The sequence below is a fragment of the Acomys russatus genome, chromosome 8 (genome assembly GCF_903995435.1).
Source record: "Acomys russatus chromosome 8, mAcoRus1.1, whole genome shotgun sequence".
In the NCBI taxonomy this organism is placed as follows: Eukaryota; Metazoa; Chordata; class Mammalia; order Rodentia; family Muridae; genus Acomys; species Acomys russatus.
Genome location: NC_067144.1, coordinates 4,897,584 through 4,964,772, shown reverse-complemented (window position 1 = coordinate 4,964,772; position 67,189 = coordinate 4,897,584). Strand labels below are relative to the sequence as shown.

Below are 67,189 nucleotides of genomic sequence, written 5' to 3'. Positions count from 1 at the left end.
TGGCCAATCAGCCTTTCCTGTCTACATGATAATTAGGCATTGTCTTATGGCCAGACACTCCTTCCTGCCCTGCGCTCTAAGAATCTTTATATGCTTCATCCCTGAAACAACAAAATGAGCTGCCTTTCAGAAGCTGATCCTGGAAGTCTTGTCCATCATACTCATGGGCTGGCTGAACCCCATTTGGTGCTTCTGCTCCCTTTGTTTTCATGGGCCAGTGACAGACCCCTGGGGGAAAGCAGGACTGCAATTACAGACATGGGTTTGACTGAGCTGCCCACTATAATAACTATACTCACGCTGCCTTTGGTAATTCAATTCTGCCATTTGGCTCCTGATGTTTGATGGTTCAGTTAAATCCATCCAGTTGAGCAGCAGCCTCTCCATCTACAGAGCCTGGCACAAGAAGAGCAACAACAAAGCTCTTCAAATGTTTTTATACTGTCCTATTGCTTTCTGTCTTAAAGCATTAGTGAAAAAGGGGTAGTATTGCCAATAAAATGACACATTGATCAATGGAATAAAAACCAAGGACTACATATAAGCCCTCTGTTACCTTGTAGTCATCTACTGCCTCTGCCTCTTACAACTCCTTCTTCAACAGTGATTCTTGAGCCGTGCATTTCCCCATCCCTTCATATCTACTCTCTGCCCTTTGCCCTCTGTCCTTGCAACACCCCCCCAAATAAAGTAAAATAAAATAAGATAAAATAATAAAGAAAACAACCAAAAAACTTGTTGTGGAACCTATAGTGTGTCAGTGTGTCCCACAGTATACTCTTCTGTTCACACGTCTTTACTTGAAAATGTTCATTTGAATGAGTCATTGGTCTAGATTGAGCCCTCTGGCTTCTGCTACACCATCAATACTGGATATCCTGTTGTTGCTCTGAGTCATGGAGATCCTGAAGCTTTAGATCTGCGGAACCGATCCTTTCACACACTCAAGCAGTTTATGGATGAGGTAGATGTTGGTATGGGCCAACTCAGCGCCCTGGAGATAGGCCTCGGTAGCTGAGTTGGTCAGCTTCCTAGGTCTCCCACAACCATACTGCCACTGTGAGTTCTCCAGCACTGTCCCAGATAGCTCACCCAGCGCTGCACCTGTGAAGCAGCTGGGCCAGTTCTCCCAATTTCTTGCCCTTAGGGCTGGATCACTGTTGACTTTGGCACCAGGACCAGCTCTACTATTCAAGTACAGTACAGGGCCTGCTCTACTTAGTGCTGAAGCCAGTGAGGGGCGGGGCAATCTCTGCACAACCCTTGGACATCAATATGGTCCCAGGTGGCAGCCCAGACCAGGTACATCCACATAACTTTTGGTGGCAATATAAGCCATGAGCATTGACACAAACCCCTACTGCTGCATGGCCACACACCCTGATGTAGCCCTCAGTGGCAGCATGGGCTAGGACTTCTCCATGGCCTCAGGTGTCAGGGAAGTTTACTCATATCAGGCTATTCCTTCCCAACTTCATGTCTCCAGATCCACATCTCTTCATAGTGCTCAAGCCATTCTGAGCCCATCTGCTCCATAGGACTTGTTTAAAAAGTTTTAAGAGTTATTTATCTCATCCCATACTCCATCCCCCATCCTGTCCTCCCATCTCCACCTCAGTTTATCCATTCCTGTTCTGTGTTTTCCTTTAACCCTTTATACTGGTGTGCTCTATCTCTTCCATTTAAAGCCACTCCCCATAGCTTTTTAGTGATTTCCTAATCTCTAAGAGTATTCTAAATGTAACACACACATTTGATGTTTTAAAAATAACATTCACAAATGAAAGTGTGTGAAATTTATCTTTCTGGATCTGGGTTATCTTACTCAGACTGATTGTTCTGAGCTTAATCCAATTCTCCATGAATTTCATTTTTTGAAGCTCAATAATATTAAATTGTGCAAATATACCACATTTTTATTATTAATTTCTCAGTTAATAGACATCTAGGCTATTTCTACTTCCTTGTTATTGTGAATAGAACACTGAAATAACTCCTCGTCTCTTATCAGATCACTATGGATTAAACTGGACCTCAACAATAACAGAAACAACAAAAAAGCCTACAAAGCCATGGAAACTGAACAACTCTTTATTCAGTGACCACTGGGGTCAGTTAAAAATAGTAAAGACAGAAATGAAAGAATTTCTTTAATTCAATGAAAATGAAAGCACAAGGCACAACATACCCAGATTTGTGGAAAACATTGAAAGCAGTGTTAAGAGGAAAGTTCCTCACAGTAAATGACTTCATAAACTGAACACATCTCATACTAACAACACAACTTCACTCATGAAAGCTCTAGAATAAAAATAATCAAACACACCCAAGAGGACTAGATAGCAGGACATAATGAAACTCAGAGCTGAAATCAATAATTTAGAAACAAAGAGAACAACAAAAGAATCAATAAAACCAAATCTCATCCTTTCTGAAAATCAACAAGATAGATAAACCCTTAGCCAAGCTAACTAAGAGACCAAGAGATGACATCTAAATTAACGAACTCAAAAATTAAAAGAATGACATAACACCGTAGAGGAAATTCAAAGAGTCACTAGGGCTTCTTCAAAAGCCTGTACTCCACAAAATTGGAAAATCTAAATGAAATGAGTCATTTTTTATATACTCCACTTCCAAAGTTAAATCAAGATCAGGTAAACAAATAAAACAGTCCTATGAACCGTAATGATATAGAGGCACTCATAGAAAGTATCCACAACCAAAAAAAAGGTGAGGGTCAGACAGGCTTAGCACAGAATTCTATGAGACTTTCAAAAAACCAACACTCCTCAAACTATTTCACAAAATAGAAACAGAAAGAAAATGTCCAAAATCATGCTATGAGGCCACAGTCACCCAGATAACTAATCCACATAAAGACCCAAAAAACGAGAATTTCAAACCAATTCCCCTTATGAACATTGATGCAAAAATACTCAACAAAATATTAACAAACAAAATCCAAGACCACATCAAAAATATCATCCACTACCATCCAGGAAGATTCATACCTGGCATGCAGGCATATCCAAAGAAGCCAAGGAGGTCCCAAGGGAAGAGGTTGAATCTTACTCAGAACAAGAAATAAAACAGACATCTGAAGTAGATGGAGGAAGTTAACTCTGTGGGAAGGGGGATGGGAAGGATAACAGGGGTGGCTGGCAGCAGTGCAGAGAATGGTGTGTGTGTGTGTGTGTGTGTGTGTGTGTGTGTGTGTGTGTGTGTATGCACATGTGTGTGTATGTGAGGACTGTGAGAGAGAATGGAAATCAGTGAATTGGGGGCTCTCTGTGACAGGGGAGGTTTCAGGGAGTCTATGGAGGTGTGTATAACCCTCGCTGAGACTTCTAGCTGAGGGGGTTAAGCTATTCCACTCCTTGGAATATACCCAGAAGATGCTCCAGCACACAACAAGAGCATTTGCTCAACCATGTTCATAGCAGCCTTATTCATAATAGCCAGAACAGAAGAAGAATGGATAAAGTAGAAGAATGGATAAAGAAACTGTGGTACATTTACACTATGGAATACTACTCAGCTATTAAAAACAAGGAATTCCAGAAATTTGTGGACAAATGGATTGAACTAGAAATGATCATAATGAGTGAGTTAACCCAGAAGCAGAAATACTCAAATGGTATATACTCACTTATATCTGGACACTAGCTCAATAGGCATGTCCCATGGAAGTCTTCACTTACAAGGAAAGTGGGACAGATGGGAAGACTTCCTATTGGGACTCTAGGTGAGAGAAACAAGGCAGAATGGAGAAATAGAAGGATCCAGAGAGTCCTAGAAACCTATAAGAAGATCTGGGCCCAGGGGTCCTGCTCAAACTATGGCACCAACAAAGGACAATACATGCTCAACCTCTTCCCAGATCTAGTTAATGGACAAACATTCTCCACAGTTGAGTGGAGAATGGGGACTGACTTTCAAATGAACTCTGGTGCCCCATATTTGACCACGTCCCCTGGATGGGGAGGCCTGGTGGCACTCAGAGGATGGATAGCAGGCTACCAAGAAGAGACTTGATACCTTATGAGCATATACAGGGGGAGGAGGTCCTCCTCAGTCACAGTCACAGGGGAGGGGAGTAAGGGAAAAATGGGAGGGAGGAAGGAATGGGAGGATACAAGGGATGGGATAACAATTGAGATGTAATATGAATAAATTAATAAAATATATTTTAAAAAAGGAGCCTGAAGTGGCCATTTCCTGTAGCTAGGTAGGACTTCCAGTGGAGGGAGGGGAAAACCACCCATAAAACCTTAGATCCAAAATTTGTCTTACCTACACAAGTGTAGGGGTAAAGATAGAGCAGAGGTTGAGGAAGTGGCAAACCAATGACTGAGCCAACTTGAGACTCACCCCATGGAAAAAAGTCAACCTCTCTAACTATTAGTGATACCCTGCTATGACTGGAGACAGGGACCTAGCACATGTCTTCTGAGAGGCTTCTTGCAGCAACTGATGGAAGCAGATGTAGAAACCCACAGCAAAATAATAGGCCAAGCTCAGGGACTTCTGCAGAAGAGTGGGAGGAAGGATAGAGTGAGACAGAGTGGTCAAGGACACCACAGGATGATCTACAGAGTCAACAAACCATGGGGGTCACAGAGTTTGAACCATGAACCAAAGAGAGTGCATGAACTGGACCTAGCTCTCCTATACATATGTAGCAGATGTGCAGTGTGATCAGCATATGGGTCCCCTAACATTGGAGGCGGGAGCAGGGACTGTAACTCTGTTGCCTGCCACTGGATCTCCTTTCCCAGCTGGGCTGCCTTGTCAGGCCCCAGTGTGAGAGGATGCACTTAGTCCTGCTGTGAGTTGAAGTGCCTGGGTGGGATGATGCCCTTTGAGGGCCTTCCCTTCTCTGAGAAAAAGGAGAGGGGGAAGTGAAGGGAGAGGGACCTTAGGGTGATACCAGGAGGAAAGCATAGAGGGGATCAGGCTGTAAAGAGATTCAATTAATAAATAAATGAACAGTAAAGATAATGTGTTCAACATGGTGTGAATGGGGTTTATTTTTTTATCACTCATCAGTGAAAGTTTGTGATGAATCATGCATATGGCCTCAGGATTTTGTGTTTCAGATGCACATTTAGGAAATTCAAACCTTCATTAGGACAGAAATAGGGAAGACTCAAGTAGCCCAAGATTGTGTTTGCTTCATATACTCAACAAGAAAAGACAGTGTGAAGTGTGTTCACTTTTAGCAGCAGTACTCTCTGCTGTACTAACTGGCATTCTTTAATGCTTGAACAGGCTGTATTCTCTTATCATTTTGGTTGTGAACCTAGCCTTTTTAAGGCTGAGACATCCTTCCTTCCTTCAATGCTGTATTCTCGATGTGAAAGAACGCATATTTAAGTTCTTGAAAAGGAAGTGGTTTATAAGTAAAAAGGAGTGGGCTGTCATTTGTTGGCACTTACTGCAAGAACATTATTTCTGATTAATCAAACACCTTTCCTCAAGAGTGTGTCTCAGCAGAATGCATTTCATAACTTTTCTGACTTTTAAAAATTTTATGTGTTCTTTTAGGTATTCTGCAATAATTTAAGCAATATTTGTAGTAGTTCTTTCTTTTTTCTTTTTTTATCTTATTATTTTATTATGTTTCTTTTTTAACATATACAGTTATATTATTACATATGAATAAAATAAACTGCACATAGCAGGAAGAACCAAGAGATAATCATGAGTTATATAAATGTTACATTCATAGTGACTTGGCTGTTTGTATTTGTCAAACTTGGAGTAAACATCTTTCCTGTCTTGTTGGGCCTCAGTTTCTGAATGAAAATCAGTATTTGTCATATCCCATCTCTTTTAACTTACATCATCTTTCTTGATCTAAAGAGAGCTTATCCCCTAACCAACTAAACTTGATTGTAAAACTAAGCTACCTGGTCTTCAGCTCCATCAGAGACTTGAGAAGGAATAAACTTGATTACCTGAGTATCCTAGGAGTACAGGTTAGCATCTTTCCAAATGAGAAGATGACAGAGACAAGTTTGCTACCTGAATAGTCCCCCAAAACTCCTTATAATGTTGGGGCATCTTCAGACTTCTGGCCCAATATATCTGGCAGACATATTCACAAGGCAGGAAGTACTGAGGCCTTGCTTACGCTGTCTTGGCAGAGTTCAGCTCTCGACTCTACCTGCATCCAAGCTTGCCCATTTTTAGGCAGAATTCTGTCTGTGGCAGAAATGAGGACATTTTACTTAGTGCCTGGTTTGCTGCATTTGAAGTCAACTCCATAAGGAGGTTCTTTGGTGCTCAACATCTTTTTTGCGGTCAGCTAAGTGTTGCTAGAAGTTAACTTATTTTGCTGTTAAAGAATCTTTAAAATAATAAAAACATCTTTAAATGACATATTCTGTAGGTCTCAGGCTTTTGGAGACCTTATTTAACTATTTTACCTTATATATTTATAGAATCATATCTATTAGACCTAGGTATATATTCTTGTGATAAAATTAAACTAGTATTTGATATGTTCATGATTTGTATCAATAACCAAAGTTCTATACCAATGAACTAAAAATAACCTTCTTTGTGAGTAACAATTAAGGCCTTGAGTTAAGGAGTAGGTTCAATCATCTACCTTTTTTTCTATCCTCCCTCTACATTTCTATTTCTCTCTTTCTTTCTTTTTATCATCTGGTAAAATTCTGGCCGGGTCTAAGTTTCTTTTAATCATAAGCTGTTGTTATTTTTAAATTACTGTCTTGATCTCCTTATTTGTTATAGGACTGTTTATATTGTTCATATCCTAGTTTAAATTTTGTGGGCTGGATGAATCTAGAAATACATATATTTCTTTTAGATTGCCTGACTTAATGGATTATAAGTTTTAAAAGCATTCCATTATAACCTGCGTTTTGCTGGTGTCTGTTCTTTTCTGGTTCTTTAAAAAAAAATTCTTAGATCTCTCTGGTTCCTCCTCCTCCAGGCAGTGTCAGAGGTGGGCTCCCTCTTGTGGCATGGATCTCAAGCTGGACCAGTAATTGACTAATTTTTTATAAAATGTAGGCACTTAAAGCTATACATTTTTCTTATGGGACTTTGTAATTTGTGCTAGATGTTTCATTGTTTAGTTTTCATTTTCATTTAGTTATGTAAATTTTTATTTCTTTGTTGCATTCTTCTTGGACCATTCATCATTCAGTAATGAGATGTTTAATTTCCATGAGCTTGTGTAATTATGAGTTTTATTGTATTATGGTCAGGCTACATAGAGTTATTTTATTTTTTCTGATTTGTAAAGATTAGTTTTATGTCCCAGGGTATGTTCTGTCTTAGAGAAGTTTCCAGAGGATCCTGTGTAGTATGTATTTTCTTTGGTTTTTGGGTAGAATGTTCTGTAGATATCTACTAGGTCCACTTGATATATGATATTATTTACTTCTGATGTTTTTCTACTTACTTTTGTTCAGATGGCCTGACTATTGGAAAGAGTGAAGTAATAATACCATCTATTATTACTGAGTTTGAGTTAGAGTTAATCTTTGTCTTAAATTACAGCACTATTCTGTTTATGAAATTGAATTCACCAGCGTTTTGTGCGTACATGTTTAGGATTGTAATGTCTTCATGATTAGTTGTTCCCTTTATAGAATGAAATGTCCTTCTTCATCTCTTATGATTAATTTTTGTTTGAAGTTTATTTTATTGCATATTAGTAAGTAAAACCCACTTATTTCATGATTCACCTTGTCCAACCTTTTACTTTAAGTTGGTTCCTATTTTTAAAGCTAATGTGGGTTTCTTGTAGACAACAGAAAGATGGATTTTGTTTCTTTACACATTCAGCTAGCCTATGTATGTTGAATGTAGAGTTTATGTCACTGATATCTATAGTTATTATTGAAGGACATATGTTGATTGCAGTTATTTCTTGCTGTTTGGATTCTTAGTCATACTTTGTGTTTCAACAATCATAGCTTCATTTCTATAGTCTCTAGGGCATCCTATTTCTCTCTTTAGTCAATTAATGTTTCAGTATTATCTTTACAATTGGGTTGATAAACATGAAGTTAATCTTTTTCTTCTAACTATGAAAGATGGCTTTTGCTGGGCACAGGTGTCTATGTATGCGTGTATGGTATATTAGAACTTGAACTATGTTGCTACAGAATTTTATGGCTTTAAAAGTTTCCAAGTAGAAATCAAGCATTATTCTGGTGACTTTTTTCTTTATGTGTAACTTACTTTTTTCTCTTGTAGCTTTAAACACCCTTTCTCTGCTATATTTACTGTTTTAACTATGACATGCCAAGGAACAAACTTTTATGTTTCTTTGGTATTCTCTGTGCTTCTTGTATTTTTATGCATTGCCATTTTCTTAATTTTGGGGAAGTGTATATGCCATTATCCTGGGATTATTCTCCTTCATTAATGCCTTTAGTTGAAGATGGCTGTTTTCCTGGTTCTCATAATTTCTGCATGCTCTTTACATGAATTTTCATATTAATTTTTCATATTCTTTTGCTTGTCAGGTCCAATTCCTCTACTTTATTTATGAATCCCTATATTTATCTTTTATTTGATCCATTTGGCTTGTAAGTTTTCCCATGTTTTTTTTTATGAGTTATCTGCGCTTTGCCTGGAAGTGTAAGGATGGCATGAGTGTGCCAAGGCATAGGGCACTCATCTAGGTATCTCACAATGCAGGCTATGACTAGGCTGTGCCTGAGGGCCAGAAACATAGATACGTAAAGTTTCAGGGACTCCCCAGACTGGGCCAACCAACATTTATGTATCCCAGATGATTCCTTGAGTTCGGATGTGGTGAAGTTTGTCTAAGGTCCTGTGGCCCAGCTCACAGCATAGGTGACTTTGGAAAAGCCTAAAAGTTGAGTATGGCACAGGCAAGATCATGAATGTCAGACTCAGGAAGATGCACTGGCACATAGGTTTTTCAACTGTCATCATTGAGAAATGGAGAAAAGCTTGTCAAAGGCAATTTCTCTCACTGAAATGAGCCAAGTTTCTGAAATGAGAAAACTTTCCTTTGGAAAGGGCCAATTGTAACAGCCTCAACACCACACATCCATGCAATGTGCATCAGCATTCAGGTAACATATACCTAAGCAGAAAAGACTTACTCTTCTGTCCTGAAGAACAATGTGTTATAAAATCGAGAGTCTTTTGTTGAATGAAGGAGTGAAGTTTGTGGGGACATGATGTTCCGTTTAGACTGTGACTTCTGACAGCAGGACCAGCCTACACTGGAGCTAAGCTATACAGCCCTGGAAGTGAATGTCGTACAATTTTTGTGGGCCTCATGTTGTAGTTTGACAAATAAAATAATAGTTATAAGATACTACATATGGCTGCCCATAATTCTAGTATTTACAATACTGAGGCAGGAGATTGTTACAAGCTGAGCCCAACCCTTGGCTCCATGGTGTGGTCTAGGTCATCTTGAGCTACATGTCTTAAAACCAGAACGACTCCTGTAAGGTGTTAATGAACAAGAGATGCTTGAAATCTTGCATGAAATTCTGAAGTGCAGAGAAAAGTTGGGTCATAACTTATTACTAAATCAACAAAATTAATTATCAAAATACTATATTCATTTATATATCTAGTTTCTTTGGTGATGATGTTATGCTCAGGCCCCTCTATTTTATCACATAGAATGCTGCAGTGCACCCATTTCCCCACACAAACTACTTCTACACTCCCAGCTGACTCTCAGGGGATTCAATTCCCAATGATCCTCTATAAAAAGATGGCTGATTTCTCTCCTAGAAACCACACACTAAGAACTCCAAGGACACTAGATGTCTTCCACATTTTCCCATGCTGTGTCTAAGGGATCCATTGCTCAGCTCAAGCTTATCTGAAGGGGATGCTGGAACTGAGGTACCTTCCAAGCATCATGTCCATAGAGGTATTATTAATAACATAAGCAAGGGCTCAGCACGCTGAGTGGAGATGGTCTGCACACTGCTAAACCTAGAGGATAAAGTATGCCTTGTGGGATAAATCAGGTCTGATGTGGTGAGTATGAAGGGCAGAAGGGAGGACCGGGTCCTGCTGAGATGCACAGGCCAGCTCACCACGTGCTGAAATAGGCTGTGTGGTGAGTATGAAGGGCAGAAGGGAGGACCGGGTCCTGCTGAGATGCACAGGCCAGCTCACCACGTGCTGGAATAGGCTGTGTGGTGAGTACGAAGGGCAGAAGGGAGGACCGGGTCCTGCTGAGATGCACAGGCCAGCTCACCACGTGCTGGAATAGGCTGCGGCAAGCCCCAGCTTTGTGCTCCAGCAGTAAGTGAGCTCATGTAAGCACTTCACTTACAGACTGAGATGTCCTGAGGCAGTTGGGCTGATTCTGATGGAACAGAGCCAGTTTCTCTGCAGAAAGCATGGTGATCCAAGGAAAGAGGGATTTCCCATGTATACTTGAAGAATGGAAAACCTTTGGGATGATTAGGCTATATTGTTTCTGTGGTAGTACCCAAAGTATGGGAAATATAGGAAACACATTAAATTGTGTAAATACAAAATAATTCACTGGAAATAGTAAATAAAGATAGATTTCACGTTTTTTTTTTTTTAATTACAGTGATGTGACAGAACACATTTGCATACTTGAAACTGTATTATAGTGTTGACTCTTAGGACTAAACATTTGGAGAATCTAGAGGTAGGAAATTCACCAGTATGGTACAATATCTTTAACTTCTACGTGATGCAAAATAAGGGGTTACGTGGTTTGAATACAATAGACAAAAGTGATAGCAAACTGGAGATTACACAAGTTTAAAAATAATTCAAGTGTTCAGAGTAGCAAGCAATTATAATAGGTGCTGATAGCTATTCTCCTATTAGATATTTTGAACCCAATTTATGAAAAAACTCTTATTAATATTTCATTACTATTCTGTTCACAAATGTATGCCATTCTGTAATAGTTACATAACTAGCATATTATATCTATTTTAAAATTAATTTGTGAAGTCGCATAAACCATCTGGACATTCTAAAATTGTCCGGGTGCAATTTTTTATTAAAAAAATAACACCCAATAACATTTCCTTGAAATAACTTAGAAGAAATATGAACATGTGTAGCATAATTTTTTAAACTTTGTTTTGTTTTATCTCTAGAAAGGAGAGAGACAATGTTATTCACTGTGTCGATATACTAACAAAAACTGATGAGGAAACAGAACTAGAAAGGCCATGGTTAATGAACCTATTGTCTCTCCACTCAAAAACTGCTAAACGTCAAAGAAATAATTTACAGATTCTTGACAGACAGCCACAGTAAAGATCTTGGCTGCCATAGTGAAGCTGTGTAGCTTATCTGGCCCTTTGAAGAAGCTCTGGTGCCCATATGAGGATGCAACTTCGATGTTGCCTTAACATTGAGATCTTTTTCTTTGCCCATCTGATCTGTAGGAGAGGTGAGATCGCTCTTAGACTGTGTGGCCACCTTTACCAGCCCTGCTTTAGGAGAAGGTTTACCATTTAGAGTTTAAAGTGGCAACAGTCAAACCTATGTCTTGGCAGTCCCCGTGCTTCGATAACAGTGGGCATCTCACCTTCTCCATCTTAAAGCAACATAATTCTAATGTGTTGTCAAGAGATTTTAAGTTCTTGATTGTTCAAAAAATTAGTCAAAGATGGAGTGTACTGAAAGTGTATTATAATAATAAGTCTGAAGTGCAGGAAACTCAGTTTGACGCCTTTTTAGCAAAATTATCTCTGCAGGAGAGTACTCAAGATACAGTGCTTGAAAAAGTTGGAACTGGGGATTTTCTCATAATGCAGACACTGCACATTTGATACATGTTCATTTATGTAGGTACAGATCTCATTAAGATTTCATTCCTACCAGTCTCTTAGCCATAAGACTTGTGTAATACACATCTGTGTGTAAGACATATACATATTTGTCTACAAAACCTAATGTTTCACCTCTGCTAACTATAGCCTGACTTTATGTCACAGTTGCTGGAATCAGTTAATAATTCCAAGGACATGTTCAATATTTTGTATATTTCTGGTCTTGAAAATAGCAACAAAACCTTCCTTGCTACAACCTTTGTTTTTTCATGGTAGAATAGATAAATGGAACCAACAACCAACAAGGTAATTTTCTAGATTATCTGACTTTATTTATTTATTTTCTTTCAGCCGGCCTTACTGTATGGGGAAATACTTTAAAGGTACTGTAATTAGGTATTGTAAGGTATATGATACAACAGAAATAGGTTCCTTCTTCAGCGAGGCAGGCAAGTCATGAATATAAAGCAAAGTTTTTATAATTTTTCAAAGGAAGGAGGTGCTACCATTGTAGGAGCAAATCTTGTGATTGAGAATGTGCTGCTTTGGTGGGGGGAGTGGACTCACATCTTCCTGCTCCTGTAACACTTCCACTTGAGTCTGTTCGTAATAGCATGCTGAAATTTATATAAGGGAAGTGATAATGGTATGCTGCCTTAGTTCCCACCCTAACAGTCTATAATGGGAGACCAGCATCAGTTAGTTACAATCTGTAGGCTTCAGGAAAAATGAGTAGCACAGGATTACAAATGTGGCACTGAATCTGTGTAAACTTTGTTCATCTGAAAGAAGAGGGTGAGGGATTTAGAATCATCAGGTCTACACACAGTTCATAAGATCTGAGAGGACATAGTACATGCACACTGCATATGGAGGCATCACTTATAGAAGCATGATTTATGTGTAAGTGTGATTTGTGTATAGGATAGAGGTAAGGAGATTTGGGGCTTTTCCAATTGCACAAAATAACAACATCCCACATCTACCAATTCTGGAGTTATAAGTGCCCATTCATGGCATTGATTCAGGAGGCTATTCCAAGGGATTTGTTCTAATAGCTCACTATCCTGCAGAATTAATTTGATGACATTATGTGATATATGATTCTATTAAATCTGGCTGTCAGTAAAAAGTGTAGACAGATGGTAACTCTGCAATGATTACATGTAGCTGAAGGGTTAAAAGGACAAAACACACACACACACACACACACACACACACACACACACACACACACACACACACACCAAACAAACAAACATTGGTTGGTGGAAAATGAATTTATGAGTGGTTTACTGGCTGCTCAGGAGTGTCATTTAGCTTTGCCAAGCATATGTCCATGTGTATATCTTAGTGAGAGGTTACCCAGACATCCCCACACAATGTCCTGCATTCTTTCTCCTTTAGTGAGGTCACAAATTTACTTAACTATACAGTGAATGATAATATAGCACAAATTCTCCTGGCTGGGTAACATCTTGGGATCTTCATTCATAGTCTGTAAGCCTTTCCCACTCTCTATCTTTTCCTCTTCCTCATGTCTCTCTCCTATATGAACAAGCTTAGAATATTAAAAAATACAGAAATAACAATAGTTATAGAAAACTATAAAAGACTACTAATACAATGATTGTAGCAACAGTCATTGTTTCTGAGGATGTTGCTATTCTAGGAGTGTTTTCTTTCCCTCTGGTGGGTATTTAATAGGTTTCTTTCAATATTTTTATTTATGTATTTATTTTCTTTTAATCTTAAAAGCAGGCTCTGTAAGCAAGAGCTGATATCATCTTGACTGAATTTCAGAAAAATTTAATACAAATTTTTACATAGTTTTGTATCTGGTCTATGTTTTTGTTCAATGAGACAGAAACTATATTTTAAGATACTTTATTTGAATTAAATTTTATTATCTTGTTTTAAGACAGTGAGATATAGTTTATATGGCTATTTAAAAACACATTTTTGAGCTAACAACACTCCAATTCTTATCAAGAAACCTATCATTGCATTTATTACCCCCACCTTACATATCTTCTAGAAATGAGTTAGTTCACATCAGTGTTTACTGAATGTTTAAATTCTAATGGTGAATTTGTAGGAACCAACTTCTAGGAGTTAAACCCAGGGACATGTGCACAATAGGTGAGCTAAGTCATAGCCCACAAGCAGATGGTCACCAACTAAATGAGTTAGATTCTTGAAGTTTATTTACCAATGAGTCATTTTTCAGGTTAAACAGTAATAATGCTTCTCTCATGTAAGTATGCAATAAATGTAGTATTCTCCACAATTTCCATATCAGATACTTCCCCAATAAGTATTCTTCTCAGATAGAGATGAATAGTTACATTGATATTGGTGAAACAACGGCTACTAGTTAAAATTTAAAAAGTTTGCATACTTTATCTGGAGAATATACATCGGGCAGTAAAGTGAAAATGCAATCTAAGAAATTTTAAGTTAATGAGCATCTGGTGTATAAAACAAGACCTGCCATAACTACTTAGTTGAGGACAGGTAGATGGCTCAACAGGTAAAGGCACTTGTCACTCAAACCTGGTGATCCTAGCTGGATCCTAGGAACATATGTAAAAAATGGAAGGAAACAAGACAGCACCAATAGGCATGCTACTGCGGACAGGAGAAATCCCAGGAGGACTGGGCCCTAGAGAAAGAATTATAGGACAAGTAAGGAATGCTGAGAGCATGAGAAACGGTCTTCTCCAAATACCAAATGGTCAGCTATAAAGACAAACACACAGGTACCATACAGACTGAGCACTTATTAACCCCCCCACTACAATTAATGAAAAGAGAGGCCATGGATTTGAAAAACAGAAAGGAGGGATTTAGAAATAGGAAAAGGAAACGATATTAATTATATAATAATGCCATAAATAGTTTTTAAAACACAGAAAGACATAACTGACTTTAAAGAACTGATATGCTGACTGCTGCATGTGTGTACTCCCACACCATGTATACACATGTATGAATGCATGTACACAATAGTAAATAAATAAAATAAAAGCAAATGATAGAAAGCAATATAAAGCTTATGTAGTCTATAAGAGTTTGATCTATAGCTGTGCCTAAAGCTAGGAAGTAACTTCAAAGTGAACTTAGTGGGACATTGCTGAGTAATGAGCTATGCACAGCCTGACTAAGTGGGTAAGAGCAACAAGTCTTATATGGGGCCTCCCAGGTGGAAATTAGCTAAGATACTTATGAATTATTAATAACTAACTGCATTAATAATTAATTATATAAGTTAAAGATCCTTAATAACTTTTCATGAAAAAGAGCTTTTTAGATCTATGGAGAATCTCTGCCCACATCTTTGTTTTTGTCTCTGTCTGTCTGTCTGTCTGTCTGTCTGTCTGTCTGTCTGTCTCTCTCTCTCTCTCTCTCTCACACACACACACACTGATGTTTAATTACAGAGTCATTTGAAAGAAGTATTGAATGTGTCTACAATTTATCTTGGGCAGTTTCCTTCATGGTGTTAAACAGCACAGAATCACCTACACAATTCACACTGCTATTATTCTTCATTCTTTTCTTTCATAACTAGAGCCTACTGTTTAATATCCAAGATTTTAAGGTGGAGCAATGCAAAATATTAGGAAAGTCTGTGTTTTAGTTGGAATACACAGTTAATTAATGGATGGTTTTGCAATGTGCAGGTTCTAGGGAGAGCCCCACCCAAAGAAATCTCCAGTGGAGCTTACACAGGATGTTCAGTTGTGAAAGGTATATTTAAGAAATGACTGGACTTATGCAAAGCATATGCAAGTAATTGCAGCTATGAGTTCTAAAATATAAAGAGGTCTATTCCACACTCAATTTTATAATTTGTTAGAACAAAAAATGTACTTGTACATCTCCTCTGAAACCCTCTATGAGGCACTTGGTGTGGATATAAATTATGCATGAGCTAATTGTATTATGTAAACCATATATATATGTGAGTCTAAGACTTAGACTTAACAGCTTTTTCATAATAAAATAACCGTCTCTTCGTAGGTAAAATTGGAGGAGACATGATAGGACAACGAAACCACACATCCAGCAAGTGACTTCATTCTTTTGGGACTGTTCTCTTCTTCCCAGACAAGCTAGTTTTTTCTCATTTATATTTTTCATTTTTAATATGACCATAATAGAAAACACCCTCATGATCCTCCTAATCCGCAGGGATTCTCGACTCACACACCCAATGTATTTTCCTGCTCAGGCACCTCTCTTTCATGGATATCTTGCACATTTCTAACATCGTGCCTAAAATGATCGCCAACTTTCTCTCCGGAGCAGAACTATTTCCTTTGCAGCTGTGGCTTCCAGATATTCCTGTCTCTCACTTTGCTAGGTGGTGAGTGCCTTCTCGTGGCAGTTATGTCCTATGACCGATATGTGGCCATCTGCCACCCACTTCGTTACCCCTTGCTGATGAGGGACAACTCCAGTGGGATGATGGCTGTGGGCTCCTGGGCTTGTGGGGTTCTCAACTCCACAGTCCACACAGCTTTTGCACTCCACGTTTCCCTTCTGCCACTCGAGGGCCATTGATCACGTTTTCTGTGAAGTCCCTGCCATGTTGAAGTTGTCATGTGTAGACACATCACAACTATGAACGAGGAGTTTATGTGAGTGGCATGATTTTCCTGCTGATTTCATTTTCCATGATTTCTATATCCTATGTGCAAATTCTCCTCACTGTCTTCCAAATGCAGTCATCAGGAGCTCGGCAAAAGTCTTTTTCCACCTGCTCCTTCCACATGGTTGTAGTGATAATGTACTATGGCCCATTTATTTTCACATATATGAGACCTCGCTCATACCACACTCCGGGCCAGGATAAGATCCTGGCAATATTCTATACCATCCTGACACCCACACTCAATCCAATAATCTACAGCTTTAGGAATAAAGACGTCCTGATGGCTGTGAAAAACATGGTTCAGAGTAATTTTCTGAATAAAAAATGAATATAAAAATGTCTCACTTTTGTGTTTTCTAAATTCACTTTCTTAGCTTGGTTCACACATTTACTTCAGGATAATAACTGTAAACAGATATATATTTATATCTATATACAGATGTCCATGGTAAAGTTATGGTATCCTGTGCTAAGGCAACAATAAAATATTATATAAGAAGATAGAAAAGTTTGCTAATGTATGTATAGTAAATATTGTGGATTTATGTGTGCTAACTGTTCTAGCAAACACCCAAACTTAATGTAAAGAAAAAATCCCACTAAAAGCAATTAAATCATTTTACAAACAGCAACAAAGTAAAATGCTTCATTTTAATTGGAGAAAGTTTCAATCATATAATATCCAATATTTTGAATAATTGTTGTTAATCAATAACATATGATAAGTCATTTAAAATGAGAAGACATCATATGAGGGTATAATTGACGGAAATTCAATAATTTGTCCTTTACAGTAGAGTCTTCTACAAGAATCACAAAATGTTTTAGCATTTCATACTTCTCTATGCATTTCATAGCCACTGTTAGGTTAGAGTAGTCCTTATTGTTGGGTGCTGCACAGTTCCCTTCTGTATGGTATAGTTTTCTGTAAAGAGCTCAACATGGAATTTTTAGGGTTTATTATCCTACTGATTTCATATTACAGAGGACTATTTTGATTGCTCTTGTTACTTAGTCAAAATTTCAATCTTTAGTTCTCTGATTGGAATACAATATGTTTTTGCAAGATGATAAATTATCACAGTTTGTGTAGTTTAAATGAAAGTGGATCCATAGTCTCATAAGGACTGGTACTACTGGGAGGTGTGTCCTTCTTGGATTAGGTATGGCATTGTTGGAGGAAGTGTGCCACTAGGGGTGGCCTTGAATTCTCAGCAGCTCAAACCAGGCCTAGTGTGCATCATTCTCTTTCTGCTGCCTGCGGATCCAGATGTAGGACTCTCAGCTGCCTCTCCAGCACCATGCCTACCTGTGTGCTACCATGCCATTGCTATAAGGGACCAAGACTCTGAATTGTAAACCATCTTAAGTAAAAGTTTTTCCTATGTGAGATTTGCCTTGGTTATGGTGTCTCTTCTTTGCAATAAGATCATGACTAAGGCACAATTTATACTACTTTTAGTTAATGAAAATTCGTTACACTCTATAATAGGTTATTGCCAGAATTTTGTAACTTAACATCTTTTCTTTATGAAGACTCTCAGTACACAGAAGGATAATGAAAGCACATAAGCTAAAGTGGAACTATTGTCAATATGATCACAGAGACTGTAATTCTAAATAACTTGGTTCATCTGCAATAACAGTGGGAAAACAGACTTTGTTTTATTAGCAACAAATTGCTCAAAAATTAAACCAAGAAATAAAAAACTTTAGCATTAATAACATTAATGAAAAAAAAAAAAGATCATGAACTTGAAAGAGAACAAGGAAAGGCATATAAGAGAATTTGGTGGGAGGAAAGGAAAGAGGGAAATGACATAATTATATTATAATATAAAGAAAAGAAGTATCTTAAAATCGAGCAGGTTATTTTTTTGAGATTGATTTTATGATATATTGTTTATAGACTGGAAGCATAACACAAACTATTTAAAAAGAATATTCTGGAAAATAAGGTCAGAGCATTAAATGTACTATAAAAGTATCTCCTAACTATTGAGTTTCAAAAATTTGGTGACATTAACATAAAAGAGACATTTATACTCTTAATCAAATCTTGTTCTCACAGCAGAATTGTAAACATTTTATAAGTTTATTATATCATGTATATATATGTGTATATGGTTCCATTTTCCATGATTTCTATATCCTATGTGCAAATTCTCCTCACTGTCTTCCAAATGCAGTCATCAGGAGCTCAGCAAAAGTCCTTTCCACCTGCTCCTTCCACATGGTTGTGGTGACAATGTACTATGGCCCATTTATTTTCACATATATGAATATGTATATGAATATATACTGAAATAATATATAATATCTTTATTATACTAAAGAGTATTATTTCATTATAAAGCATGTAAAATTACTAGCCTAACAATACACACATACCTCTTGTTAGGAAAAATGAAAAGTTAAATGGCATGCTAATATTTACATATATATTATCTTCTCTCTTTTTTTGTAATTAAAATATTCATACAGTGTATGCTGACCACATTCTCTCCTCCCTAACTGCTTCCAGGTCCTCCTCACACCAACTCACCTTCATTTTCTCTATCTCAAAGGAAAAAAGAAGAAAAAAAGAAAAGTCAAAACAAAGAAAATATAGGTATATTTTAATGTCTCTTATGAATGAAAGTTTCCATAAAGAAGTTCTTGAAGATAATGATCAATTAGAATTTCAATGACCTTACAGAGATTTGAATTTTCCATGCCCAGAGCCTGATTTGAAACTGTCTTGCGCTAACTAGCTCCCTTACGTAGCCATTTTCAGGGCACCTCTGTGTGTGACCTAACATCCTCATGACTATCATGTACATCCTCTGTAATGGGTTAGCAGACCCCTAGATTACACCAACCCAAAAGCTAAGAATATCATTAAGTAGCATCTGAGACTGTACCAGGGGTTTTCCTGCTTTGCCTCTTAGATATGCTATTGTACTTGAAAAGTATGGTAATTTATGACAGTCTGTTGCTATAAAACTTAATGAAATTGTTATCTCATTAAAGCATAGAATTTATGGAAGCATAAATTTAGGTTCTTAGTTCATGGACACTAATATTTGTAAGTGTGTATAAGCATTGTTTATGTGTACTTGGGTCTTTATATCATTTATTTTGTACTAAATGGGTTGACAAGGAATGTCTCATGTAATTAATAATCACTAAATTTAGCCTGGATTCATTTCAGTTCACATTGTAAGTTGAGTTTTAATGGAAAAAAATCCTGGATCCCGCAACCCTAACTAGTTAGGCTTGGATACTTGTTGTGGTGCATGAGATAAAGATAAAAGTATGATAATGAGGGGCAGAATGAATTTTTCATAGTGTGACCACACTCAGGGAAAGAATACAGGGATCTGATGAGTTTCACATAGTGTGACCACACTCAGGGAAAGAATACAGGGATCTGATGAGTTTCACATAGTGTGACCACACTCAGGGAAAGAATACAGGGATCTGATGAGTTTCACATAGTGTGACCACACTCAGGGAAAGAATACAGGGATCTGATGAGTTTCAGTCTGTCTTTTGGGTACCTGACAAAAGCTTTAGTTTTAAACTAGATTCTTAAGGCAAATGTCAGTGTGTTGTCACATTGATCTTCATCTCAATTCTTATTCTACAAGTTGCTCCAAGGAGTTCCTAAAGAACTTCTCAAGGACATTGACTGCTCAAGAAGATGAACCAAATTTCTCCTAATGAATAATTGCTTCAATCTGGAAACCAAGTATTCTAAATTCTCTATTCCAAAGAGTAAAGGATAGATTTAGCTCCAGGCTTAGACCAGGATTAACATCTTACCCTAACCCAGTGCCCTCTGTCCATCATATCTTAACCCATCACACCCTAAACCAAATCTGTCATATGATCCAATCTGGCTCATACACCCTGTGCTCAGATTCTTCTTGGTGACATTGCTCTTGCAACTCTAACCCATAGTATTAATCTCAATTCTAAGATGGAGCCTGGTTCTAATATGCAGTCCCTTGGCTCAGTCTGACACAAAATGTCAAACAGTTTGACTGCCTGTAAATTCACCTGTCTCCTCACAAATGCTCTCCAGTGAGAATTGTGTAGTTGAACCCAGTACAAGTTTTTAAATCAAGTTTTCCTCTATACATACATACATACATACATACATACATACATACGTACATACAAACACACACACACACACACACACACACACACATGAATAAACTTAACTAAAGAAGTGGGAAACCTCTATAATAAAAACCTAAAACCTCTGATGAAAGAGATAAATACACTAGGAAATGGAAAGATATCCTATGCTTATAGATTTGTAGAATTAATATTGTGAAAAATGACCATTCTATTAAACGCCATTTTCAGATTCAATGTAATTCCTGTTAAACCCCACTTTATTCTTCACAGAGACAGAAAAAAATCCTAAAATGTATAATAAATCATTAAATACCCCATTAGCTAAAAACAATTATGGGAAAAAGAGCAACACTGGAAGAGCTACCAGTCCAAACCTCAAGATGATTTATGAAGCCAGAGTAATAAAATCCATATGGTACCAGCACATAAACAGACAGGAGGACATATGAAATAAAATAGACTATCAAAACATGAGTACATATAACTTCAGCTTGTTAGTTTTCGACAAAGATTCCAAAAACCAAAAACCAAAACCAAAGCACCCCATAAGCTGAGAAAATCATCTCCAACAAAAGATGCTGGGAAAACTGAAGTATAATGAAATTAGACCAGTATCTATTACCTTTCATAAAAACTAACTCCAACTGGATCAAGGACTTAAGCCTAAAACCCAAAATATTGAAACTGTTAGAATAAAACCTATACAGTACCCCGCAGGGTAATGGTGTAAGAAAGGGCTTAAAATAATTCTCCATTTGTTCAAGAATCAAGACCAACAGTTGACACGTGGGTTTTACTCTAAAAAAATACAGCAGAAGAAATCATTAGCTAGGTGAAAAGGAAGCCCACAACACATCAAACCCAACCATGCAGGCCACAGCTTTTCATTTGTTTTGGGATATGATCAGCGGTGAATACGTCATCCTGGATGACCCTGAGACTGACTGAATATGGACTTTATCACAAGACCTCGACATTAACCTGTGACTAAAGTAAAATTTATCGCTAGATAAATGTTTTTGTGTATCAGTGTGTACCCCTTTGGGGTCCAACACATAAAAAAGAGGGACTATAATACAGATAGACCAATATCCTTGATAGCTCTCAAGTAGTTTTCTGGAATAATCACCCTCTTTAGTTTATTTTTAGGCATCCTGTGATTACGGGAGTGGTAATTGTCATCTATTCATTTCTCTAAGTTCAAAATTGAGCTACCTCAGAGTAGCCAAGTCAGGAGAAATGGCCAAGGCTTTGTCTCTCTAGATTTAGACATGAGGGAATAATTAGAGGAAAAAGAGAAATATCTAAGTCTTGGTGATCCAAGGTTGTGCATATAAAATATCGCATTTGCTATTCTGTCTTGCACCAATATAGTATGTGGGAAATAAATCTAAAATGTCTCTTGTGTTTCATTTTAAAAATAATTAGTAAGAAAGGATGCTTTATCTGAGCAATAGGCATGAACATTTCAGGAGGGTTAATCATGTCTTCTTGGTTTCATTGTGAATAAGGCGACTAGTAGATAACTCTTGAAAGTTTCTTTCCTGATGTTTTGGTAGGAGAAGTGGTTCTTGTGTAAGACACAGACTTTCAGCCTTCAGTTGGGACTGCTGCACAGGAGATGATCTTGTGGCATACCGAGCAGAGGATGAGAACAAAAAAGGAAGCTTAAGACTTCGCAAGACTCAAGGATTGTCCACAGAGAATGTCTGTGTTTTAAAGGTACTTTTCTTTTTCATAAACATGTGCACAAGTATAAGATCCTTGGATGAGCTGGGTCCAGATGATGTTATCAGGCAGAGCTGATTTGGGTTAGGTCAGTAGGGTAGATTCTGGATGGATGTCTCCCATGACATAAGCAAGCTCTTTCTAGGTTTTTCATAACAAAGTAGGAAAGCAAGGTGAGCTTAAGATGCAGGAGAAATGACGTAAACGTATTTGAACTCTACAATGTGCTTGTTTTCAAGGCGGGGACCATAAATACCCAGCTAAATTTTTTCTGGTCTTGGGGTTTGTCAGAAGCTAAGGTGTGCAATTGAGGAAACAGATGGATGCTTTCTTGAGTACCTAATACATGCAGGATGCAGAAACCTCATTGAACTTCATGTTCCCAAGTGTCCTGGAGTTTTAAAGAATAATCAGAGGTTCTGATGATCAATTTATTGTGCTTTGTAGTTTTTTTCTCACTGTGTTGTGTGGATACATCTGTAACTTTGGCAAAATTAATCCAGCATCCTGTGTTTGTAGCACTCCTGTATAATAATCTCTTCATCACAGAGCTTTTAAAGTACTCTATGTATTCCTGTCTTTTGGAATAATTAAGGGGAACATGAACATCTTCTTTCTAACCACTGGAATATTTTACAATTAAAGTGTAACTAAGAATATCATGTGACTCTGGTGCATTAAATAAGGCCCAGAACCAATAAGGAAATTTTCTGGGAATAAATGAAAGCTCTTTGGCTCTGCCTCAATGTCTGAAACCCTAAACCTTCAAGTCCAGGTATCTGTCCTCATGAAAACAGCTGCTCTCAAATACAATGTGACAAGACGAGTTTCTAACATTGAAAATAAAACAATTACTGTTCTAACTGTCCTTAAAGACTGTTTATGAACCACCGAGAAGTGATCTGAGAGCACACATCTGTGCACCCCTTTCATAAAAGTTGAACATGTAAATGTTAACATGTGAAGTGTAAGCTTAGTGCAGACTCTGTGTCCAAAGCCGACTGTCGGAAACATTTCCTGAAAGGATGGCTGGGATGTCCCTTCCTCTATAGCTAAACCTGTGTTCAAGAAAGTAACAGAAGTTCCCCTAAGAGGATTCCCTTTATTCACAAGTCATGATGCAGGAGCACACAGCTTTATTAGAATGAACAATAATAATCTATCATCTCTAATGAAAGTGTTTAACTCATCTCAGCAGGCACACAGTTTGAGAGCCTGCTGTAAGTAAGTACTGTGCCAGATGCCAGATATCGGTGATTTATCAGACAGGAGCCTATATTCATGTAGGGAACCTACATTCCTAAGTGCCCAAGCATCATTGGTTTTCTGAGATGTGTGGCTCTGTTTTCTAACCTTGTCAATCAGCAGATATTCTCTGTAGCTCGCCCTACTCTTCATGGTCCTTCTGGCAGCTCCCTTCTGAGCAAGAGCATCGTGAATGAGGTCCACAATGTATCTAAGAGCATATCACTCTTCCAGTTTTCTCATCTTATTCAGATCAGAATTCAAGTTCTTTTCTCCCTCCACAATTGCCCTCACATCTGCCCTTCACAAGCTTGTCTCATTGTTTTTGTCCTCTCTGGTTTTCCCTCCTAACCCTGTTCCTTGCTCATCACTTGAGTAAGGGACTACACACAGATATGTTTACACTAGGTACTTAAACCTATTGGATCAGGGCAGGTTTCTAGTCCAGCTGTCTCTTGGCCTTTGTCTACCATGCTTACACACACACACACACACACACACACACACACACACACACACACATACAATGTAATATCAGGTCATATGTTTGAGTTTCTTCTTTGGCGGTCTAGCCTTGTCATCACGTTGTTAATTTGCACAACAGATTGCATGAACTTCCATGAACAAAGAAGGCAAGCACCTAGGAACAGGAAAGGTTTTTAGAGTGTATATCATAATGGTGGTGGTTGTGGATTTTATCTATGCTTCATATTTACCTGTATGCTTACACGCATGTATCTTTAAAATATAGTAAAGAAGCACAAGATTCTTCTGATTTCATATTTACTCTATGCCAAGCAGTTCTGTGCACCTGCCATGTTCCTACCTATGAATTCCTCATTAGTCAGTATTTCTTGATTAGATAACTGTAAACTGTATTTTCATTTTTCTACACATTGATTTATAGTTGTTTTTGTACTCAGCATAGACATATAGAGTGCTAAATGATTTGTTAGTACATGTGAACAATTTTCACAAAGTGTCATCTTCTGTTCTTTAGTATTGAAAAACAGCAGTAGGCCAACGTAACCAGGTCCAGTAGCATTCTCAGGCAGTGTCCTTGGCATTCCTTTCAGATACAAGGGCACATATATGTAAAGCATGAACTCTTATACTGAAAACAGGTAAGAGAAGAAAGAAAACATATACTAGAAAGATGATGAATCATAATTATGGGTTTTGCAATCTTGAGAGAGTGAATAAAGAAGAATCAGATGACAGAGAACAGAGCAGTAAGAGACAAATCTACAGAGGTCATAGAAAAGTAGCAAACATTATCCTGGCAGGAGTGTTTATACGTTTTAGATAATTTTTTTTGTATTTCAGATCTTAATATAGTTATATCACTTCCCATGTCAAGGCTGTATCATGTACTCTGTCTGCTCTCCTGCAAATTCAATTTGTTATCTGATACCAAACAACTCTTCTTGAAAAAAATATATCTGCAAATTATTCAGGTGGATTATATTTCTATATTTCAAAATATATAATTATTATACACATATACACATACATATACGCAACATAATAATTTTATTTTTAATTTATTCATTCTAAACATAGATAATTATTTTTGTTGTATTGTCCTCAGTTGAATAAGCCTATAAAATATATGTGACATAAATGCTTAATAAACAAGAATAAGGCATTACTTTGTTATTTGGGCTGCTGAGATGGCTTAGCAGGTAAAGGCACTGGACTCCAACCTGATGATCTGAGTTTGATTCTCAGGGTCGGGGGGAAATACTCTATTTTCTCTACAAGTACTGTAGTGCACATACATTTCTCCAAATACATATAAATAAATGAAAAAACATAATAATTAAAAAACATTGGTGAGCAGAAAGTCAAGAACTCACTACTGCAGATTTTCTTCCCCAAAGGACAGGTTTTTAAAAGCTCCTCACCCCTGACAATGGAGTACAAAAACATGAACTTCAGAGTAAGGAGAGAAAGCAGTGAATATAAGCATTTGAACATATTTGTATAATATTTGCAATTATAAAATATAAAAAATACATATACAATATGTGACTTATGTTTTATAGTATTAAATTTTAATCATGAGTGTGTATTCAGTGGGCATCTGTAAAATTTCACAAATCAAAGGATCCTTATGGAAGTGAATACACACAAATAGCGTCTTATGACTAGGGTCGATCTGAGCCCACACAAAACATTTTCATTCCAGAACAATGAATTAGGAAAAGGAAAGATTCATTAGAGAATCTGAGAGGCAGAGCACCAAAGAACAGGTCCTGGGATCTGTCTGAAGTATGGCCAGCTAGGAGAAGAGTGCCAGGAAGCAAGCGATGCTGATGACAGGGTGAGCTGGACATGAGTCTCTTTGTTTTTGTAAGGTAGGTAAGTAATTATCTTCCATGGAGTTATCTAGGAGAAAATGTGTGTACTATTTAAACTCATGTTGCTATCCTGGATTTCAAAATGACCATATAGATATCTCTGAATAGAGAACATAGTCAGAGGTAAGAGGGGAGAAATACTCAGTTCATATTTCAAGATAAATTTGACAAAGTGACAATGTGGGAGGAAGAACAACTCAGTGTAACCATTCATTCATTACAAGCCAGTTCCTCTTTATTTTCCTGTTCTATTTCACATGGTAAGTGTATTTATTTTCAGGTCGCTCTTTTCAAGAAAGATAAGAAATAAGTTTCCATGGAGAAATGGAATCAGAGCTCTACTGATTTCATGTTGCTAGGGTTGTTTCCACAAAACCAAACTGGCCTGCTGCTTTTGCTGCTCATCATCTTTGTCTTCTCTCTGGCCTTGTTTGGCAACTCATCAATGATCCACCTCATTCGTGTGGATCCCAGGCTCCACACCCCCGTGTACTTTCTTCTCAGTCAGCTCTCTCTCATGGACTTGATGTGCATTTCTACCACTGTGCCCAAGATGGCATTTAACTTCCTCTCTGGCCGGAAAACCATTTCTTTCATGGGCTGTGGAGTGCAATCTTTTTTCTTTCTGACCATGGCAGGCTCTGAGGGCTTGCTCCTGGCTTCCATGGCCTATGACCGCTTTGTGGCTATCTGCCACCCACTTCATTATCCCATTCGCATGAGCAAAGTAATGTGTGTGAAGATGATCATAGGATCCTGGATATTGGGCTCCATCAACTCTTTAGCACATACTGTCTATGCCCTTCATATTCCTTACTGCCGTTCTAGATCCATTAACCATTTCTTTTGTGATGTTCCAGCCATGTTGCCCCTGGCCTGTATGGACACTTGGGTTTATGAGTACATGGTGTTTGTGAGCACAAGCCTGTTTCTCCTACTTCCTTTCCTTGGCATCACAGCTTCTTATGGACGGGTCCTTTTTGCTGTCTTCCATATGCACTCAAAAGAGGGAAAGAAAAAGGCCTTCACCACATGTTCAACTCACTTAACTGTGGTGACGTTTTACTACGCACCTTTTGTCTACACCTATCTTCGACCTAGAAGTCTCCGTTCCCCCACAGAGGATAAGATTCTGGCTGTCTTCTACACTATCCTCACCCCCATGCTCAACCCCATAATCTATAGCCTGAGGAATAAGGAGGTCCTGGGGGCTATGGCGAGAGTCCTCGGGACAGCCTCTTCCACAAAACCTTGATATTCCTTCTCTGCTCCTCTTTCAACTCCCTTAGGACATGTCATAGTTCAATGCTGTCTGTTGGAGATGTAATGTCTGCCACACACATTTATAGCTTTCGCATAATTCATATGAGTTACGAATAAATGATGTTATTTTTAAAAACTAGTATAATTATTCACATGTTTAACTCATAACATTACATTGAATATTATTATAAAACATAATATGATACATTATACTTTATAAGTGCACAAATATTGCTGTGACATGATAATACTTATGTTGATATTTACATATTATTTATATACAAAATTTACATGAATTAATTGCTTCAATCATATATCTTGCTTTAATTCTTTTCATTATTAAAAGTCTGTGTATACTGAATATTTACAACACTTTGCAGTCTGGAATGTTCCCACTCGTGTGACCAATACTCACATGGGGCTTGTGCCTACTATGTAGAAAAATAGAGCAATTTCAAAGTCATAGAATATTTTCACAACATCAAAATTAACCACAATAAGTACTACCTCACCCCAGGTATAGTGGTTATTATCAACAAAAAAATGGTTATCAAATGCTGTTGTGAGTGGAAGTATGCAAATCTATTATGCAAAATTCATTGAAATGAAAATTAAAACAGTCCTTATGGAAGAGTATATTTCATCAATAACATAAAAATAGGGAAATTATGGGATTGGTCAACTTCCCTATTAGGCCAAATGGAAATAAACTAAAGTCAAAGTATTTAAGAGACTCCACCCAATTTTTTTATTAATTTATTCTTGTTACATCTCAATGGTTATCCCATCCCTTGTATCCTCCAATTCTTCCCTCCCTCCTATTTTCCCTTTATTCCCCTCCCCTATGACTGTGACTGAGGGGGATTACCTCCCCCTGTATATGCTCATAGGGTATCAAGTCTCTTCTTGGTAGCCTGCTATCCTTCCTCTGAGTGCCACCAGGTCTTCCCTTCCAGGGGACACGGTCAAATATGAGGCACTAGAGTACGTGTGAAAGTCATATCCCACTTTTATATTTTTCAACTTAATACGGAATAGGTTACTTATATATTTCTTTATAGTATGTTGAACTGCCACGTGCGTTTTGTGATGCTTCCCAGTCCATTAATGGTTCTCTCTATTTGAGCAATCTCTCCTTTTCTTTTGTTTAATTGGTACAAGGCTCTGTTTTTATCTTTGAGATGCAGAGGCACCTCAACATTTCCAAATCAATTAATGTAATATATCATACAAATAGACATAAAACCAAATATTACTTCAACATTTCAATAAATGCAGAAAGAGACTTTAACAAAACCCATAATGAGTTCATAATAAAAGTCATAGAATATAACTAGACCAACTTTTTTGACATAGTAAAGTCTATACATGCAACACCACAGCCAAATTCATTTTAATTTGAGTTTTTAAAATGGTGGCTAGTTCCGTTTTCATGTCTTGAACCGCTTTACTCATTTGCTTTGTCTGTTTGATTGTGGTTTCTTGTTTCTCCTCGATGGCCTCTATTTTGTTTGTTTGTATTATCCTGAAATTCTTAGAAGGATCTATTCATTTCCTCTTTATGATTCTCAAATAACTGTGTAAGTGTAGCGTTAAGGTCATTTTCCTGAGATTCAGCAGCATTAGAGTGTCTATTGATGTCTGGGTTTCCAGTGGAGCTATGCTGTCCTGGTTTTTGTTGTTTGTCTTCTTACCTTTTACTTTAGGCTGAGAGAGATGGAATTTCTAGATTCATCCGAGTTCTGCCACCTAGGACCTGTGATTTCCTAGGGTTCCTCTGGCTACTTGTTCTCCTCAGAGGAATAATGCGATGTTCCTTCCACTGTCTTGATTCTTTGTTCAGCAGAGGTCCTATCCTGCTCCAGTACTCTTGGGGCTTGTGGTTCCGAAGCCCTGGGGGAAGTCCAGCCGTGGTGGGGTAAGGGTGGGGGTGGGAGCTTCTTTTTATCATCCCCACTTGTTTAGTCCCAAAGACTGTGTTTTGGATAGTGGCCCGTTTGCTCACCTGTTTTCTGTGCAGCAGAAAACAGCCACTCGCAGTGCAGCAGCCACCTCAGTGGACTGTCTGTTCTCCAGGGCGTCTGTGCGCTCTCCCTTATTTGGAGGAGCACAGGGCATTCTTTGTTTGTGCATTCCGAACTGGGAATTGTTCATCTGCAACGGTAGGAGGGGGGGGCGTGGGTGTGTGGAGCTTGGTGCTCCTGGGTTGCTCCCTTCAGTCCATTTCCCAGCCTCTGGCCTCTGCCCTCTTCCCAGGGTCTACACTGTGCACTGCCATCTTGTCCCTCACCACCAAAATCATTTTAAATCTATAAAAATATCTAGATGTAACTCCACTTTAATCATCTTTCAGCAACACAGAACTATCCACGATCTCATGTCTCCTTCAATATAGCGCCTGAAGCACTTCATGAATCAGTGAGGCCAAAGAAAGAAACGAAAAGAATACAAACAGAAAAAGAAGTAATCAAACTATCCGTATTTTCAGATGCCATGATATACATAAGAGATCCCTAAAATTACACCAAAACCTCCTAAAATAACCAACAATCTCAACAAAATGTAGAACACACACACATATGCAGGATATGGAAACAATTTACAAATCCATAACATTTCTGTAAACCAACAACAGAAAGAGGTCATGGGCACACTCCCATTTGTGATAAAGACATCTTAAAATAAACCTAATCAAGGAGGTGATCTCCAAAATGAAAAAAATTAAACCTCTGATGAAAGAGATTGTGAGACACTCATAAAGGGAAGGACTGTCAGCTCATGTTCATGAATTGGTATAATTGTGGTTCTGAAAGTGACTGTATAATAATTTACAGGTTCAATAAAATCCAATAAAAGTTTGCATCTTCTTCAGGGGTTTAAAGTTGTCCCCAAGAAAACTGTTATTTTGATGAATTTCCCTTTATTAGTCACTTGTGGTTTTTCTCTTGTAGTTTTACTGCCCTTTCTTTGTTTTGTGTCTTTAGGGTTTTAACTATAATGTTCTGTGTTGTGCTTCCTTTTCGGTCATATCTATTTGGTGTTCTGATGTTCCACGTGCTTCCTTTTTCCTGTGTGGATTTGCCTTCCTTTATGTGGGGATATTTTCTTCTATGAACATCATAATGTGTCATTGTCCTGGATTTTTCTTTTTCTTCCATTCCTATAATTAAAAGATTTAGTCTTTTGATGCTGTCCCAAGGTTGTTGAATAGTCCTTTCATGTTTAAACCTATGAGCATATACAGGGGGAAGAAATCTCCCTCAGGAACAGTCATAGGGGAGGGGAATAAGGGGAAAATGGGAGGGATGGAAGAATGGGAGGATACAAGGGACGGGATAACCATTGAGATGTAACAAGAATAAATTAATAAAAATAAAAAAAACAACAAAAAACTGAATATACTTTTTAACTTAGTGATTAAATTCCTCTACTTTATCTTCAGGTCCTGATAGTCCATCTTCAACCTGAGTCATTTATCAGCAAAACTTTCCCCTTACTTTTCAAATTGTGCTACTGAATTTTGATTTCTTTCTTCATCTCAGTTTGGGTTTTCTTTGTTTTCTGTTCCCCCTCTATTGAGTTTGTTTTTTAAATCCTGACTTATCTTTACAATTTTCTCAGCCATAATGCTATTTTTGTTTTGTATTAATTATTTTTCTGTTGCTGTGATAAAATACCATGATCAGCGAAACTCGTGGAGTAAAGAGTTTAATTTGGTGTATAGTTCCAGGCCACAGCAATTGGAGCACAATGCTGGTAGTTCATAACTTTAACTTCAGGCAGGAAGCAGACAGACAGACAGACAGACAGACAGACAGACAGAGAACTGGACGTGACTTGAGTTTTTAAACTCTCAAAGCCAGCCCCCAGTAACATACTTCCTCTAGCACTACTGCTTTTACTAAGCCTCCCCAAACAGCACCACCAACTGGGGACCACTTGTTCAAATGTCCAAGGTTGCAGGGATCAGTTTTCACTCAATCCACACAGACTTCAACCAGAAATTTATTTGTATTCTTATACAGTTCATTCATTCATTTATTTCTGTCCTCTTTAAAGTCCTTGAATTCCTTGACTATGTTTGTAATTGTTCTTTTAAATTCTGTGTCCTGAGGTTAGTATGGGTTAATTCTCATTGAACAACTTTCCTGTAGGACTATTGGTTTAGAGGGAGACATATTGTCTTAAACTTTCATATTGCTTGAAGTTTCATGATGTGACCTGGGCATGTGGACTTATCGCTTTGGATATGCGTCTGATATGGGATTATGAGCTTCCTCTGATTATCAGAAATTTTTGCTGTTGCACTAATTTGATTGATTTCAGATGAAATGTGGAGAGTTTGTAGGTAAGTTATTCATATATTAGGTGAGATTGGGTTGATTCTAATTCACAGGTAACCAAAGATGTGCTAATATAGCTCCTATCTGGGTCTGAATGTAGAAAGATGGAGGTGTGTAACTGATCCTGAGTAAACTCACTGATACAGTATGTGAATGGGATTCTAGATTATTCTGGGTATGGAGGGTGGCACAGGTAATAGAGATCTGGATGGGCCTAAGTAGGGGTCTCGAGGAGTCATCCCATTGGATTATACTCCTGTGTGAACAGGATGGGCTATGGCATGCATGTGTGGACACCCTGGGATGGAGGACCCAGATGTTCTTACACTAGCCTTTACCTAAGCTTTCCTTTTCAAGGGAAATGATCATATTGAATCTTGAAATCTAAGCTGTGTGATTTAACATGCAAAAGTTTTACCCTGCCATCTAGCTATCAGATTATGACTGCTACTAGTAAGGCAAACTCTTGATTCTCTTCTTTGTAAGCTCTGCCAGAACAGAACATATTAGTGTTTATCTCAGTATAAAAGGTGGATTTAAGGTGATAGAATTAGATTCTGTTAAACACTCAGAGCACACAGACTGTGATCCAGAGCCCAGAGTAGGATCTCCAGAAATGACAAAAAATGTCGCTTGTGTTTATTTTGAGGACACCATAGTATTTATTTATTTTGAAAAAATTTTAAAATATATTTTATTAATTTATTCATATTACATCTCAATGGTTATCCCATCCCTTGTATCCTCCCATTCCTCCCTCCTTCCCATTTTCCCCCTACTCTCCTCCCCTATGACTGTGAATGAGGGGGACCTCCTCCCCCTGTATATGCTCATAGGGTATCAAGTCTCTTCTTGGTAGCCTGCTATCCTTCCTCTGAGTGGCACTAGACCTCCACATCAAGGGGATATGGCCAAATATGGGGTACCAGAGTTTGTGTGAAAGTCAGAGCCCACTTTCCACTAAACTGTGAAGAATGTCTTGTCCATTGGCTAGATCTTGGTAGGGGTTTGAAGTTTATGGCACGTATTGTCCTTGGCTGGTGCCATAGTTTGAGTAGGACCCCTGGGCCCAGACCTGCCTGCCATAGTGTTCTTTTTGTAGGTTTCTAGGATCCTGTGGATCCTTCTATTTCCCCATTCTTCCATGCTTCTCTCATCTAGAGTCCCAACAGGATGTCCTCCTCTCTGTCCCACTTTCCTGGTAAGTGAAGATGTTTGTGAGACATGCCCCTTGGGCTAGTGTCCAGATATAAGTGAGTATATACCATTTGACTCTTTCTGCTTCTGGGTTAACTCACTCACTATGATTATTTCTAGTTCAATCCATTTGTCCACAAATTTTTGGAATTCCTTGTTTTTAATAGCTAAGTAGTATTCCATAGTGTAAATGTACCACAGTTTCTTTATCCATTCTTCTACTGAGGGACACTTAGGCTGTTTCCATGTTCTGGTTATTATGAATAAGGCTGCTATGACAAAATTAACCAAAAAAGTCAGTATCCTTTCTATATACAAATGACAATCATGCAGAGGAAGAAATTAGGAAAACTATACCCTTCATGATAGCCACAAGCAATATAAAATATTTAGGAATTACTCTAACCAAGCAAGTAAAAGACTTGTTTGAAAAAAAATTCAAAACTCTGAAGAAAGAGATTGAAGATGACATGAGAAGATGGAATTATCTTCCTTGCTCATGGATCAGAAGAACTAACACAGTTATTTTTCCTTAGAAAATAATAACAATAATTTTGCTGGTTCTGGAAAAAGTCCTAGAAATTTTCTGGTGATTATATAGAAGTTGTGGCTTGCCTATTGCTTTCGATATGTGGACAATCTGGCCATCTTTTACAATGTTTATAGCAATCCCATAAGTAAGTCTCTCTCTCTCTCTCTCTCTCTCTCTCTCTCTCTCTCTCTCTCTCTCTCTCTTTCTCTCTCTCCATCTCTCCCTCCTTTCTTCCTCTTATCTCTGTGTGTACACATGTGGATGCTGGTGTTTGTGCATGTGCTAATGGAATTTACAGAAAAATATCAGATGCCATTTCTTTGGTACCATTCACCTTGTATTTTGAGTTATATTTATAATGACAGGAAACTGATTGATTAGGCCAGAGTGATTGTTAGTGAGTCCCAGAAATATTTCTATTTCTACTTCCTTGGTGGTGGAACTACTTGAATACCACCATGGTGTCTGAAGATCATACTTGGGGCTTGGTAAGCACTTTGTCAACAGAACTGTCTCTTCACCTCTACTTCCTACTTTTGAATGCCTTCTTCTCAGAAAGAAAAATTTATTTCTTCAATGTTTATATTTTTCATTAGAGAAGTGTTTTGTATCTTGGTCAGATTATGCCTACATATTTCGTTTTTTGGAGGTTATTATTTATGTGATGGCTTTCCTAAATTATTTCTTAAAGGATGTATTTTAGGTATATAAGCAATTTCTGTAAGTCTTTGCTGAAAGTTTTATCAGATTTGGGTCATCTAGTATAGTCTTCAGAGTTTTTTTTCACATAAGACCATATTGTCTACAAGTAAGAATAATGTTGCTTCTTCCTTTCCTGTCCACAAATACATCTTTAGTTCCTTTCTCTCTTTTTCTTTTCTGGCTAAATTTCTAACATCAACATAACTAAGAGTTGTGATAGTATACATCTTTGTCTCCTTTCTGATTTCAGGTGATGCTTTCAGTTTCTCTCCACTAAGAATAATGATGGCTGTTAATCTGTTGTAATACTGTAGCAATTAACTATGATATGTAAAGATCACTTACATCCTAAGAGACTGAAAGTCTCACTGGATCCCACAGCCAAAGGTAATATACAGCTTCAGGGTTACCATAACCACACATCATAAGTGTGAATTTTTTTTGTAAGCTGAGTGATTGATTTAATGTAAGAAGTATGGCTTTTGTGTCTCTTGCGTACACTTGTGTGTACATGTATGGCCGAGAAAGCTGACCAATTACTTTCAGTGTGAGACATTCAGTGAAGAGTCCTTCATGAGTCAGTTTTGAATGTCAGTGAGGTGAGTATACCATGTGATCCTGATACTTTTAGTTTTGTTCCATTTTCTTTGATTTGATATTATATATAATATTATAAACATTATTTATTTACTTTATATATAAAATAAAAATTATAGGGGGTATGCCCAACTTCCCTGATTTGCATTTTGTCTGCCTATCCCCCACCCAGGAGTTTTATTGTCTGATGAGCGCTCCACTGGACCTCAATAGGTCTGCTGCACCAGGAACACCCAGGGAATATTCCTTCCTCACATAGTCCCCTGCTCCCTGTGTTCCCTGGGGCATGCCCAGATGCCCTGAATTGCTTGTCTCCCTAGCTCAATTGTCTGACCACCACCCTGCCAGCCTTTACCAGGCTTGCACCACCAAAAGCATCCAGCCCAAAACTGCCCATCAAAGGCCTGCTACGTCATGGACATCTAGGTTAGGCCTCCTTTCCAGATACCTGCTACACAAGGGATATGCAGTGATAACCAGATAGCTAAAGACCAGTGTAAGAACACAATCAAAAAGGACCAGGGCAATATCGCACCTTCAGAGCACATCTATCCTACCCTAGATAGCCTAACACAATGGGGGCATGAGAAAATAACCTTACACCCAACGTCTTAAAGATGATAGAGACAGTAAAGAAGAGATGACTAAGTTTCTTAAAGAAATACAGGAAAACAGAATCAAACAAGTGATGGAAATGAACAAAACTGTTCAAGATCTTAAAACAAAAGAAGAATCAATGAAGAAAAAACAAGCTGAGGGAATCCAGGAGATAGAAAACCTAGCAAGGAAAACAGGAAGAAGAGATGTAACATCACCATCCTATTACAAGAGATGGAAGCCACTGATAGAAGAAACTGAAGCATCAGTGGAAGACACAAAACATACAGGAAATCTGGGATACTATGAAAAGTCCTCACCTAAGAAAAATCGGAATAGAAGAAGGTGAAGAATCCATTACACACGACTTCACAACTGAGACACTAAAAGCTAGAAGGGCCTTGGCAAATGTCTTGCAGCCTCTAAGAGACTGCAGATGCCAACCTAGACTAGTACACTCAGCAAAAATTCTCAATAATTATACATGAAGAAAACAAGATACTCCAATACAAAACCAAATTTAAACAATATCTATTCACAAATCCAGCCTAACAGAAAATACTGAAGGAAAATTCTAACCCATAAAGTTTAACTTCATCTACAAAAACACAGGAAATAAATAATCCATGCCAGCAGAAAAAAAAGAAGGGAGGTTCACACAAATACCAGAACCATCAACATCATAACAGGAATTAACAGTCACTGGTCATTAATATCTCTCAATATCAATGGACTCAACTTAGCAATAAAAAGACGCAGACTAACAGAATGGATATGAAAACAGGATCCATCATTCTGCTGCAAATAAGAAACACAACTTAGCAACTAAGATAGACATTACCTCAGAGTAGAGGGCTGGAAAAAAAGCTTTTCAAAGGAAAAACAAAGAAACAAAAAACAAACAAACAAACAAACAAAAAAACCAATCCCCAAAAAGGAAGTGGGAGTAGCCATTGATTAATCTAATAAAATAGTCTTTCATTGAAAATTAAGCAAAGGAAACATTTACCAAGATGACTTTTTAATTTTGAACATACATGCCACAAATTCAAGGGCACACACATCTGTAAAAGAAACATTGCTAAAGCTTAAATCACACATTGAACCCCACACATTAATAGCATGAGACTTCAATACCCATCTCTAAATGTATCTGATTGGGTTGGCAATGATGCCATCATGCCAGGTACTTATATGTAGGCATATCTGCATCTGGGTGAATTTGCCTGGTGCCAGATAGTGGAGCCATGTTTCAGTTCCTAAGGCCACAGGTTAAGAATTTCTGTGCTAGGGCAATGGTGACACAAAGCTTGTGGGAATAACCAACCAATATCTGGCTTGATATAAGGCTTACTCCACTTGGAATCCATACTGAACACCGTGTGTGTGAGACCAACAATCTGAGACCAGATTTCCCGGGAACCTAGAATAAATTCAAATACTACTGTTCTACCAATTAATGACTCCTAATGACATTTTTCCATACTCACAGATCAGTGCCTTACTCAGCCATCATCAGAGAAGCTTCTTCTTGCAGCAAAGTGAAACAAATACAGAAACCCACAGACATATGGTGTACAAAGAATGAGAGATCTTGACACATTCAATCCTACATAGGACGTCTCCATAAAATTCCTGCTCTCAGAGCTCAGGGAACCTCATGGAAGAGGAGGTAGAAAAAGTATAAGAGCAAGATGGGAAGAAAAACATCAAGAAAACAAGACCCTCTGAATTAACATGATCCAAGTATACATGAACTCACATAGACTGAGGCTTCATGCACGCAGTGTTTATGAGTCTGCACCAGGTCCTTTGTGTATACATTATGGCTTCCAGTTTAGTCTTTCAGTGGGATTCTTGAGTGTGTGAACAAATGAGTTGCTTTCTCTTAGGCTCTTTTGCCCTTATGTATCTTGTCCTATTCCAATGTATTAATTTTTGTTTTATTATATCATTTTCTTATATTATATTATCACCCTAACTTACATTATATTCTATTTATTATTATTCATCACAAGTCTGTTTGTTTTTTAATGAGAGACAAAGGGAGTGGGTCAGGGTCAGAGGGGACATGGGGAGGAACTGGGAGGCGTAGAGAGCTAGAGGGGACAGTATGCTCAGATTATATTGTGCCAGAAAAAATTCTATTTTCAGCAAAAGGAAAAAATATGTAGAATTATAGAGCCTAGTACAAAGGGTATAGTCACACAACATATCCACTACTAAGGCTCAGGGAACATTGTGGAAGAGGAAGCAAAAAGATTTTAAGAGTGGGAGGATCAATGAATTTTCTTGGAGACTGTGTGCCCTCATGACATTTGAGACTGAAAAAGAGCACCACCAATGGACCTGAAAAGTGGATAATGAAAAGTCCATGAGGCCTCAATCTACATAAAGAACACAGGCAATGAAGGAAAGCTGGGGGCCACAGAGGTGGCCTTCTCCAAGGAAGAGCAGAGCAATTTGTTATCTAGTTCCAAATGGTCAGGCCTTAAACCGTACGTATGTACACACGTACATACATACATACATACATACATACATACATACATACAAGTAACATTGTATGGGCTGAGTGATTTATGTTTAGGGGGGCTGCAAATTTGAAGGGTAGCAGGGAAGGGTATATTGGAGGATTTGAAGGAAGAAAAAGGAATGGATAAATGATATAATTACATTATAATCACAAAAGTCCCAGCCATGAGAAACTCTTTAAAGTTGCTGATCATGGGAGTTCAAGACACACTCCAAACAATGTTGGGCATTGTTGGTGGTATTGGTTGTATCTCAGAGGCTGAAAGTATGTACCTATTGCTGAAGATACTATTCATGCAATGACAAGATTGAAAGTGTATCCACTGAAAGTTCATTAATTTGAGATGGAGAGATTGGAGTAGGGAGACGTGGAAGGGGTTTAAGAGAAAGGGGAAGTTTGAAAATGATGCAATTATATTTTAATTCAAAATTAAAAATTTAAACAAAATATTGAAAAATCATGTACTTCATGAAACTATGAGAGATTTTGCTGCTAGGATAATATCAAGAAATGTATTGAATTGATTTATCAGTCCTAGGAACCTTTAAAGAAATTGCTAAAATTCCTTCTTCAACCTTCTTCTAAATCCTGTATCATTAGTAACTTATCTCATAACATGATGATCTCTGTGGACTTTGTGAAAAGAACACATACACACACACACACACACACATACACACACACACACACACACACACACACAGAGAGAGAGAGAGAGAGAGAGAGAGAGAGAGAGAGAGAGAGAGAGAGAGGGGAGAGAGGGGAGAGAGAGAGAGAGAGAATAAATATCTATTAGGGTTTGGTTGGAAATAATAGGCCCTGTTTTCATGGAAGAATACTGTTGGTATGCACAGGATGGGAGATAAGTATGTTCACTGGCCGTGGAAAAACTTTGAGGGATAAACATCAGGCAAACTGTGATGCTGGAGAGATAAAAATGGTGTGTATACTAAGCTAGCTTTTATATTTAGTCATCATATATGTGTCTAGACTTCAGAAAATATTGAAGGAAATTTGTTTTAGAATTGATTATTTTCATTTACAAAGTCTATAGCATATTTAAAGATTACAAAGTATTAGTATGTTTAAAGTTTCCCTTCATCAGGGAACATGAACAGTGATATTTTGGACTAAAGAAACAGTATTATATAAAATCATATATGTATGTATCTATATTATAGTACATACCATATACATGTGGAGAGAGAAATGTATGGTATTTTAAATTTGCAAGGTTATATAATTTTGAAAAACCTGTGATTAATGACATATAAAATGAATTGATACTAAAGTTGAGCATACAATGTATTTTCTAAAATTTCCTATATTTATGGTAAAAACCTTTAGTGTATCATTTGCACTAAATGATATCAATTTCTTGATATGTCCATTATAAAGATAATAAAAGTAATGGTTAAAACATATATGTTAAAATTTATATGGATTCAGATACAAGCTCAAAGTATGAGAGTGTTTGGGTTTTAAATAAACAAAGATATTTAGGGAAGAAAGAATGCTGCCAGGATCATTACTATTTATTATGGAAAAGAAGAACAGTCAATATCAGTTATGTTTTCCACAAGGAAGGCTGTTTCCAGGTAAGTGTATGTGGTTATCACATCCACACTGATTTCCTGGTATTATTCCTTTTGGCAGTGTGGATTTGTGTGAACTGGGACAGTTTTATAGTTATGGAAATGTAAGTTTTACATGTCAGGAAACAGTGCAGTAACACGCACAGGAATAGTGAGCTTCAGAAACAGATTTAAGTGGAGTCTGATGGAGAAGCAGTGGCAGTGATTTAATAACACGAAGCAACTTAACAACTAATTCCTAACAGTGCCACCAGGATGGGAAGAGAGCTAAATTTCTGTACGAAGCCTTCTGATCAACCTCATGGAAATTAAATGGAGGAAGGCACATTTAAAAGGGACAATTTGTTAATGATTGAAGGTTGAATTTCTCATCTTGGAGTAATATAAAGCATTTACCCGAGTTCCAAGATGGTAGTGCCTATCATACACTGTATCTGATCTACAGTATGGAGACCAGGGACCAGACTGAGAACCACAGACTGAAAGAATTGGAGAACACTAGGTGAGTTGGGTCCTGCACAGTGCAGACCACAGGTGGGCTTGGCCCTAGGTCAAGCATCAGCCCACGGAGGTCCTGAACCCACTTCCCAGACTTTGGAACAGAATCCACCTACTGCTGCAGCTGGCCTCCATAGTCTAGGCACAGTGTGTGGGATGGTTGAACACTGGAGCTCCTGACCTGGGGAAGTCTCAAGGAAACAGGTGAATCTATACTTGGACACCCCCACCTACGGAGAGCCCCAGAGACCATGGAAAAGCCCAGGAGACCGTGAACATAATACTCAGCAAAAGCGTGGGTGGTCTGGGCTGTCCAGGCTTGAGCCAGGCAGCTGGCCTCAGCGGACCAAGCCTGCAAAATTGGACTGATAGAACTTGGCCAGGTTGGTCCCCATGGCCCAGCAGGGAATCCCACACTCATGGGAGAAGCTGGACTGTCTTGAGGGTCTGGAAGGGGTTCTGAATTGCGGCCACAGTTCAGTGGGACTGAACCTCCAAAGGTGTGCAATCTAGACTGGTCCACTATCTAGACTGTTCTGGGCAAGATCCTGACTGTGGGCCAAGGCAATCTGGGCCTGGACAATTAGGCAACTAAAGCCCAGGCTGGACAGTATCCATGGCCTGTCAGGGATTCCATGCTCGTGGGAGAAGCTCCACTGCCCTGAGGAGTCTGGAATGGGATCTGAATTGCGAACACAACTCAGTGGGACTGAACTGCCAAAGGTGCGCAATCTAGACTGGTCTGATATGTAGACGGTTCTGGACAGGAACCTGACGGTGGGCCATAGCAGTCTGGGCCTGGACAATTGGGCAATTAAAACCTGGCCTGGCCAGGCCCCATGGCCCAGCAGGGTCTCCCACACAATTGGAAGAGGCTGGACTCCCATGAAGGGTCAGGACAGAAAATTAAACAGTGGCCCCCAACACAGCTGGTCTCAATCCCCACAGTAGTGTGAAGGGAATCAGGCAGAGACCTACCTCTGCTGACCCAGCCAGGAGCCTAAGATGTAGAGCAAAGTTCCCTGGAGCAGAAACAATGTCACCTGTTGGTTTCAGGGAAGAACTCTCTGATCCACACAGGCAAGGACACGTGACCTATAATCACTCACCAACTATCCATTCTCAATGACCAGTGAAGGACACCAGAAGCTATCACACAACATCAGAGACAGCAAGATGACTAAAGGATAGCACAAGAATGCAAACAACAAAAACCAAAACAACTCAGCAACTCCAGATCCACTTATCCCAAAGAAAGCAACTCTGAGACTTCAAATCCAATCAAAATACAAGAAAATGACATAAAATCCATAGTAATGAAGATGATGATGGAGGAAACAAATAAAATTCATAATCAAATGCAGGAAGACTCAGCCAAACAGGTGGAAGACATAAAAGAGGGCTATAGAGAGGCACTGGAAAAATTTCAGGAAAATACAAACAACCAGATGAAGGAAATCAACAAAAACAGTTCAAGATCTGAAGATGAAAATGGAAACAGTGATAAAGGTACAGACAGAAGAAAAACAGGATTGAGAGGCCTTAGAGAAGAAAGCAAGCAACATAGTGGTGAGCCTCTCTAACAGAATCCAAGAAATGGAGGAATGTATCTTGGGACTTGAAGATACAACCGGAGAACTCAAAACAACCATCAAAGAAAATGATAAATCTGAAAAACTCCTGACACAAAACATCCAGGAAATCAAGGACACCATGAAAAGACAAAACCTGAGAATAATAGGTATTGAGGAAAGAGAAGACATCCAACTCCAAGGCCAAGAAAATATCTTCAACAAAATCATAGAAGAAAATTTCCTCAATTTAAAGAAGAGATGCATATAAACATACAAGAGGCCTATAGAATAGACTAGAAAAGAAAATCTTCCTGCCACATAATAATAAAAACAAAAAATATACAGAACAAAGAAAAAATATTAAAAGTGGCAAGAGAAAAATGCAAAGTAACACACAATTGTAAACCTATCGGAATTACACCCGACTTCTCAGCAGAGACCATAAAAGCCAGAAAGGCTTGGACAGAGGTCCTGCAACCCCTAAGAGACCACAGATGGCAGTCTAGACTACTACACCCAGAGAAACTATCAATAACCATTGATTGAGGAAACAAAATATTCCATGACAAAAAACAAATTCAAATAGTAACTATCCACAAATCCAGCTTTACAGAAAGTACTAGAAGGAAAACTCCACCCAAAGGGACAAGCTATAACCAAAACTACTCAGGAAATAGATAACTACACCATTGCAAAAATACAACCACAGAAACTCTCTACTGTAAACAACATCAAAAATTAAGGGACTTAACAGTCATGGTCATTAATATCTCTCAACATCAATGGTCTCAATTCTCCAATAAAAAGACACAGACTAACTGAATGGATGCATAAACAAGATTCAACATTCTTCTGCATTCAAGAAACACATATCACACACAAAGACAGACATTATCCCAGGGTAAAAGGCTGGAAAAAATATTCCAACCAAACAGTCACAAGAAGCAAGCTGGTGTAGCATTTTAATACCTAATAAAATAAACTTTCAACCAAAATTAATCAAAAGGGATGAGGAAGGACACTTTATACTTATCAAAGGTAAAAATCAACCAAGATGACATCATAATTCTGAACATATATGTGCCAAATACAAGGACATCCACATTAGTAAAAGATCTTTAACAAACCTTAAACCACACATCGATCCCCACACAATAATAGTGGGAAACTTCAACACCCTACTTTCACTGAAGGATAGGCCATTGAAACAGAAACTAAGGTGAGAAATAACATCATTAACCAATGTCATGAATCAAATGGATCTAACCAATATCTACAGATCTTTTCACCCAAACACAAAGGATAGTACCTTCTTCTCAGCATCCTATGAAACCTTCTCCAAAATTGATTACATAGTAGGTCACAAAGCAAGCCTCAACAGATACAAGAAGATTGAAATAATATCTTGTACCTATCAGATAACCATGGTCTAAGGCTGGACTTCAACAACAACAGAAATAACAAAAAACTACACACACATGGAAACTAAACAACTCTTTACTTAATGACACCTCGGTCAAGGAAGAAATAGAGAAAAAATTAAGGACTTCCTGAAATTCAATGAAGATGAAGGACAAACATACCAAAATTTGTGGGACACTTTGAAAGCAGTGTTAAGAAGCAAATTCATACCACCAAGTGCCTTTAAAAGAAATTGGAAACATCCCACATAAGCAATTTAATGATACATCTGGCAGCCATAGGAAAAAAGAAGCAGAAACACCCAAGAGGAGACAATGTCAGGAAATAATCAAACTAATGGCTGAAATCAATAAATTAGAAACAAAGAGAACAATTCAAAGAATAAAAAAAAACCAGGAGCTGGTTTTTTGAGATAATCAACAAGATAGACAAACTGTTAATACTATCTAAAAGGCAGAGAGACAGTATCCAAATCAACAAAATCAGACATGAAAAGGGAGAGATAACAACAGACATTGAAGAAATACAAAATAAGATCCTACTTTAAAGGCATATATCCCACAAAATTAGAAAGTCTAAGGGAAAAGGACAATTTTCTTGATTGACTCCACTTGCGAAAATGGAATCAAGATCAGATAAAAATTGAATAGTGTTATTTCTCCCATAGAAATAAAAGCAATCATTGATAGTCTCCCAACCAATAAAAGTCCAGGGCCAGATGGTTTTCATGCAGAATTCTACCAGATTTTCGAAGAAGAGCTAATACCAATAGTCTTCAAGCTTTTCCAAAAAATAGAAATGGATGGAACATTACAAAATTCATTCTGTGAGGCCACAGTAACATTGATACCTAAACCCCACAAATACCCAACAAAAATAGAGAATTTCAGAACAATTTCTCTTATGAACATTGATGCAAAAATATTCAATAAAATACTCACAAAATGATTATAAGAACATATCAAAGATATCATTCACCATGACCAGGTAGGCTTTATTCCAGGAATGCAGGGATGGTGTAATGTATGGAAATATATCAATGCACCCCACCATATAAACAAACTGAAAGAAAATAACCACAAGATAACCTCCTTAGATGCAGAAAAAGCATTTGACAAAATCCAACATGCATTCATGTTAAAGTCTTGGAAAGATTAGGGATATCAGCCATATATCTAAACATAATAAAGGCTGTATACAGCAAGCCAATAGCCAACATCACATTAAATGGAGAGATACTCAAGGGAATTCCTCTAAAATTGGGGACCAGACAAAGCTGCCCACTTTCCCCATATCTCTTCAATATATTTCCTGAAGTTCTAGCCAGAGCAATAAGACAGCAAAAGGAGATCAAGGGGATCCAAACCAGAAAGGAGAAAGTCAAATTATTCCTATTTGCAGATGATATGATAGTGTACATAAGTGACCTCCAAAATTCCACCAGAGAACTCCTACAGCTGATAAACACCTTCAGCAAATTGGCTGGATACAAAATTAACTGAAAAAAGTCAGTAGCCTTTCTATAAACAAATGACAATCATGCAGAGGAAGAAATTAGGAAAACCACACCCTTCATGATAGCCATGAAAAATATAAAATATCTAGGAGTAACTCTAACCAAGCAAGTGAAGGACTTGTTTGAAAAAACTGCAAATCTCTGAATAAAGAGATTGAAAATGACATCAGAGGATGGAAAGAGCTCTCTGGTTCATGGATTGGGAGAATTAACACAGTAAAAATGGCCATCTTACCAAAAGCAATTTATAGATTCAATTTAATCCCTATCAAAATACCTACACAATATTTTAAAGACATTGAAAGATCAATTCTCAACTTCATATGGAAAAAGAAAAAACCCAGAATAAATAAAATAATCCTATATAATAAAATATCCTCTGGAGGAATCTCAATATCTGATCTCAAGCTGTAATATAGAGCAACAGTCATTAAAATAGCATGGTACTGGCATAGCAATAGGATGTTTGATCAATGGAATTGAATTGAAGACCCAGAATGAATCCACACACATATGGGTGCTTGATTTTTGAAACAAAGCCAAATCTATTCAATGGAAAAAGGATAGCATCTTCAAAATTGATGCTGGTCTAACTGGATGTCTACATGTAGAAAAATGCAATTAGACCCATATTTGTCACCATGCACAAAAGTCAAGTCCACGTGGATTAAAGATCTCAACATAAAACCAGAGACACTAAATTGGTTAGAAGAAAAAAGTAAGGAAGAGTGTGGAACACACTGGCACAGGAGAGAACTTCCTGAACAGAACACCAACAGCCCAAGCCTTAAGGTCAACAATTAATAAATGGGGCCTCATGAGGCTGAGAAGCTTCTGTAAGGTAGGAGACACTGTCAACAGAACAAAGCGACAGCCTGCAGACTGGGAAAAGACCTTCACCAACCCTACATCTGGCAAAAGTCTAATATCCAAAATATGTAAAGAACTCAAGAAATTAAACACCATCAAACAAAATAACCTGATTGAGAAATGGGGCTCAGAACTAAACAGAGAATTCTCAACAGAGGAATATCAAGTGGATGAGAAACACCAAAAGAAATCCTCAATGTCTTTAATCATCAGAGAAATGCAAACCAAAATGAGTCTGAGATTCCATCAGAATGGCTAAGATCAAAAATTCAAGTGACAACACATGCTGGCAAGAATGTGAAGATAGAGGAACACTCCTTCAGTGCTGGTGGGAGTGCAAACATGTACAACCACTTTGGAAATCTATTTGGCACTTTCTCAGAAAACTGGGAATAGGGCTTCCTTAAGATTCAGCTTTTCCACTCCTTGGAATATACCCAGAAAATTCTCCACCACACAACAGGGACATATGCTCAACCACGTTCATAGCAGCCTTATTCATAATAGCCAGAACCTGGAAACAGACTAGATGTCCTTCAGTAGAAGAATGGATAAAGAAACTGTAGTACATATACACTAAGGAATACTACTCAGCTATTAAAAACAAGGAAATCTCTTCTTGGTAACCTGCTGTCCTTCCTCTGAGTGCCACCAGGTCTCCCCCTCCAGGAGACATAGTCAAATGCGAGGCACCAGAGTATGTGAGCATATACAGAAGGAGGTAATCCCCCTCAGGAACAGTCATAGGGGAGGGGAATAATGGGAAAATGGGAGGTAGGAAAGAATGGGAGGATACAAGGGATGGGATAACCACTGAGATGTAACAAGAATAAATTAATAAAAAAAAAGAAAAAAGAAAAAGAAAAAAAAAGAAAAAGAAAAAAAAAACCCAAGGAAATCCCAAAATTTGTGAACTAATGGATGGAACTAGAAACGATCATACTGAGTGAGTTAACTCAGAAACAGAAAGTCTCACATGATACATTCGCACTTATAATTGTGCACTAGCCCAAAAGGCATGTCCCACGAAAGCCTTCACTTACCAGGATATTTGGATAGATGTGAGGACATCCTATGGGGATTCTAGGTAAAAAAAAAAATAGGAGATGTCTAAATAGGAGAACCCAGAGGGTCCTAGGAACCTACAAGAAGAACATTGTCATGGGTGGATTGGGGCCTCAGTGGTGTCTGATCAAACTATTGCAGTAACCAAGGACAATACAAGTAGTAAACATTGAATGCCTACTCCGGTCTACCCAACGAACAGGACGTTCCCCACAGTTGTGTGGAGAGCAGGGACTGACTCTGAAATGAACTCCAGTGCCCCATATTTGACCACTTCCCCTTGGTGGGGAGGCCTGATGGCATTCAAGGAAAGAATAAGCAGGCTATCAAGATGAGACTCGATAGTCTATGACCATATAGTGGAGGAGGAGGTCCCCCTCTGTCTTAGACCTAGGGAAGGGGAATAGTGTGAAAGTGGGAGGGAGGGAGGAACAGGAGGATACAAGTGATGGGATAACAACTGAATTGTAATCTGAATAAATTAATTAAATAAGAAAAAAGGGTAAAAAGTATTTAGTAATAGTGCAGTGCTATATGATTCCAAGGATAAATTTATTGTTTCTTTTACAACATTTTATTTATATAAACTGTAGTTATAAAATTCTCATTTATATTTTATAAGAAATGTAGTTATTATGAAAAGGCAAATGTATTTCCATAAAATTTGCATAAAATTACCAATCTATGTAGCAGTAGTATATTTTGTAAACTTAAGACATTACTATAAGTATATGAGAAATTGAAAGGAACAATGCAAATTGCATGTTTCAATTATTCATTATTTCAACTTGAATTGGTTTTATTATGAGCCATACATTTTATTTTTTCATATTATTTCTTTTAATTCTGTGTAATCACTGAAATTTTAGTTAAACAATGATTCATTGGCAATCTTTAACTCCTCTACATAGTACCGTAAAATCTAGATACGAAATCACAGAACAATATAGTGGTAACAAATATATGGTTAGAAATCATATGCTGGTGGCCACGCTGATACACACATTGATAATTAGCAAGTGGCAAATGTTAAAGCCACCACTCATTATTAATCTATCTAAGATTCTTTTCATGAATTCCCTGTGGATTATCTCATGTAATCTTCCAGTAACTTATTTTTTTAAAAAAATCTGCTCATAAATTACAGAGCTTCCAAATTAGTGTTCAACAATCCAAGCTTATAACAAGCTTATGTCAAGTTTTTATTCTAAACTCTGTAAAGATGCCACATTATAAATAATTCTTCAATATGACTAAAATTCAAAGGACATATGTATCTGTTTATCTGTCAAAGCATTTATACTTAAGCAATATCTATCTATGAATGCTAATTTATCATTGTAGGATTCCAAGCTGGTGAGTACCAATTGTAACTCAAATAGTACCTAGATGTATGTGATTTCGAAGCACACGTGCAGGCACAAATTATGATTTAATTAAAATAATTATAGTTCTTATTCTATATATTCTTCTAAATAATCACAACTTATAATTGATTGGAAAATATTTGGAAAGGAACAGTGATATAATGGAAGATATTACACATTATTTTATTTCTTAAAATGTGTTGTGAGAATGTTGGAAGAATGAGGGATCTCATGCATGTTTCAGTGGAAGGACACTGTTGAGAACAGTGTTTGTTTATACTCCAGGGTTCACTCCTCCAGGTTATTTGATTTGGATTCTTTGTAAACTATAACAGTATAAATTTATTTTGTCATGTACGGTCAGGAGCGAAACAAAATCACAAAGCCTATTTTCAGTGGCACATGCAGGTAATGCCAGTGTCTGTAGGCAGGGTATTCCCAACTGTTGCAGCCTCAGCTACATAGAAAATTTGAAGACAGCACGGAGTGACTGAGACCATATCCCAGAAAACAAGGCAACTGAAGAATTATAATAGTAGAGATCTTCTGGGAGAAAATGAGTACATTGCATTTTTGGGGAAACTAGGTGCCTTCTGGCCTATAGGCTCCTGTACAGCATGTGGTTAACAAACCCCTCATTGGGAAGTTTCAGTTCTTTAGGATTTCTTGCAATCAAGATGAGATACAATGGCTCAAGCCTGTGTGAATGGTGGTGCCAAATATTTTTAAATTCACAAGACTTTGAAGGTACAGTCTTAGATTCTTTAAAAATGTTGAAAAAAAGTCTAACCAATGAAACCTGGCCTTCTTTCATAAAATTAAAAAAACTTTAAATAATCTGTCAAAATTTATTAAGAACAATTTAGTTAGTGAGCAGCACTACTGTAAAGAGAAAGAACAATTGGAAATCATCTTGTTGTGGGAAACACTTCGCTGAATAAATGCTAGGCCCCACCCCTAAAGGGCCTGTGCATACAGTACAATTTCACTTTTAAGTGCACAAATGAGGATTGCATCTTTAAAATAATAAAAGTGTATCTAAAAATGCATGTTTTCCATAAATACATGGGTAATTTAAAGAAAGCAATTTTTGAGAAAAAAATTTCAAGTGAATACAAGTATAGGAACTTAATGTGAATTCACTGCCGATTAAACTACGAAACTGCTTTTTTATTTCACTAAAGTTCATCTAAACTGATAAAATTTTGGATATTTAAAGAGATATCTGCTGTTATCTAAAGTTTAAAAGTTAACACCCACATCAGAGAAAAATATGTGATATCTATGGTTGGAGTCTGGGTTACCTCACTCAGGATGAGTGTTTTTCTAGACCCATCCTTACTTTCAAACTTCATGATTTTATTTTTCTTAATAGCTGAATAATATTCCATTGTGTAAATGTACCGCATTTTCATTTCATTTTCCACTATTTATGGATATCTAGGCTGTTTACATTGTCTGGCTATTTTGAATAGAGCAACAATGAACATGTATGAGCAAGAATCTGTTTGAAGACATAGAGTCTTTTGGGTAAATGCCCAGGAATGGCACAGCTGCATCTTGCAGTATATTGATTTTCAGCTATTTGAAGAAATTCTACACTGATTTTCATAAGGGCTGTGTCAGTTTGCACTGCCACTAGCAATGAATAAGTGTTCCTTTTTTCTCTACATCTTTACCAGTATATACTGCCAATTGTTATATTGCTTCATGAATATCTCAACGTGTGTGAGGAACAACACAGGGTATCTATTAAAAGATAAATTGATATGTGATATCTATGTTTGTGTCCAACTTGTCTTACCTACATTTCTGAAAAGAGATCAAGGCAAATTTGCTTACAATTTCTTAGCTTGATTTTATTTTCTATGCTAGTGGTTACCAGGCATGTTGGCACATGGCCTGTAATATGGAGGAGATTATAAAATATACCTCCAATCACCATGAAGTTCTTGCCACCTTTTTCTAATATTTTTCCATGTGTAGTGCCCTGACCACAATTGGTTGGGGGGAATCAAGACAATTTAAATTTTATTTGAATCATTTTTAAATAGATGAATCATTGCTATTTCACCTTGGGAAAGAAAGAAGATAACATGGTTTGGTTTGTTATATAAGTAAAAATGCTCCCTCTACTTTCAACTTTGAGACAAATATTCAGTGGCTGAAACTGCTTCCCTGTCAGATGCAACTTTCCTTTAAATAATGACACATTACTCACTCTTGCCACATGTGAACTGCAAAACACAGTTAACTGAAACTGTTTCTTTACAATTCAGAAATGTCACATTCAAGAACTGATTTGATATATCAGCCATTATTTCTCTGTGTGATTTTCATCTCAGCATTAAAGTGGATCATGGAAATATTGTTATATCCTATGTAAAGTACAAATGTTGGTGGCCATCACCATGTAATCACATGGATAATTGTCAGCATTACATTTCAATCGGTCACTTAAAGTATTAATGTAAGTGATGAACTCTAATGTCAGTCTAGGATGTTGGTCTCATGATGAATCCAGATATGACTGTATAAAAAATCTGCTTTCCCAGAATTTCATGTTTTCAGTACCCAGTTGAGACTCATTTGCTAAGTGTAGACTCAAAGATACACTTGTTTCTCACAATTTATTACAAGCTTCATGTACGAAATAATTTTAGCCTTTTGGAATGATTAAGTCTGGCAAATTTTTATGCTAGAGCAGCAACATCTCAGAGGATAAGAGAAATCACAGCCACTCCTATTCCTGCTCAGGTCAATATTTCGCTATTTCTCTCTTGTGTCTGTGATATTTTAAACAATAGACTTGTTTGTAAAGAGCAGCCAGAGAGCAAACCCATCTGAATATTACACCTTTCCCCTTCTCTTCATCCTTCCACCTTCCTAATGAAGCCACAATTTTCTTTGTGTTTGAAGGAAGTTGACAACTATGTTCCATCTTTACAAATGTATTTGCGTTTCTTGTACTAGAACACATAAGTAGCATGAATGTGCATAATTATCTTCAGTCCTTCTATGTTTTAATTGAATTTTTTCTTTCAAATGTTCTCCAACTTACTTTGTAACTTTTTTTTGACTGTAGTTTATCAGCCCTGGTCATTTTAGGATCTCCATGAATACTTTACCAGGATCTGTCCTTCCCCTGTTAAGATAATTGATATCTGTATTATGGGCTTAATAACTCTCATTGGCCTCTAATGATGCCATTTTTTTCTGATGAAATAACAATTTCCTTAATCATTTCTTACTCATCCCAGGGATAGGTTTGTGGGTTTATATGCATATGTGTTTGTGTATTCCTAAGTGCTGTATCTCCCTCTTCAGTCTACAGATCTCCAGGCTTGATAGTCTCGGGGCTTAGTGAAGAGAGGACCATGTGACACATTCTCTGGGGCCAGCAATCCTCCCTCCTGCTGCTGACAGCAATCTCTCTGGAGGAGAGTGGACCATGCTCATGTTAATTCTGAGGAGCCAGGACTCCTCTTCCTCTTGCAGCATTAACTACCTGATTGCAGTCCATTAATGACCCTGCAGTGAAATTTGAACCATCCCAAGTCCTCTTTAGTAGTTATCTCTCTGCTTTGCATTGCATATTTTGAAAGTACAACATTCATTTTTTTTATCATTCTAGTTCATCTAAGATGGAAAAGTCATAAATGTGTGTGTTTAAATTTTCATCTTAAGTTATAGATAAAAGAGAGAAAAGTAAGAAGGAGAGAAGAAAAAGCAAAATACTCCATGTGGTTCCAACAAGGGGCTTTTGTGGAATGAGTGTGACGTGTAGATGTCCATAGACAGGGTCTAATAAGAGTGCTCTAAATGTGAATGAAGGAGAAAAAGGAAATGACATTGTGTGGCTGAAACTTGTCAATAAGCATTATTTATAGCTTTTTGAAGATCTTGGTTTTTATTAATGTGACGGGTGTGCATAAGGACGAAATACAATTTTCTTGATCTCATTACTGTTGGATCTTGTGTGTATCTTAGGGCCTGAGTATGTGAAAAAAAAAACAGTCATCCTGATAGGAAAGAAAATGGGTCTATTTGGTAGACATTTACATTGGTTCTAAAAATGCAGTAGGAAGCCTCCTGTTCATGACATCATCTCATTTTATTAGGAAAGAAAATATCTATTTTTTTATTAAGGTCATTATATAAGTGTATTACTCCGTAGAGGTTTCTCAGGTTCCAGTAAGGTATTTTGCTTATATATGTTGGTTTCTTCCAGATTTATATATGAAACAAAAGAATCAAAGTACATTGTTATTTGCTTTGCAGTTATGATCAATCATATTCTGTGAAAATCATGAATTGAATTATTTTATTGTCTTTTAGGTAACTTACAGTTGCATATGCTTCTAAGAAAATCTAAATGAGCCCCCAATGGATAGTTATAACCAAACATCTACAGGCTTCATTTTATTGGGATTGTTTCCCCCATCAAAAATAGGTTTGTTCCTCTTCATTCTCATTGTTCTCATCTTCCTGATAGCTTGGATTGGCAACCTGTCCATGATCCTCCTCATCCTCCTGGATTCCCATCTCCACACACCCATGTATTTTTTACTTAGTCAACTTTCTCTCATCGACTTAAATTACATCTCTACCATTGTCCCTAAAATGGTGTCTGACTTTATATTGGGTAATAAGCATATCTCCTTCATTGGGTGTGGGTTTCAGATCTTCCTCTTTTTGACTTTTGGGGGTGTGAAACCCTTTTGCTGGCTTCTATGGCCTATGACCGTTATGTGGCTATTTGTTTTCCTCTCCACTATGCCACACGTATGAATAAACGAGTCTGTGTGCTGATGATAACAGGGTCTTGGGTGCTGGGCTCCATTAATTCCTGCGCTCACACTGGGTATGCGCTGCACATTCCTTACTGCCGCCGTCCAGAGCCATCAACCATTTCTTCTGTGATGTCCCTGCTATGTTGACTCTGGCCTGTATGGACACATGGCTTTATGAGTATACAGTATTTGTGAGCACAGTCCTTTTTCTTGTGCTTCCATTCATTGGCATAGTGTGTTCTTATGGCCGTGTTTTCCATGCTGTCTACTGCATGCACTCTGGGGCAGGGAAGAAGAAGGCCTATTCCACCTGTAGCACCCACCTCACTGTGGTAACTTTCTACTATGCACCATTTGCTTACACCTATCTACGTCCAAGATCTCTCCGATCCCCATCAGAGGACAAGGTTCTTGCAGTGTTCTACACAGTCCTCACCCCAATGCTCAATCCTATCATTTATAGCCTAAGAAACAAGGAAGTGATGGGGGCCCTGAAAAGGACAACTCACAGAATTTTCTTGCAAAGATGTAGACAAGTTGCCTACCTGAGTCCAGAACTTAGGTACAAGTGTACTCAGCATTGGCCTTCTCCAATTAAAGCATACGAACTGGAATATTCCAAAAGAGATCAGGGATGATTAAGGGCTTTTAAACAATGGGCTCAGTCTCATAAGTGAAAATTAGCATCAAAATGTCATTTTTTCTTTAATTTTATTTTTGAGCTTATAATATGATTACATTTCTCTCTTAGGTTTCCTCTCCACAACTCTCCCTTCTACCCCTTCCAACTTTCCTTTAAATTTATGGCCTCTTTTTCAGTAATCGTTTTTGTATGCCTATAAGCATACACACATATATAATAAACATAACATGTTCTGTTGATATAATACTACTAGCATCTATGTTTTCCGCGGTGATCGTTTGGCACCAAACGAGTGGGCGTTCTCTTTTTTGGTGAAGACCACCTTTATAGCTCCCAGCTTTGCTTTCTTAAGTTGCCTATAGTTGTTGTGCAGGGTTGAAGTGATCTTTTACTTGTCAACTTGCATATCCATTGGTGTTCTTGTTTAGCTCATGTTTTAGCAGTCATATTGGTGAGACTTTTTGGGTGTAGATTCTGAAGTTACCAGAAGACACAAACTCACAACAGAAGTCCCTAGCCTTCTGGGTTTTACAGTCTTTCCACCCATGCCATCTTCCACAGTGTTCCTGAATCTTAAGTGTGGGATTATTTTGTAGGTATATCCATTGGAGTTAGGCTTTACAACTCTTCATTTCAAATGGCTGTGGCTTTCTCCATCAGTCACAAAGAGAAATTTCCTTGATGAGGGTAAAAACTATATGTATCAATACATATAAGGGCATATGGGTATAGATTGTCGTTATGGATTATGCTGGTTTAGTAAGCTAGTAGCTGTAGAGCCTCTTCCAATAACCATGATTTTACTAGCACTGAGTAGTGACCTAGGTTTCTAGTACCAGGCATGGTAGCCCCTTGTTGAATATGTCTTAAGTCAAATTATAGGGCTATTGGTTGACACCAAGGAATGCATGTTACTACTACACCCTTAGGGTTATAATATGCCTTGTGGGTCATTGATGTTGCTCATAGGCATCATAGTTGGTAAGACTGTTGCTTGCCTCCTTCTTTTGGAAGTTTTCATAGTGCCTTATAGTACTGTGAAAGCTAGTCCTCAGCTATGGTGTATTCATGTTAATTCCAGCTCAAGAAGTCTCTGGTACTGTTTCTGAAGCGCGTTGTATCTTAAATAACAGGAATTTATCTTCCATGTCTGTGGGGGTGGGCAACCAAGGGCAATAGCAATAAGATGTGTGTTTTGCTTCAACCCTGGCCAACAACTGAAAAGAGGGCTGAAAACATTATTAAAATATTAGGAGTTTTGTTACATGGTCTTTGGATATTGGAGGGAATAGCATCAGCCCAAATGAGAAAGTTAAAAAACTATTCTATGTATGTATGTATGTATGTATGTATGTATGTATGTATGTATGAAACATATATATGTATGTATCTATCTATATCTATCTATCTGTCTATCATCTATCTATCTATCTTTTTATAGGTAAATAGTTAATTGTAGGATTCCTTGTGGCTTTTCAGACATCTCCATTGTTATTATATCTACTTAATTATTTTTGAATTTACCTCCCTTTCCACTCCTAAAGACTTACACTTTTTTATTTCCTGTATTATGTGATTTAGGTAGTGCCCATGCTTTTGAACATCTGCAAGTTGTAGAATGTGGCCCTTGGGAATCAGGAAGTAACAATGAAATTTAATTTTATCACTTATTTAACTGTTTTTCATTTCTAGATACAGAGTAAAATCAGCCTTCTTAGGGAGTCTTTACATACCAATTTCCAAACAAAGACACCGTTTTCTGTCTAGAAAAGGCTACCAAATACTATATTGATATTTTCTTCTCATTTATAAAGGTCTAAAAAGTATGTGTCAACAGAATCAATCAACATCGACTGCTTTGCCCCCCATGTCTGACCTTTTATTTCACTTCATTTTGGCAAGATTCATTCAATGTCTTGTGTTTCACTTTTATTGCCATGTATTAGCTCATTGTATGATGTTGTGATACCACAGTTACTCATTTAAGAGTTAGTGAATACTTCCATTTGGAGTATATTGCATCTAAGAGCCTCTAGGGAGACTTTTGTCCATGTGTAATTGCATGTAATTATCCCTCCATAAAAGATTTCTAAATATAGGCATTTTTTCTAAATTTTTAGCCAATAATATATCCTAATAACAGAATGCACAGATAGATCTGTTTTAATGAGTCAATAAAACATGTATAAAAATTGGTAATTGCTAACTGTAGGATATATTGATTCATCAATACAATTTTAGTTGCCATAAATGAATCGAAAATCCTTTGTAATAATTTTATTTTTATTGAAAATAATGTTGTCTTCTTTTTCATCATTCTTTCTTTCTCTTTCTTTCTTTCTCTTTCTTTCTTTCTTTCTTTCTTTCTTTCTTTCTTTCTTTCTTTCTTTCTTTCTTTCTTTCTTTCTTTCCTTCTGTCTTATTTGGGAATCTCACTTCATGCACCCCAATTGCACTCACCTAACAGACTTCCCATATCTGACCCTCCTCTACCATGACCTTACCCACCCCCAAAAGAAGGAAAAAGTCCATTTTATGGTCCATATATTCACTGGAGCATTGTCAAATTCCTAGTGGCCAACCTTACAAGGGAGGATGAGTCTTTCTCCACCTGTAGCTTCCCTAGAAGCCATTAGCTGAGGATATCCAGGCAATGGCCTGAGAGGGGCTCTCCCACACCCATGCCACCGCACTGTTATGGGCCAGTGGGTTGGGGCAGCCCTCCTGAGGTCATTGACATTAACAAGGCTTCAGGCGGCAACCCTGACCACAGCATTGCCATGGCTTCAGTAGTAACATAGGTACAGACATCGATATGGCCCTTTGCCACATCAGGATCATTGACCCACTCATGACATTCAAAGGATGCATGGACCACAAGCCTCAATATTGTCTCAGGTGGTTACACATGCTACTCACATCAGCATGGCTCTCCAAAGCTTCAAAGCCTGTGGCCATCATCAAAGAATCAGGCAGTGGGACAGACAGCAAATGTCCACATGGATTTCAAACTTCCTTGTGTGCTGGGGTGACAGCATGGCCCACAAACACTAATTTAGCCATCTTCATCCTTCAGAAAGGTCCAATTCAGAAAGTGAAACTTTCCTCATCTTGGGCTTAGGTTGATGTCCAGATCCAGGGGGGAGCCCACAGACCAGCAGCATATTCTGGGGCTGAGATTTTGTGAGTTCCATGCATCAGAGAATATATTGTACAACACCCCCTCATCCTTACTAGGCAATGACTGTATCTGGCCCTCAGTCTTCTCTCTCACCTGTCACCACCATCCAGTCTCCAGTTCTGCTTCCATCCCTTGAACACGCACTATTCCATTTTTTCTTTTATACCTCTCTCTATCACATATTTGTTTGTTGTAGTGATGTCTATCTAACCAGAACCATGGTGCCAGGGCAGCACTTGGGTGTCTTTTGGATGGCCAAGAGCTGTTGAAATCCCCAAAATAAAGTTATTTTTCCTGAAATATATACTGATTGCAGTTCTTCAACTCTATCTCCTTCCAGATTCTTCTCACTGTCCAATCTTCTAACTCCATGCCTTCTTTCTCTTTCTCTTAAGAAAACAAACAGGCAAATAAAAGACAAAGACAAATAAAACAAACAAACAAAGATCATGAGAAATGCATGCACACGTACACACACACACACACACACACACACACACACACACACACACACACACACACTCCAAAACCCTCGAAAATCAGAAACCATAATATACAAGCAAAAGACCCCAAAGGTTAAAAAAAAAGAGATGGCCCAAACAAACAAATAAAAATCACCAAAAATATCATTGAGTTTATTTTGTACTGGCCATCTACTGCTGGGTATGGAGCCTGCACTTAACTGTGGTCTGTACCTCCAATGAGAATCCCTTGGAGAAACTAATCGAAGAAAGCTCCTTGGTTGCAGATGGGGTTGTGTCTATTGCCCTATCTCAGTGCTGGGACCATATCTGGCCTGAATTGTGCAGGCTCTATGCATAATGCCACAGTTGCTATGAATTCATACATTTACCAGTCCTGTTGTGTCTGGAAAATAGTTTCCATGGTGCCATCCATCTTAAGGGGAGGGATTTCATGTACCCATTCATTAAAGATGGAATGTTTTACCTGGTGGCACTCAAAGAAAGAATAAGCAGGCTACCAAGATGAGACTTGATAGCCTATGACCATAAAGTGGGGGAGGAGGTCCCCATTGGTCATAGACCTAGGGGAAGGGAATAGGGTGAAAGCAGGAGGGAGGAAGGAACTAGAGGATACAAATGATGGGATAACAATTGAGTTGTAGTCTGAATAAATTAATTAAATTTAAAAGAAGAAAAGAGGAAAAAAAGAATAATAATAAAGATGGAATGTTCCAAAGTCTTTTACTCTCTGCATATTGTCAAGTTGTTGGTCTCTGTATTAGTTACTCTCTACTGCAGGAGAAAGCTTCTCTGATGATGGATAACTTAGAAGTCATTTCATTGCTACATTCCTTTAGCAGAAAAATAGTGTATGGTTTTCCTCTAGGCCTATGCAGTGTCAGATTCTTGGTCATTTGAGCAATGTCAGGCATGGGTTTCATCTCACAGAGTAGGCCTTAAATCCAATAAAATAACTGTTAGTTATCTCCACAGTGTTTGCTTGTGCCACTATTATGCCAGCACATCATGCAGGCAGGCTACCATTGTATATCAAAAGGTTTTCAGCTGGATTTTCTCTTCTGCTAGTGTGCAGAGTACCTTTCAGTACCATAAACAGAAGTCAGTATGGATGAAGGCTCTATTTAGGCACCAACTCAATGTTTCTGTGTTCAGTGAGATATACAGATGTTGTCTTCAGCAATAGGGTCTAAGACTCAATGGATAGGTAACAATCAATAGCTTTGGCAATAGTCTTAGTTATTTGGGGTTTTCATGGGCCTCATTTGGCCAACAATTCAATTATATGTAACTGATTTCTGGCCCTGGAAATTTCATTAGGAGGAGAAAAATGTCTAATTGGGGCTTTGTCTCCCTGCTATTTGGTGATTCCATTTAGATTTCTTTCATGTATGTATATATTTTAAAAGCTTCTACTTCATCAGGTTTCCATATAATCCCTCAAATGGCCTCCCATCATATTCCCTTACTTACTCCCTTCTTCTCGCTCACTTTTTATTTAATCTTTTCATTTCAGTCACTTCCTTATTTCCTCTCTGTCTATTCTATTTTTTTTTTTTCTTTTCTTGAGAGACCCTTCTTTCTCTTATAGTTCCTTGCTCTATACTTATCCTCTATGGTTATTCAGATAGTAACATTCTTTTTGAAGGCCTAAAAACTAACTTCCATTTAGAGAATACAAATCTTTAAAGCAGTTTGTTTTTCATGTTGTGGTAATCACCTCCAATATTTAAACTGATGTACTGTTATCTTTTTCTATACCCACATTTGAACATTTGAAACTGAGCATATACCTGCTATATATTGTTTTGTGCAGTATAATTCCAATTTAAATTGTACTTATTTAGTATTTTATTTTTTTGTTTTTGTTTTTTTAAAAAATTATTTATTTATTCTTGTTACATCACAATGTTTATCCCATCCCTTGTATCCTCCCATTTTTCCCTACCTCCCATTTCCCCCTGATTCCCCTCCCCTATGACTGTGCCTGAGGGGGACTTCCTCCCCCTGTATATGCTCATAGGGTATGAAGTCTCTTCTTGGTACCTGCTATCCTTCCTCTGAGTGCCACCAGGTCTCCCCCTCCAGGGGACATGGTCAAATATGGGGCACCAGAGTTCGTGTGCAAGTCATACCCCACCCTCCACTCAACTGTGGAGAATGATCTGTCCATTGGCTAGATCTGGGTAGGGGTTTAAGTTTACCACCTGTATTGTCCTTGGCTGGTGCCTTAGTTTGAGTGGGACCCCTGGGCCCAAATCTGCCTATCATATTGTTCTAGTTGTAGGTTTCTAGAACCCTCTGGATCCTTCTCCTTTGCTATTCTCGCATGCTTCTCTCATCTAGAGTCCCAATAGGATGTCCTCCCCTCTGTCCCAGTTTCCTGGTAAGTGCAGGTTTTCGTGAGACATGCCCCTTGGCCTAGTGTCCATATATAAGTGAGTTTTTTTTTTTACCATTTGAGTCTTTCTGCTTCTGAGTTAACTCACTCATTATGACCATTTCTAGTTCAATCCATTTATCCACAAATTTCGGGAATTCCTTGTTTTTAATAGCTGAGTAGTATTCCATAGTGTATATGTACCACAGTTTCTTTATCCATTCTTCTACTGAGGGACACTTAGGCTGTTTCCATGTTCTGGCTATTATGAATAAGGCTGCTATGAACATGGTTGACCAAATTTTCTTGTTGTGTGCTGGAGCATCTTCTGGGTATATTCCAAGGAGTGGAATAGCTGGGTCTTGAGGAAGCCCTATTCCCATTTTTCTGAGATAGCACCAGATAGATTTGCAAAGTGGCTGTACTAGTTTGCATTCCCACCAGCAATGAAGGAGTGTTCCTCTCTCCCCACATCCTTGCCAGCATGTGGTTTCGCTTGAATTTTTTATCTTAGCCATTCAGATAGGTGTAAGATGGAATCTCAGAGTTGTTTTGATTTGCATTTCTCTGATGACTAGGGAGGTTGAGCATTCCTTTAAGTGTTTCCCAGCCATTTGATATTCCTCTGTTGAGAACTCTCTGTTTAGTTCCAAGCCCCATTGCTCAATTGGGTTATTTGGTTTGGTGGTGTTTAATTTCTTGAGTTCTTTATATATTTTGGATATTAGACCTTTGTCAGATGTAGGGTTGGTGAAGATCTTTTACCAGTCTGTAGGCTGTCACTTTGTTCTCCTGACAGTGTCTCCTGCCTTCCAGAAGCTTCTCAGCCTCATGAGGTCCCATTTATTAATTGTTGACATTAAGGCCTGGGCTGTTGGTGTTCTGTTCAGGAAATTGTCTCCTGTGCCAATATGTTCCAGGCTCTTCCCCACTTTTTCTTCTAAGTGACTTAGTGTCTCTGGTTTTATGTTGAGGTCTTTGTTCCACTCTGATTTGAGTTGCATTTTTTTACACATAGACCTCCAGTTAGACCAGCACCATTTGTTGAAGATGCTATCCTTTTTCCATTGAATGGATTTGGCTTCTTTGTCAAAATCAAGTGACCATATGTGTGTGGATTCATATCTGGGTCCTTCGGTTCGATTCCACTGATCAACCAGCCTGTTACTGTGCCAGTACCATGCTGTTTAATTACTATTGCTTTATAGTACAGTTTGAGATCAAGTATGGAGATTCCTCCGGAGCACCTTTTATTGTACAAGATTGTTTTAGCTATTCTGGGTTTTTTGTTTTTCCATATGAGTTCAGATGTCTTTAAAATTGTCTTTAAAAAATTGTGTAGGTATTTTGATAGGGATTGCATTGAATCTGTAGATTGCTTTTGATAGGATGGCCATTTTTACTATGTTAATTCTCCCGATCCACGAGCAAGGAAGATCATTCCATCTTCTCAGGTCATCTTCAATCTCTTTCTTCAGAGTTTTGAAATTTTCTTGAAACAAGTCCTTCACTTGCTTAGTTAGAGTAACTCCTAAGTATTTTATAATGCTTGTGGCTAATGTGAAGGGGTGTAGTTTTCCTAATTTCTTCCTCTGCAAGCTTGTCATTTGTGTATAGGAAGGCTACAGACTTTTTTGAGTTAATTTTGTATCCAGCTAATTTGCTGAACGTGTTTATCAGCTGTAGGAGTTCTCTGGTGGAATTTTGAGGGTCACTTATGTACACTATCATATCATCTGCAAATAGGGATAATTTGACTTCCTCCTTTCCCATTTGAATCCCCTTGATCTCCTTTTGTTGTCTTATTGCTCTGGCTAGAACTTCGAGCACTATATTGAAGAGATATGGAGAGATGGGCATCCTTGCCTTGTTCCCATTTTAGAGGAATTTCCTTGAGTATCTCAGCATTTACTTTAATTTGGCTATTGGCTTGCTGTATATAGCCTTTATTATGTTGAGGAAAGTGCCTTGTATCCCTGATCTCTCTAAAACTTTAAACATGAGTGGGTGTTGGATTTTATCAAATGCTTTCTCTGCATCTAAAGAGATGATCATGTGGTTTTTTATTTTCAGTTTGTTTATATGGTGGATTACATTGATGGATTTCCGTATATTAAACCATCCCTGAATGCCTGGAATGAAGCCTATTTGTTCATGATGAAAGATATCTTTGATGTGTTCTTGTATTCGTTTTGCAAGTATTTTATTTAGTATTTTTGCATTGATGTTCATAAGAGAAATTGGTCTGAAATGTTTATGTGCGAGGTTTCCAATTTCTTTTTAAAGGCACTTAGTGCTATGAATTTTCCTCTTAGCACTGCTTTCAATGTATCCCACAAATTTGGGTATGTTGTTCCTTCATTTTCATTGAATTTCAGAAACTCCTTGATTTCTTTCTTTATTTGTTCCCTGACCCAGGTGTCATTTAGAAGAGAGTTGTTTAGTTTCCACGTACGTGTAGGCTTTTTGTTATTTCTATTGTTGTTGAATTGCAGCCTAAGAGCATGGTGATCTGATAGGATACAGGGTATCTTCTTGTATCTTTTGAGGCTTGCTTTGTGACCTACCATGTGATCAATTTTGGAGAAGGTTCCATGGGGTGCAGAGAAAAAGGTATATTCTTTCTTGTTTGGGTGAAAGGTTTTATAGATATCTGTTAGATCCATTTGACCCATGGCATTGGTTAATGATGTTATTTCTCGGTTTAGTTTCTGTTTCAATGACTAATCCTTCAGTGAGAGTGGGGTGTTGAAGTCTCCCACTATTATTGTGTGGGGATCGATGTGTGGTTTAAGGTTTTTTTTTTTAGCAGATCTTTTACAAATGTGGGTGTCCTTGTATTGGGAGCATAGATGTTCAGAATTGTGATGTCATCTGGATTGACTTTACCTTTGATGAGTATGAAGTGTCCTTCCTATCCCTTTTGATTAATTTTTGTAGAAAGTCTGTTTTGATATATATTAAAATGGCTATGCCTGCTTGCTTCTTGTGACCATTTGCTTGGCATATTTTTTCCAACCTTATCCTGAAGTGATGCCTATTGTTATGGGTGAGATGTGTTTCTTGAATGCAGAAGAATGTTGGGTCTTGTTTATGCACCCATTCAGTTAATCTGTGTCTTTTTATTGGAGAATTGAGACCATTGACGTTGAGAGATATTAATGCCCAGTGAATGTTAAGAGTCTTAATTTTTATGTTGGTTTCAGTCGAGCTTTGTGTAGTTGTGTTTTTCCCATGGTATAGTTATCTATTTCTTGAGTAGTTTTGGTTGTAGCTTGATCATTTGGGATGGAGTTTACCTTCTAGTACCTTCTGTAAAGCTGGGTTTGTGGATAGGTACTGTTTGAATTTGTTTTTGTCATGGAATATTTTGTTTTCTCCATCAATGGTTATTGATAGTTTTCCTGGGTAAAGTAGTCTGGCCTGGGTCTGTGGTGTCTTATGGTTTGCAGGATCTCTGTCCAGGCCCTTCTGACTTTTATGGTCTCTGCTGTGAAGTCGGATGTAATTCTGATAGGTTTGCCATTAAATGCTATTTGGCCCTTTTCCCTTGCAGCTTTTAATATTTTTTCTTTATTCTGTATGCTTTGTGTTTTGATTATTATGTGATGGGCAGTTTTTCTTTTCCAGTCTATTCTGTTTGGTTTTCTGTAGGCCTCTTGTATGTTTATAGGCTTCTCTTTCTTTAGATTGGGGAATTTTTCTTCTATGATTTTGTTGAGAATAGTTTCTGGGCCTTGGAGTCTGATATCTTCTCATTCTTCAATGCCTATTATGCTCAGATTTCTTCTTTTCATGGTGTCCTTGATTTCTTGGATGTTTTGTGTCAGGAGTTTTCCAGATTTGGCATTTTCTTTAATGGTTGCTTCAAGATCTGTGATTGTATCTTATGGTCCTGAGATTCGTTCTTCCATCTCTTGGATTCTGTTAGAAAAGCTCACCTCTGTGTTGCTCGCCTTCTTCTCTGAGGTCTCACGTTCTCGTTTTTCTTCTGTCTGTGTGTTTATTATTGAATCCATTTTCATCTTCAGATCTTGAACTGATTTTTTTATTTCTTTCATCTGATTGTTTGTATATTCCTGAGTTTCTTCCATTGCCTCTTTATACGTCTTCAGAGCTGGAACCGTTTTCTTGATTTCTTTCCTCTGGTTATTTGCATTTTCCTGAACATTTTCCAGTTCCACTCTATGTGCTTCTTTTATGTCTCTCACCTGTTTTGCTGCATCTTCCTGCATTTGATAATGAGTTTTATTTGTTTCCTCCATTATCATCCACATTACTAAGGATTTGAGGTCATTTTCTTGTATTCCCAATGCGTTTGAATTCTCTGGGTCATTTTCTTTGGGATAGCTGGAAACTGGAGACGCCATGTCGTTTTGGAATTTTTTGCATATGCTTTTATGCTGTCCTTTAGACATCTTGCTGCCTCTGTTTTTGTTGGGTAGCTTCCAGAGTTGGGTGGCGGGAGTCTGATGATAGATTCACTTGTTTCCTCATGATTTCCACAGGCTATAAGCTCTGATGCTTCACTGGTGTGGATGGCAGGAGGGTAGCCCTGTCGTTTTTGGACTCTCACAGCCAGTGATCCTCAGCTCCCCTGTTCTGTGGGTCCTGCAATTGTTCTGGGTCTCTGAATGAGCATTGCCTGAGGCCAAGGTATTAAAGCCTTCTAGGTCCCCTATCAAGTCCATCCAGGGACACTGGGCCCGAACCATGGCTGAGCTCAGCTAGATTCTCAGGGCCCGAACCGTCTGCCGAGCTATGCTAGGAACTCTGGGCCCAATTTGTGCACTGAGGTCCCCTAGGGACTCTGGACCCAAAATGCATGCAGAGACCAGCCGGAATTTTTGGGCTGGTGCTGCGCACCCAGCTCAGCTAGGGGCTTTTGGTCCAAAGTGCGTACTGGGTTCAGTTCAGACTCAGGGCCCAAACCATCCACCAAGCTCAGCCAGGAATTATGGATTCAAACTGTGCACTGTGTACAACCAGAGTCTTAGGGCTGGGACTGTGTCAAAAGCTCAGCAAGAGTCTCTGGGCCCACTCTGTCTGCCAAGCACAGTTAGGGACTCTGGCCCCAAACTGCACGCTGAGCTCCACCTGAGTGCCCGGGTCAGAATTGTTCACCGAGCTCAGCCAGGGACTCTGGACACACACTGCATGCTGAATTTAGTCTGGGACTACAGGCTTAAACTGTGTGGAGAGTCCAGCCAGAGTTTTAGGGCTGCCAAGCCTGTGCGCAAAGCTCAGCTAGAGTCTCCGTGCTCAATCTGCCCATCAAGTCCAGCTAGGGACTCTGGACCTCTTCTGCATGCTGACCTCATCCTGCATCAGCACCCCAGAACTGCATGCTGAGCTGAGCTAGTGTCTTGGGCAGAGCTTCTTGCTGAGCTGATCTAGCGTCTCGGGTGGAACTGAGCACTCCACCCAGCCTGTGGGACAGCAGGGTAGCTGTGGCTGAGCTGAGCAGTGCCTCCGGCAGAATTGCTTGCTGAGCTGAGCCAGCATCTCCATGGCACTGCATACTGAGCTGAACCCAGGACTCTGGGGCTGAACTGTACCCCGAGTCCAATTTGGGTCTCAAGGCACCGCGTGACCCAAATCCTGCCCCGAGTCCCCTCTCCTGCAGCAACTCCCACTGGCCACCACACCAATCACCTCCACTGGAAGGCTCTGACCTGCAAACCTCAGCCACTGCTGCTGGTGCTGCTGGTGCCGCTGCTGCTGGTGCCGCTGCTGTTGCCTCTGCTGCTGCTGCTTCGATCCGAGAAAATCTGTGCTCCTCCCGTGTGCAGGGGCACACAAGTCCTCCGCACCCTGGTCTCTCTGAACCATGGAGCACTCATGCTGCCGTGGTGTGGGGACCTCGGTGTTCCAGGCTCAGAATTCTGTGTAATTCCCTGAATTGTTCACTGGAGCTTCCAAACATGGTCCACACTGCTCGCCCCTATCTTGGATCTCCTTATTTAGTATTTTCAATAAAGATTATTATAATCTAGATATGTTTGAAAATAATCAAATTTGGGATGAAGACATGGCTCAGCAGTTAAGTGCACCAATAAATATCGTTCTTACCTCTCATTAAAAAAACTTCTCTTTTTTCCCAGTGGAAACAGACTACTGTACTTTAACTGCATGAGTCTTGTTGCCACTTTAGAGTAGACTTGTCAAACAACAATAACAACAAAAATCTTACCACTTTTTGTTTTCAATTCTTTGTATTGGATGCTTTTAAATTTTTGGAAGTATATTGCATTGGTATAATTGAATCAACTTAGTACTTCTCAAGTTACAAAGCTCTTTATCATCTAACTGTAGTGGGATAGCCTATAATTCTTATTCCCATAGTAATTTCTTGGCCTGTAAAAAGAGTGCTGTGATACTAACGCAAATATGGTGTTCCATCTAGTGAATTTAGGGCTCTTCTTCAGTAAGTTATGCCACAAGAATAAGCAACAACAATGAAAACTTCACCATTAACTAAAATTAGTAAGCGAGGGGATTAAGAATAATGACTCTAGAGTAGATTTGTTATTTAATGTAGTGTATATACCCTAAGAACCCATAGATTAGGAACAGATGTTTCCACTCAAAACTGCAAATTACAACACATCATTAAAAGTGTTTTCTTCTTTCTCAGAAAACTGGGAATAGGGCTTCCTCACGACCCAGCTATTCCACTCCTTGGAGTATACCCAGAAGATTCTCCACCACACAACAAGGACATATCTTCAACTATGTTCATAGCAGCCTTATTCATAATAGCCAGAACCTGGAAACAGACTAAATGTCTCTCAGTTGAAGAATGGATAAAGAAATTGTGGTACATTTATACTATGGAATACTACTCAGCTATTAAAACCAAGAAAATGCTGAAATTTGTGGACAAATGGATGGAACTAGAAATTATCATACTGAGTGAGTTAACCCAGAAGCAGAAAGACTCACATGGTATATAATTGGACACTAGTCCATAAGGCATGTCCTGTGGAAGTTTTTACTTACCAGGAGATTGAGATAGATGTGAGAACATCCTTTTGGGACTCTAGATTAGAGAAATGTAGGAGAATGGGGAAATAGAAGGCTCCAGAGGGTCCTAGAAACCTACAAGAAGAACATCATGATGGGAGGATCTGGGACCAGGGGGGTTTTCTTCTGCATAAAACAAGGACAATACAAGCAGTAAGCATTGAACCCCTTCTCAGATGTAGCCAATGGACAGGACATTCTCCACAGTTGTGTGGAGAGTGGGGACTGACTCAGACATGAACTCTGGTGCCCCATATTTGACCACTTCCCCTTGGTGGGGAAGCCTGATGACACTCAGAGAAAGAATCAGGCTACCAAGATGAGACTTGATAGCATATTGCCATATAGTTGGGGAGGAGGTCCCCCTTGGAAATAGACCTAGGGAAGGGGAATAGGGTGAAAGTGGGAGGGAGGGAGGAAAGGAAGGATACAAAGGGTGGGATAACAAATGAGTTGTGATCTGAATAAATTAAATAAAAAACTGTTTCTTTCCCTGTCCCTTGAGGTTTCCAGACCTCTTCTACTTGATTTTTGTGCTCCTGGCTGCCTATGGATTTCAGGTACATTTCTTTTCTTTGGAGTGTGTTTTCACAAGTGCCACATCTGTTGAGACTTCCCAAGCTAAATCCTTACCTAGAAGTCTTTAGGAAGAGAATACAGACAGTCCAGATGAGACATGATAGGCTGAGGTTAGATGTTAGGGGAAGAAGGGTCCCCATTTCTGACGATTAGAGGAGGGGGGAGAGGGAGGAGGGTGGGTGGGAAAAATAAAATAAAAATAAATTATTAAATGAAACAATTGGTTTGCTGTGATTTCCCATGCTTGGAAGCAAATGGATAAAAAATTTACCACAAATTTATTGTACAAAAACTCCTCCAATAATCTATTTATAGTATCCTCTGTATCATGAAATTAAAAAGTCCACCAGTGACATCCAAAAGGCTAATATTCTAGAGTTATTCATATTGGGCTCATACATCTTTTGACATTGTTTTCTAGATGAGTTGTACTGTTTTAAATTGGTTGTGGGCTATCTTGATTGAAAGAGTTAAGAAACATGATTGAT

The 67,189-nt window shown here is 38.2% G+C and overlaps 2 protein-coding genes and 1 pseudogene across 2 annotated transcripts; all 3 read left to right on the top strand.

The window, feature by feature from the left end:
* Nucleotides 1–14,441: 14,441 nt before the first annotated feature.
* Nucleotides 14,442–16,804, top strand: LOC127193228 (olfactory receptor 2AJ1-like; annotated as a pseudogene).
* A 9,455-nt stretch (nucleotides 16,805–26,259) lies between these two features.
* LOC127193362 (olfactory receptor 2L13-like) lies at nucleotides 26,260–27,198 on the top strand. Its single transcript, XM_051150693.1, has one exon. It carries the CDS (start codon nucleotides 26,260–26,262, stop codon nucleotides 27,196–27,198), a length of 939 nt encoding a protein of 312 aa, XP_051006650.1.
* Nucleotides 27,199–52,003: 24,805 nt separating this feature from the next.
* LOC127193227 (olfactory receptor 2L8-like) lies at nucleotides 52,004–53,048 on the top strand. The gene is given in 3 exon segments (XM_051150527.1): nucleotides 52,004–52,322; nucleotides 52,325–52,509; nucleotides 52,512–53,048. Coding segments are annotated over 3 exon segments (1,041 nt in total).
* Nucleotides 53,049–67,189: the final 14,141 nt, after the last annotated feature.

Bases quoted from the DNA above. Each gene is read 5' to 3' on its own strand.
- LOC127193362 (XM_051150693.1), top strand. From the start codon at position 26,260: ATGGAGAAATGGAATCAGAGCTCTACTGATTTCATGTTGCTAGGGTTG.